We start from the raw sequence: 72,089 nt of genomic DNA, 5'->3' as shown, positions 1-72,089 counted from the left end.
TGTGTGTGTTCAACTCACAGAGTTGAACCTTCCTTTAGACAGAGCAGATTGGAAACCCTCTTTTTGAGGAATATGCATGTGGAGATTTCAAGCATTTTGTGGCCAACGGTAGAAAAGGAAATATCCTCGTATAAAAACTAGAGAGAATCATTTTCAGAAACTACTTTGTGATGTGTGTGTTCCACTCACAGAGTTTAACCTTTCTTTTCATAGAGCAGTTTGGAAACACTCTGGTTTTGAAGTCTGCAAGGGGATATTTGGACCTCTTTGAGGATTTCATTGGAAGCGGGATTTCTTCATCTAATGCTAGAAGGGAGAATTTTCAGAAACTTCTTTGATTTGCGTGTGTTCAACTCACAGAGTTGAACCTTCCTTTAGACAGAGCAGATTGGAAACCCTCTTTTTGAGGAATTTCCATGTGGAGATTTCTAGTGATTTGGGGCCTACGATAGAAAAGGAAATATCCTCATAGAAAAACTAGAGAGAATCATTATCAGAAACCACTTTGTTATGTGTGCGTTCCACTCACAGAGTTTAACCTTTCTTTTCATAGAGCAGTTTGGAAACACTCTGTTTGTAAAGTCTGCAAGTGGATATTTGGACCTCTTTGAGGATTTCGTTGGAAGTGGGGTTTCTTCATCTAATGCTACACAGAAGATTTCTCAGTAACTTCGTTGATTTCTGTGTGTTCAACTAACAGAGTTGAACCTTCCTTTAGACAGAGCAGATTGGAAACCCTCTTTTTCAGGAATTTGCATGTGGAGATTTCACGCGATTTGGGGCCAACGGTAGAAAAGGAAATATCCTCATATAAATACTAGAGAGAATCATTCTCAGAAACCACTTTGTGATGTGTGCGATCCACTCACAGAGTTTAACCTTTCTTTTCATAGAGCAGTTTGGAAACACTCTGTTTGTGAAGTCTGCAAGTGGATATTTGGACCTCTTGGAGGATTTCGTTGGAAGCGGGATTTCTTCATCTAATGCTAGAAGGAAGAATTCTCAGAAACTTCTTTGATTTGTGTGTGTTCAACTCACAGAGTTGAACCTTCCTTTAGACAGAGCAGATTGGAAACCCTCTTTTTGAGGAATTTGCATTTGGAGATTTCAAGCGTTTTGGGGCCATCGGTAGAAAAGGAAATATCCTCGTATAAAAACTAGAGAGAATCATTCTCAGAAACCACTTTGTGATGTGTGCGTTCCACTCACAGAGTTTAACCTTTCTTTTCATAGAGCAGTTTGTAAACACTCTGTTTGTAAAATCTGCAAGTGGATATATGGACCTCTTTTTGGATTTCGTTGGAAGCGGGATTTCTTCATCTAATGCTACACAGAAGATTTCTCAGTAACTTCGTGGATTTGTGTGTGTTCAACTAACAGAGTTGAACCTTCCTTTAGACAGAGCAGATTGGAAACCCTCTTTTTGAGGAATATGCATGTGGAGATTTCAAGCACTTTGGGGCCAACGGTAGAAAAGGAAATCTCCTCGTATAAAAACAAGTGAGAATCATTCTCAGAAACTACTTTGTGATGTGTGCGTTTCACTCACAGAGTTTAACCTTTCTTTTCATACAGCAGCTTGGAAACACTCTGTTTGTAAAGTCTGCAAGTGGATATTTGGACCTCTTTGAGGATTTCGTTGGAAGCGGGATTTCTTCATCTAATGCTAGAAAGAAGAATTCTCAGAAACTTCTTTGATTTGTGTGTGTTCAACTCACAGAGTTGAACCTTCCTTTAGACAGAGCAGATTGGAAACACTCTTTTTTAGGAATTTGCATGTGGAGATTTCAAGCGTTTCGGGGCCATCGGTAGAAAAGGAAATATCCTCATAGAAAAACTAGAGAGAATCATTATCAGAAACCACTTTGTTATGTGTGCGTTCCACTCACAGAGTTTAACCTTTCTTTTCATAGAGCAGTTTGGAAACACTCTGTTTGTAAAGTCTGCAAGTGGATATTTGTAACTCTTTGAGGATTTCGTTGGAAGTGGGGTTTCTTCATCTAATGCTACACAGAAGATTTCTCAGTAACTTCGTTGATTTCTGTGTGTTCAACTAACAGAGTTGAACCTTCCTTTAGACAGAGCAGATTGGAAAACCTCTTTTTGACGAATTTGCATGTGGAGATTTCAAGCGATTTGGGGCCAACGGTAGAAAAGGAAATATCCTCATATAAATACTAGAGAGAATCATTCTCAGAAACCACTTTGTGATGTGTGCGATCCACTCACAGAGTTTAACCTTTCTTTTCATAGAGCAGTTTGGAAACACTCTGTTTGTGAAGTCTGCAAGTGGATATTTGGACCTCTTGGAGTATTTCGTTGGAAGCGGGATTTCTTCATCTAATGCTAGAAGGAAGAATTCTCAGAAAGTTCTTTTATTTGTGTGTGTTGAACTCTCAGAGTTGAACCTTCCTTTAGACAGAGCAGATTGGAAACCCTCTTTTTGAGGAATTTGCATGTGGAGATTTCAAGCGTTTTTGGGCCATCGGTAGAAAAGGAAATATCCTCGTATAAAAACAAGAGAGAATCATTCTCAGAAACTACTTTGTGATGTGTGCGTTCCACTCACAGAGTTGAACCTTTCTTTTCATAGAGCAGTTTGGAAACACTCTGTTTGTAAAGTCTGCAAGTGGATATTTGGACCTCTTTGAGGATTTCGTTGGAAGCGGGATTTCTTCATCTAATGCTAGAAGGAAGAAGTCTCAGAAAGTTCTTTGATTTGTGTGTGTTCAACTCACAGAGTTGAACCTTCCTTTAGACAGAGCAGATTGGAAACCCTCTTTTTGAGGAATTTGCATGTGGAGATTACAAGCGTTTTTGGGCCATCGGTAGAAAAAGAAATATCCTCGTATAAAAACTAGAGAGAATCATTCTCAGAAACCACTTTGTGATGTGTGCATTCCACTCACAGAGTTTAACCTTTCTTTTGATAGAGCAGTTTGTAAACACTCTGTTTGTAAAGTCTGCAAGTGGATATTTGGACCTCTTTGAGCATTTCGTTTGAAGCAGGATTTCTTCATCTAATGCTACACAGAAGATTTCTCAGTAACTTCGATGATTTGTGTGTGTTCAACTAACAGAGTTGAACCTTCCTTTAGACAGAGCAGATTGGAAACCCTCTTTTTGAGGAATATGCATGTGGAGATTTCAAGCATTTTGTGGCCAACGGTAGAAAAGGAAATATCCTCGTATAAAAACTAGAGAGAATCATTTTCAGAAACTACTTTGTGATGTGTGTGTTCCACTCACAGAGTTTAACCTTTCTTTTCATAGAGCAGTTTGGAAACACTCGGGTTTTGAAGTCTGCAAGGGTATATTTGGACCTCTTTGAGGATTTCATTGGAAGCGGGATTTCTTCATCTAATGCTAGAAGGAAGAATTTTCAGAAACTTCTTTGATTTGCGTGTGTTCAACTCACAGAGTTGAACCTTCCTTTAGACAGAGCAGATTGGAAACCCTCTTTTTGAGGAATTTGCATGTGGAGATTTCAAGCGATTTGGGGCCAACGTTAGAAAAGGAAATATCCTCATAGAAAAACTAGAGAGAATCATTCTCAGAAACCACTTTGTTATGTGTGCGTTCCACTCACAGAGTTTAACCTTTCTTTTCATAGAGCAGTTTGGAAACACTGTTTGTAAAGTCTGCAAGTGGATATTTGTACCTCTTTGAGGATTTCGTTGGAAGTGGGATTTCTTCATCTAATGCTACACAGAAGATTTCTCAGTAACTTCGTTGATTTCTGTGTTTTCAACTAACAGAGTTGAACCGTCCTTTAGACAGAGCAGATTGGAAACCCTCTTTTTGAGGAATTTGCATGTGGAGATTTCAAGCGATTTGGGGCCAACGGTAGAAAAGGAAATATCCTCGTATAAAAACTAGAGAGAATCATTCTCAGAAACCACTTTGTGATGTGTGCGATCCACTCACAGAGTTTAACATTTCTTTTCATAGAGCAGTTTGGAAACACTCTTTTTGTGAAGTCTGCAAGTGGATATTTGGACCTCTTTGAGGATTTCGTTGGAAGCGGGATTTCTTCATCTAATGCTAGAAGGAAGAATTCTCAGAAACTTCTTTGATTTGTGTGTGTTCAACTCACAGAGTTGAACCTTCCTTTAGACAGAGCAGATTGGAAACCCTCTTTTTGAGGAATTTGCATTTGGAGATTTCAAGCGTTTTGGGGCCATCGGTAGAAAAGGAAATATCCTCGTATAAAAACTGGAGAGAATCATTCTCAGAAACCACTTTGTGATGTGTGCGTTCCACTCACAGAGTTTAACCTTTCTTTTCATAGAGCAGTTTGTAAACACTCTGTTTGTAAAGTCTGCAAGTGGATATTTGGACCTATTTGAGGATTTCGTTGGAAGCGGGATTTCTTCATCTAATGCTAGAAAGAAGAATTCTCAGAAACTTCTTTCATTTGTGTGTTCAACTCACAGAGTTGAACCTTCCTTTAGACAGAGCAGATTGGAAACCCTCTTTTTGAGGAATTTGCATGTGGAGATTTCAAGCGTTTTGGGGCCTACGGTAGAAAAGGAAATATCCTCATAGAAAAACTAGAGAGAATCATTCTCAGAAACCACTTTGTTATGTGTGCGTTCCACTCACAGAGTTTAACTTTTCTTTTCATAGAGCAGTTTGGAAACATTCTGTTTGTGAAGTCTGCAAGTGGATATTTGGACCTCTTGGAGGATTTCGTTGGAAGCGGGATTTCTTCATCTAATGCTAGAAGGAAGAATTCTCAGAAACTTCTTTGATTTGTGTGTGTTCAACTCACAGAGTTGAACCTTCCTTTAGACAGAGCAGATTGGAAACACTCTTTTTTAGGAATTTGCATGTGGAGATTTCAAGCGTTTTGGGGCCAACAGTAGAAAAGGAACTATCCTCGTATAAAAACTAGAGAGAATCATTCTCAGAAACCACTTTGTGATGTGTGCGTTCCACTCACAGAGTTTAACCTTTCTTTTCATAGAGCAGTTTGTAAACACTCTGTTTGTAAAGTCTGCAAGTGGATATTTTGACCTCTTTGTGGATTTCGTTGGAAGCGGGATTTCTTCATCTAATGCTACACAGAAGATTTCTCAGTAACTCCGTTGATTTGTGTGTGTTCAACTAACAGAGTTGAACCTTCCTTTAGACAGAGCAGATTGGAAACCCTCTTTTTGAGGAATATGCATGTGGAGATTTCAAGCACTTTGGGGCCAACAGTAGAAAAGGAAATCTCCTCGTATAAAAACAAGAGAGAATCATTCCCAGAAACTACTTTGTGATGTGTGCGATCCACTCACAGAGTTTAACCTTTCTTTTCATAGAGCAGTTTGGAAACACTCTGTTTTTGAAGTCTGCAAGTGGATATTTGGACCTCTTGGAGGATTTCGTTGGAAGCGGGATTTCTTCATCTAATGCTAGAAGGAAGAATTCTCAGAAACTTCTTTCATTTGTGTGTTCAACTCACAGAGTTGAACCTTCCTTTAGACAGAGCAGATTGGAAACCCTCTTTTTGAGGAATTTGCATGTGGAGATTTCAAGCGTTTTGGGGCCTACGGTAGAAAAGGAAATATCCTCATAGAAAAACTAGAGAGAATCATTCTCAGAAACCACTTTGTTATGTGTGCGTTCCACTCACAGAGTTTAACTTTTCTTTTCATAGAGCAGTTTGGAAACATTCTGTTTGTGAAGTCTGCAAGTGGATATTTGGACCTCTTGGAGGATTTCGTTGGAAGCGGGATTTCTTCATCTAATGCTAGAAGGAAGAATTCTCAGAAACTTCTTTGATTTGTGTGTGTTCAACTCACAGAGTTGAACCTTCCTTTAGACAGAGCAGATTGGAAACACTCTTTTTTAGGAATTTGCATGTGGAGATTTCAAGCGTTTTGGGGCCAACAGTAGAAAAGGAACTATCCTCGTATAAAAACTAGAGAGAATCATTCTCAGAAACCACTTTGTGATGTGTGCGTTCCACTCACAGAGTTTAACCTTTCTTTTCATAGAGCAGTTTGTAAACACTCTGTTTGTAAAGTCTGCAAGTGGATATTTTGACCTCTTTGTGGATTTCGTTGGAAGCGGGATTTCTTCATCTAATGCTACACAGAAGATTTCTCAGTAACTCCGTTGATTTGTGTGTGTTCAACTAACAGAGTTGAACCTTCCTTTAGACAGAGCAGATTGGAAACCCTCTTTTTGAGGAATATGCATGTGGAGATTTCAAGCACTTTGGGGCCAACAGTAGAAAAGGAAATCTCCTCGTATAAAAACAAGAGAGAATCATTCCCAGAAACTACTTTGTGATGTGTGCGATCCACTCACAGAGTTTAACCTTTCTTTTCATAGAGCAGTTTGGAAACACTCTGTTTTTGAAGTCTGCAAGTGGATATTTGGACCTCTTGGAGGATTTCGTTGGAAGCGGGATTTCTTCATCTAATGCTAGAAGGAAGAATTCTCAGAAACTTCTTTGATTTGTGTGTGTTCAACTCACAGAGTTGAACCTTCCTTTAGACAGAGCAGATTGGAAACACTCTTTTTTAGGAATTTGCATGTGGAGATTTCAAGCGTTTTGGGGCCATCGGTAGAAAAGGAACTATCCTCGTATAAAAACTAGAGAGAATCATTCTCAGAAACCACTTTGTGATGTGTGCATTCCACTCACAGAGTTTAACCTTTCTTTTCATAGAGCAGTTTGTAAACACTCTGTTTGTAAAGTCTGCAAGTGGATATTTGGACCTCTTTGAGGATTTCGTTGGAAGCGGGATTTCTTCATCTAATGCTAGAAGGAAGAATTCTCAGAAACTTCTTTGATTTGTGTGTGTTCAACTCACAGAGTTGAACCTTCCTTTAGACAGAGCAGATTGGAAACCCTCTTTTTGAGGAATTAGCATTTGGAGATTTCAAGCGTTTTGGGGCCATCGGTAGAAAAGGAAATATCCTCGTATAAAAACTAGAGAGAATCATTCTCAGAAACCACTTTGTGATGTGTGCGTTCCACTCACAGAGTTTAACCTTTCTTTTCATAGAGCAGTTTGTAAACACTCTGTTTGTAAAGTCTGCAAGTGGATATTTGGACCTATTTGAGGATTTCGTTGGAAGCGGGATTTCTTCATCTAATGCTAGAAAGAAGAATTCTCAGAAACTTCTTTCATTTGTGTGTGTTCAACTCACAGAGTTGAACCTTCCTTTAGACAGAGCAGATTGGAAACCCTCTTTTTGAGGAATTTGCATGTGGAGATTTCAAGCGTTTTGGGGCCTACGGTAGAAAAGGAAATATCCTCATAGAAAAACTACAGAGAATCATTCTCAGAAACCACTTTGTTATGTGTGCGTTCCACTCACAGAGTTTAACTTTTCTTTTCATAGAGCAGTTTGGAAACACTCAGTTTGCAAAGTCTGCAAGTGGATATTTGGACCTCTTTGTCGATTTCGTTGGAAGCGGGATTTCTTCATCTAATGCTACACAGAAGATTTCTCAATAACTTCGTTGATTTGTGTGTGTTCAACTAACAGAGTTGAACCTTCCTTCAGACAGAGCAGATAGGAAACCCTCTTTTTGAGGAATTTGCATGTGGAGATTTCAAGCGATTTGGGGCCAACGTTAGAAAAGGAAATATCCTCATAGAAAAACTAGAGAGAATCATTCTCAGAAACCACTTTGTGATGTGTGCGTTCCACTCACAGAGTTTAACCTTTCTTTTCATAGAGCAGTTTGGAAACACTGTTTGTAAAGTCTGCAAGTGGATATTTGTACCTCTTTGAGGATTTCGTTGGAAGTGGGATTTCTTCTTCTAATGCTACACAGAAGATTTCTCAGTAACTTCGTTGATTTCTGTGTTTTCAACTAACAGAGTTGAACCTTCCTTTAGACAGAGCAGATTGGAAACCCTCTTTTTGAGGAATTTGCATGTGGAGATTTCAAGCGATTTGGGGCCAACGGTAGAAAAGGAAATATCCTCGTATAAAAACTAGAGAGAATCATTCTCAGAAACCACTTTGTGATGTGTGCGATCCACTCACAGAGTTTAACCTTTCTTTTCATAGAGCAGTTTGGAAACACTCTTTTTGTGAAGTCTGCAAGTGGATATTTGGACCTCTTTGAGGATTTCGTTGGAAGCGGGATTTCTTCATCTAATGCTACACAGAAGATTTCTCAATAACTTCGTTGATTTGTGTGTGTTCAACTAACAGAGTTGAACCTTCCTTCAGACAGAGCAGATAGGAAACCCTCTTTTTGAGGAATTTGCAGGTGGAGATTTCAAGCGTTTTTGGGCCATCGGTAGAAAAGGAAATATCCTCGTATAAAAACTAGAGAGAATCATTCTCAGAAACCATTTTGTGATGTGTGCGATCCACTCACAGAGTTTAACCTTTCTTTTCATAGAGCAGTTTGGAAACATTCTGTTTGTGAAGTCTGCAAGTGGATATTTGGACCTCTTGGAGGATTTCGTTGGAAGCGGGATTTCTTCATCTAATGCTACACAGAAGATTTCTCAGTAACTCCGTTGATTTGTGTGTGTTCAACTAACAGAGTTGAACCTTCCTTTAGACAGAGCAGATTGGAAACCCTCTTTTTGAGGAATATGCATGTGGAGATTTCAAGCACTTTGGGGCCAACAGTAGAAAAGGAAATCTCCTCGTATAAAAACAAGAGAGAATCATTCCCAGAAACTACTTTGTGATGTGTGCGATCCACTCACAGAGTTTAACCTTTCTTTTCATAGAGCAGTTTGGAAACACTCTGTTTTTGAAGTCTGCAAGTGGATATTTGGACCTCTTGGAGGATTTCGTTGGAAGCGGGATTTCTTCATCTAATGCTAGAAGGAAGAATTCTCAGAAACTTCTTTGATTTGTGTGTGTTCAACTCACAGAGTTGAACCTTCCTTTAGACAGAGCAGATTGGAAACACTCTTTTTTAGGAATTTGCATGTGGAGATTTCAAGCGTTTTGGGGCCATCGGTAGAAAAGGAACTATCCTCGTATAAAAACTAGAGAGAATCATTCTCAGAAACCACTTTGTGATGTGTGCATTCCACTCACAGAGTTTAACCTTTCTTTTCATAGAGCAGTTTGGAAACACTCTGTTTGTAAAGTCTGCAAGTGGATATTTGGACCTCTTTGAGGATTTCGTTGGAAGCGGGATTTCTTCATCTAATGCTAGAAGGAAGAATTCTCAGAAACTTCTTTGATTTGTGTGTGTTCAACTCACAGAGTTGAACCTTCCTTTAGACAGAGCAGATTGGAAACCCTCTTTTTGAGGAATTAGCATTTGGAGATTTCAAGCGTTTTGGGGCCATCAGTAGAAAAGGAAATATCCTCGTATAAAAACTAGAGAGAATCATTCTCAGAAACCACTTTGTGATGTGTGCGTTCCACTCACAGAGTTTAACCTTTCTTTTCATAGAGCAGTTTGTAAACACTCTGTTTGTAAAGTCTGCAAGTGGATATTTGGACCTCTTTGAGGATTTCGTTGGAAGCGGGATTTCTTCATCTAATGCTAGAAAGAAGAATTCTCAGAAACTTCTTTCATTTGTGTGTGCTCAACTCACAGAGTTGAACCTTCCTTTAGACAGAGCAGATTGGAAACCCTCTTTTTGAGGAATTTGCATGTGGAGATTTCAAGCGTTTTGGGGCCTACGGTAGAAAAGGAAATATCCTCATAGAAAAACTACAGAGAATCATTCTCAGAAACCACTTTGTTATGTGTGCGTTTCACTCACAGAGTTTAACTTTTCTTTTCATAGAGCAGTTTGGAAACACTCAGTTTGTAAAGTCTGCAATGGATATTTGGACCTCTTTGTGGATTTCGTTGGAAGCGGGATTTCTTCATCTAATGCTACACAGAAGATTTCTCAATAACTTCGTTGATTTGTGTGTGTTCAACTAACAGAGTTGAACCTTCCTTCAGACAGAGCAGATAGGAAACCCTCTTTTTGAGGAATTTGCAGGTGGAGATTTCAAGCGTTTTGGGGCCATCGGTAGAAAAGGAAATATCCTCGTATAAAAACTAGAGAGAATCATTCTCAGAAACCACTTTGTGATGTGTGCGTTCCACTCACAGAGTTTAACCTTTCTTTTCATAGAGCAGTTTGTAAACACTCTGTTTGTAAAGTCTGCAAGTGGATATTTGGACCTATTTGAGGATTTCGTTGGAAGCGGGATTTCTTCATCTAATGCTAGAAAGAAGAATTCTCAGAAACTTCTTTCATTTGTGTGTGTTCAACTCACAGAGTTGAACCTTCCTTTAGACAGAGCAGATTGGAAACCCTCTTTTTGAGGAATTTGCATGTGGAGATTTCAAGCGTTTTGGGGCCTACGGTAGAAAAGGAAATATCCTCATAGAAAAACTACAGAGAATCATTCTCAGAAACCACTTTGTTATGTGTGCGTTCCACTCACAGAGTTTAACTTTTCTTTTCATAGAGCAGTTTGGAAACACTCAGTTTGTAAAGTCTGCAAGTGGATATTTGGACCTCTTTGTGGATTTCGTTGGAAGCGGGATTTCTTCATCTAATGCTACACAGAAGATTTCTCAGTAACTTCGTTGATTTGTGTGTGTTCAACTAACAGAGTTGAACCTTCCTTTAGACAGAGCAGATTGGAAACCCTCTTTTTGAGGAATATGCATGTGGAGATTTCAAGCACTTTGGGGCCAACGGTAGAAAAGGAAATCTCCTCGTATAAAAACTAGAGAGAATCATTCTCAGAAACCACTTTGTGATGTGTGCGATCCACTCACAGAGTTTAACCTTTCTTTTCATAGAGCAGTTTGGAAACACTCTGTTTGTAAAGTCTGCAAGTGGATATTTGGACCTCTTGGAGGATTTCGTTGGAAGCGGGATTTCTTCATCTAATGCTGGAAGGAAGAATTCTCAGAAAGTTCTTTTATTTGTGTGTGTTGGATTCACAGAGTTGAACCTTCCTTTAGACAGAGCAGATTGGAAACCCTCTTTTTGAGGAATTTGCATTTGTTGATTTCAAGCGTTTTGTGGCCATCGGTAGAAAAGGAAATATCCTCGTATAAAAACTAGAGAGAATCATTCTCAGAAACTACTTTGTGATGTGTGCGTTCCACTCACAGAGTTGAACCTTTCTTTTCATAGAGCAGTTTGGAAACACTCTGTTTGTAAAGTCTGCAAGTGGATATTTGGACGTCTTTGAGGATTTCGTTGGAAGCGGGATTTCTTCATCTAATGCTAGAAGGAAGAATTCTCAGAAACTTCTTTCATTTGTGTGTGTTCAACTCCTAGAGTTGAACTTTCCTTTAGACAGAGCAGATTGGAAACCCTCTTTTTGCGGGATTTGCATGTGGAGATTTCATGCGTTTTGGGGCCAACGTTAGAAAGGAAATATCCTCGTATATAAACTAGAGAGAATCATTCTCAGAAACCACTTTGTGATGTGTGCGTTCCACTCAGAGAGTTTAACCTTTCTTTTCATTGAGCAGTTTCGAAACACTCTGTTTGTAAACTCTGCAAGTGGATATTTGGACCTCTTTGAGGATTTCGTTGGATGCGGGATTTCTTCATCTAATGCTACACAGAAGATTTCTCAGTAACTTCGTTGATTTGTGTGTGTTCAACTCACAGAGTTGAACCTTCCTTTCGACAGAGCAGATTGGAAACACTCTTTTTGAGGAATATGCATGTGGAGATTTCAAGACTTTTAGGGCCATCGGTAGAAACGGAAATATCCTGGTATAAAAACTAGAGAGAATCATTCTCAGAAACTACTTTGTGATGAGTGAGTTCCACTCACAGAGTTTAACCTTTCTTTTCATAGAGCAGTTTGGAAACACTCTGTTTGTGAAGTCTGCAAGTGGATATTTGGACCTCTTTGAGGATTTCGTTGGAAGCGGGATTTCTTCATCTAATGCTAGAAGGAAGAAGTCTCAGAAAGTTCTTTGATTTGTGTGTGTTCAACTCACAGAGTTGAACCTTCCTTTAGACAGAGCAGATTGGAAACCCTCTTTTTGAGGAATTTGCATGTGGAGATTTCAAGCGATTTGGGGCCAACGGTAGAAAAGGAAATATCCTCGTATAAAAACTAGAGAGAATCATTCTCAGAAACCACTTTGTGATGTGTGCGATCCACTCACAGAGTTTAACCTTTCTTTTCATAGAGCAGTTTGTAAACACTCTGTTTGACAAGTCTGCAAGTGGATATATGGACCTCTTTGTGGATTTCGTTGGAAGCGGGATTTCTTCATCTAATGCTACACAGAAGATTTCTGAGTAACTTCGTTGATTTGTGTGTGTTCAACTAACAGAGTTGAACCTTCCTTTAGACAGAGCAGATTGGAAACCCTCTTTTTGAGGAATATGCATGTGGAGATTTCAAGCATTTTGGGGCCAACGGTAGAAAAGGAAATATCCTCGTATAAAAACAAGAGAGAATCATTCTCAGAAACTACTTTGTGATGTGTGCGTTCCACTCACAGAGTTTAACCTTTCTTTTCATAGAGCAGTTTGGAAACACTCTGTTTGTGAAGTCTGCAAGTGGATATTTGGACCTCTTGGAGGATTTCGTTGGAAGCGGGATTTCTTCATCTAATGCTAGAAGGAAGAATTCTCAGAAAGTTCTTTTATTTGTGTGTGTTGAACTCACAGAGTTGAACCTTCCTTTAGACAGAGCAGATTGGAAACACTCTTTTTTAGGAATTTGCATGTGGAGATTTCAAGAGTTTTTGGGCCATCGGTAGAAAAGGAAATATCCTCGTATAAAAACTAGAGAGAATCATTTTCAGAAACTACTTTGTGATGTGTGTGTTCCACTCACAGAGTTTAACCTTTGTTTTCATAGAGCAGTTTGGAAACACTCTGGTTTTGAAGTCTGCAAGGGGATATTTGGACCTCTTTGAGGATTTCATTGGAAGCGGGATTTCTTCATCTAATGCTAGAAGGAAGAATTTTCAGAAACTTCTTTGATTTGCGTGTGTTCAACTCACAGAGTTGAACCTTCCTTTAGACAGAGCAGATTGGAAACCCTCTTTTTGAGGAATTTGCATGTGGAGATTTCATGCGTTTTGGGGCCAACGTTAGAAAGGAAATATCCTCGTATATAAACTAGAGAGAATCATTCTCAGAAACCACATTGTGATGTGTGCGTTCCACTCCGAGAGTTTAACCTTTCTTTTCATTGAGCAGTTTCGAAACACTCTGTTTGTAAACTCTGCAAGTGGATATTTGGACCTCTTTGATTATTTCGTTGCATGCGGGATTTCTTCATCTAATGCTACACAGAAGATTTCTCAGTAACTTCGTTGATTTGTGTGTGTTCAACTCACAGAGTTGAACCTTCCTTTCGACAGAGCAGATTGGAAACACTCTTTTTGAGGAATATGCATGTGGAGATTTCAAGCCTTTTAGGGCCATCGGTAGAAAAGGAAATATCCTGGTATAAAAACTAGAGAGAATCATTCTCAGAAACTACTTTGTGATGAGTGCGTTCCACTCACAGAGTTTAACCTTTCTTTTCATAGAGCAGTTTGGAAACACTCTGTTTGTGAAGTCTGCAAGTGGATATTTGGACCTCTTTGAGGATTTCGTTGGAAGCGGGATTTCTTCATCTAATGCTAGAAGGAAGAAGTCTCAGAAAGTTCTTTGATTTGTGTGTGTTCAACTCACAGAGTTGAACCTTCCTTTAGACAGAGCAGATTGGAAACCCTCTTTTTGAGGAATTTGCATGTGGAGAATTCAAGCGATTTGGGGCCAACGGTAGAAAAGGAAATATCCTCGTATAAAAACTAGAGAGAATCATTCTCAGAAACCACTTTGTGATGTGTGCGATCCACTCACAGAGTTTAACCTTTCTTTTCATAGAGCAGTTTGTAAACACTCTGTTTGACAAGTCTGCAAGTGGATATATGGACCTCTTTGTGGATTTCGTTGGAAGCGGGATTTCTTCATCTAATGCTACACAGAAGATTTCTGAGTAACTTCGTTGATTTGTGTGTGTTCAACTAACAGAGTTGAACCTTCCTTTAGACAGAGCAGATTGGAAACCCTCTTTTTGAGGAATATGCATGTGGAGATTTCAAGCACTTTGGGGCCAACGGTAGAAAAGGAAATATCCTCGTATAAAAACAAGAGAGAATCATTCTCAGAAACTACTTTGTGATGTGTGCGTTCCACTCACAGAGTTTAACCTTTCTTTTCATAGAGCAGTTTGGAAACACTCTGTTTGTGAAGTCTCCAAGTGGATATTTGGACCTCTTGGAGGATTTCGTTGGAAGCGGGATTTCTTCATCTAATGCTAGAAGGAAGAATTCTCAGAAAGTTCTTTTATTTGTGTGTGTTGAACTCACAGAGTTGAACCTTCCTTTAGACAGAGCAGATTGGAAACACTCTTTTTTAGGAATTTGCATGTGGAGATTTCAAGCGTTTTTGGGCCATCGGTAGAAAAGGAAATATCCTCGTATAAAAACTAGAGAGAATCATTTTAAGAAACTACTTTGTGATGTGTGTGTTCCACTCACAGAGTTTAACCTTTCTTTTCATAGAGCAGTTTGGAAACACTCTGGTTTTGAAGTCTGCAAGGGGATATTTGGACCTCTTTGAGGATTTCATTGGAAGCGGGATTTCTTCATCTAATGCTAGAAGGAAGAATTTTCAGAAACTTCTTTGATTTGCGTGTGTTCAACTCACAGAGTTGAACCTTCCTTTAGACAGAGCAGATTGGAAACCCTGTTTTTGAGGAATTTGCATGTGGAGATTTCAAGCGTTTTGGGGCCTTCGGTAGAAAAGGAAATATCCTCATAGAAAAACTAGAGAGAATCATTCTCAGAAACCACTTTGTTATGTGTGCGTTCCACTCACAGAGTTTAACTTTTCTTTTCATAGAGCAGTTTGGAAACACTCAGTTTGTAAAGTCTGCAAGTGGATATTTGGACCTCTTTGTGCATTTCGTTGGAAGCGGGATTTCTTCATCTAATGCTACACAGAAGATTTCTCAATAACTTCGTTGATTTGTGTGTGTTCAACTAACAGAGTTGAACCTTCCTTCAGACAGAGCAGATTGGAAACCCTCTTTTTGAGGAATTTGCAGGTGGAGATTTCAAGCGTTTTTGGGCCATCGGTAGAAAAGGAAATATCCTCGTATAAAAACTAGAGAGAATCATTCTCAGAAACCATTTTGTGATGTGTGCGATCCACTCACAGAGTTTAACCTTTCTTTTCATAGAGCAGTTTGGAAACATTCTGTTTGTGAAGTCTGCAAGTGGATATTTGGACCTCTTGGAGGATTTCGTTGGAAGCGGGATTTCTTCATCTAATGCTAGAAGGAAGAATTCTCAGAAACTTCTTTGATTTGTGTGTGTTCAACTCACAGAGTTGAACCTTCCTTTAGACAGAGCAGATTGGAAACACTCTTTTTGAGGAATTTGCATGTGGAGATTTCAAGCGTTTTTGGGCCATCGGTAGAAAAGGAAATATCCTCGTATAAAAACTAGAGAGAATCATTCTCAGAAACCACTTTGTGATGTGTGCGTTCCACTCACAGAGTTTAACCTTTCTTTTCATAGAGCAGTTTGTAAACACTCTGTTTGTAAAGTCTGCAAGTGGATATTTGGACCTCTTTGTGGATTTCATTGGAAGCCGGATTTCTTCATCTAATGCTACCCAGAAGATTTCTCAATAACTTCGTTGATTTGTGTGTGTTCAACTAACAGAGTTGAACCTTCCTTTAGACAGAGCAGATTGGAAACCCTCTTTTTGAGGAATTTGCAGGTGGAGATTTAAAGCGTTTTTGGGCCATCGGTAGAAAAGGAAATATCCTCGTAAAAAACTAGAGAGAATCATTCTCAGAAACCACTTTGTGATGTGTGCGATCCACTCACAGAGTTTAACCTTTCTTTTCATAGAGCAGTTTGGAAACACTCTGTTTGTGAAGTCTGCAAGTGGATATTTGGACCTCTTGGAGGATTTCGTTGGAAGCAGGATTTCTTCATCTAATGCTAGAAGGAAGAATTCTCAGAAACTTCTTTGATTTGTGTGTGTTGAACTCACAGAGTTGAACCTTCCTTTAGACATAGCACATTGGATACACTCTTTTTGAGGAATTTGCATGTGGAGATTTCAAGCGTTTTTGGGCCATCGGTAGAAAAGGAAATATCCTCGTATAAAAACTAGAGAGAATCATTCTCAGAAACCACTTTGTGATGTGTGCGTTCCACTCACAGAGTTTAACCTTTCTTTTCATAGAGCAGTTAGGAAACACTCTGTTTGTAAAGTCTGCAAGTGGATATTTGGACCTCTTTGTGGATTTCGTTGGAAGCGGGATTTCTTCATCTAATGCTACACAGAAGATTTCTCAATAACTTCGTTGATTTGTGTGTGTTCAACTAACAGAGTTGAACCTTCCTTTAGACAGAGCAGATTGGAAACCCTCTTTTTGAGGCATTTGCATGTGGAGATTTCAAGCATTTTTGGGCCATCAGTAGAAAAGGAAATATCCTCGTATAAAAACTAGAGAGAATCATTCTCAGAAACCACTTTGTGATGTGTGCGATCCACTCACAGAGTTTAACCTTTCTTTTCATAGAGCAGTTTGGAAACACTCTGTTTGTGAAGTCTGCAAGTGGATATTTTGACCTCTTGGAGGATTTCGTTGGAAGCGGGATTTCTTCATCTTATGCTAGAAGGAAGAATTCTCAGAAACTTCTTTGATTTGTGTGTGTTCAACTCACAGAGTTGAACCTTCCTTTAGACAGAGCAGATTGGAAACCCTCTTTTTGAGGAATTTGCATGTGGAGATTTCAAGCGATTTGGGGCCTTCGGTAGAAAAGGAAATATCCTCGTATAAAAACTAGAGAGAATCATTCTCAGAAACCACTTTGTGGTGTGTGTGTTCCACTCACAGAGTTTAACCTTTCTTTTCATAGAGCAGTTTGGAAACACTCTGGTTTTGAAGTCTGCAAGGGGATATTTGGACCTCTTTGAGGATTTCATTGGAAGTGGGATTTCTTCATCTAATGCTAGAAGGAAGAATTTTCAGAAACTTCTTTGATTTGCGTGTGTTCAACTCACAGAGTTGAACCTTCCTTTAGACAGAGCAGATTGGAAACCCTCTTTTTGAGGAATTTGCATGTGGAGATTTCAAGCGATTTGGGGCCTACGTTAGAAAAGGAAATATCCTCATAGAAAAACTAGAGAGAATCATTCTCAGAAATCACTGTTATGTGTGCGTTCCACTCACAGAGTTTAACCTTTCTTTTCATTGAGCAGTTTGGAAACACTCTGTTTGTAAAGTCTGCAAGTGGATATTTGTAACTCTTTGTGGATTTCGTTGGAAGTGGGGTTTCTTCATCTAATGCTACACAGAAGATTTCTCAGTAACTTCGTTGATTTCTGTGTGTTCAACTAACAGAGTTGAACCTTCCTTTAGACAGAGCAGATTGGAAACCCTCTTTTTGAGGAATTTGCATGTGGAGATTTCAAGCGATTTGGGGCCAACGGTAGAAAAGGAAATATCCTCGTATAAATACTAGAGAGAATCATTCTCAGAAACCACTTTGTGATGTGTGCGATCCACTCACAGAGTTTAACCTTTCTTTTCATAGAGCAGTTTGGAAACACTCTGTTTGTGAAGTCTGCAAGTGGATATTTGGACCTCTTGGAGGATTTCGTTGGAAGCGGGATTTCTTCATCTAATGCTAGAAGGAAGAATTCTCAGAAACTTCTTTGATTTGTGTCTGTTGAACTCACAGAGTTGAACCTTCCTTTAGACAGAGCAGATTGGAAACCCTCTTTTTGAGGAATTTGCATGTGGAGATTTCAAGCGATTTGGGGCCATCGGTAGAAAAGGAAATATCCTCGTATAAAAACTAGAGAGAATCATTCTCAGAAACCACTTTGTGATGTGTGGGCTCCACTCACAGAGTTTAACCTTTCTTTTCATAGAGCAGTTTGTAAACACTCTGTTTGTAAAGTCTGCAAGTGGATATATGGACCTCTTTTTGGATTTCGTTGGAAGCGGGATTTCTTCATCTAATGCTACACAGAAGATTTCTCAGTAACTTCGTTGATTTGTGTGTGTTCAACTAACAGAGTTGAACCTTCCTTTAGACAGATCAGATTGGAAACCCTCTTTTTGAGGAATATGCATGTGGAGATTTCAAGCACTTTGGGGCCAACGGTAGAAAAGGAAATCTCCTCGTATAAAAACAAGAGAGAATGATTCTCAGAAACTACTTTGTGAAGTGTGCGTTTCACTCACAGAGTTTAACCTTTCTTTTCATAGAGCAGTTTGGAAACACTCTGTTTGTAAAGTCTGCAAGTGGATATTTGGACCTCTTTGAGGATTTCTTTGGAAGCGGGATTTCTTCATCTAATGCTAGAAGGAAGAATTCTCAGAAACTTCTTTGATTTGTGTGTGTTCAACTCACAGAGTTGAACCTTCCTTTAGACAGAGCAGATTGGAAACCCTCTTTTTTAGGAATTTGCATGTGGAGATTTCAAGCGTTTTGGGGCCATTGGTAGAAAAGGAAATATCCTCGTATAAAAACTAGAGAGAATCATTCTCAGAAACCACTTTGTGATGTGTGCGTTCCACCCATAGAGTTTAACCTTTCTTTTCATAGAGCAGTTTGTAAACACTCTGTTTGTAAAGTCTGCAAGTGGATATATGGACCTCTTTGTGGATATCGTTGGAAGGGGGATTTCTTCATCTAATGCTACACAGAAGATTTCTCAATAACTTCGTTGATTTGTGTGTGTTCAACTAACAGAGTTGAACCTTCCTTTAGACAGAGCAGATTGGAAACCCTCTTTTTGAGGAATATGCATGTGGAGATTTCAAGCACTTTGGGCCAACGGTAGAAAAGGAAATATCCTCGTATAAAAACTAGAGAGAATCATTTTCAGAAACTACTTTGTGATGTGTGTGTTCCACTCACAGAGTTTAACCTTTGTTTTCATAGAGCAGTTTGGAAACACTCTGGTTTTGAAGTCTGCAAGGGGATATTTGGACCTCTTTGAGGATTTCATTGGAAGCGGGATTTCTTCATCTAATGCTAGAAGGAAGAATTTTCAGAAACTTCTTTGATTTGCGTGTGTTCAACTCACAGAGTTGAACCTTCCTTTAGACAGAGCAGATTGGAAACCCTCTTTTTGAGGAATTTGCATGTGGAGATTTCATGCGTTTTGGGGCCAACGTTAGAAAGGAAATATCCTCGTATATAAACTAGAGAGAATCATTCTCAGAAACCACATTGTGATGTGTGCGTTCCACTCCGAGAGTTTAACCTTTCTTTTCATTGAGCAGTTTCGAAACACTCTGTTTGTAAACTCTGCAAGTGGATATTTGGACCTCTTTGATTATTTCGTTGGATGCGGGATTTCTTCATCTAATGCTACACAGAAGATTTATCAGTAACTTCGTTGATTTGTGTGTGTTCAACTCACAGAGTTGAACCTTCCTTTCGACAGAGCAGATTGGAAACACTCTTTTTGAGGAATATGCATGTGGAGATTTCAAGCCTTTTAGGGCCATCGGTAGAAAAGGAAATATCCTGGTATAAAAACTAGAGAGAATCATTCTCAGAAACTACTTTGTGATGAGTGCGTTCCACTCACAGAGTTTAACCTTTCTTTTCATAGAGCAGTTTGGAAACACTCTGTTTGTGAAGTCTGCAAGTGGATATTTGGACCTCTTTGAGGATTTCGTTGGAAGCGGGATTTCTTCATCTAATGCTAGAAGGAAGAAGTCTCAGAAAGTTCTTTGATTTGTGTGTGTTCAACTCACAGAGTTGAACCTTCCTTTAGACAGAGCAGATTGGAAACCCTCTTTTTGAGGAATTTGCATGTGGAGAATTCAAGCGATTTGGGGCCAACGGTAGAAAAGGAAATATCCTCGTATAAAAACTAGAGAGAATCATTCTCAGAAACCACTTTGTGATGTGTGCGATCCACTCACAGAGTTTAACCTTTCTTTTCATAGAGCAGTTTGTAAACACTCTGTTTGACAAGTCTGCAAGTGGATATATGGACCTCTTTGTGGATTTCGTTGGAAGCGGGATTTCTTCATCTAATGCTACACAGAAGATTTCTGAGTAACTTCGTTGATTTGTGTGTGTTCAACTAACAGAGTTGAACCTTCCTTTAGACAGAGCAGATTGGAAACCCTCTTTTTGAGGAATATGCATGTGGAGATTTCAAGCACTTTGGGGCCAACGGTAGAAAAGGAAATATCCTCGTATAAAAACAAGAGAGAATCATTCTCAGAAACTACTTTGTGATGTGTGCGTTCCACTCACAGAGTTTAACCTTTCTTTTCATAGAGCAGTTTGGAAACACTCTGTTTGTGAAGTCTCCAAGTGGATATTTGGACCTCTTGGAGGATTTCGTTGGAAGCGGGATTTCTTCATCTAATGCTAGAAGGAAGAATTCTCAGAAAGTTCTTTTATTTGTGTGTGTTGAACTCACAGAGTTGAACCTTCCTTTAGACAGAGCAGATTGGAAACACTCTTTTTTAGGAATTTGCATGTGGAGATTTCAAGCGTTTTTGGGCCATCGGTAGAAAAGGAAATATCCTCGTATAAAAACTAGAGAGAATCATTTTAAGAAACTACTTTGTGATGTGTGTGTTCCACTCACAGAGTTTAACCTTTCTTTTCATAGAGCAGTTTGGAAACACTCTGGTTTTGAAGTCTGCAAGGGGATATTTGGACCTCTTTGAGGATTTCATTGGAAGCGGGATTTCTTCATCTAATGCTAGAAGGAAGAATTTTCAGAAACTTCTTTGATTTGCGTGTGTTCAACTCACAGAGTTGAACCTTCCTTTAGACAGAGCAGATTGGAAACCCTGTTTTTGAGGAATTTGCATGTGGAGATTTCAAGCGTTTTGGGGCCTTCGGTAGAAAAGGAAATATCCTCATAGAAAAACTAGAGAGAATCATTCTCAGAAACCACTTTGTTATGTGTGCGTTCCACTCACAGAGTTTAACTTTTCTTTTCATAGAGCAGTTTGGAAACACTCAGTTTGTAAAGTCTGCAAGTGGATATTTGGACCTCTTTGTGCATTTCGTTGGAAGCGGGATTTCTTCATCTAATGCTACACAGAAGATTTCTCAATAACTTCGTTGATTTGTGTGTGTTCAACTAACAGAGTTGAACCTTCCTTCAGACAGAGCAGATTGGAAACCCTCTTTTTGAGGAATTTGCAGGTGGAGATTTCAAGCGTTTTTGGGCCATCGGTAGAAAAGGAAATATCCTCGTATAAAAACTAGAGAGAATCATTCTCAGAAACCATTTTGTGATGTGTGCGATCCACTCACAGAGTTTAACCTTTCTTTTCATAGAGCAGTTTGGAAACATTCTGTTTGTGAAGTCTGCAAGTGGATATTTGGACCTCTTGGAGGATTTCGTTGGAAGCGGGATTTCTTCATCTAATGCTAGAAGGAAGAATTCTCAGAAACTTCTTTGATTTGTGTGTGTTCAACTCACAGAGTTGAACCTTCCTTTAGACAGAGCAGATTGGAAACACTCTTTTTGAGGAATTTGCATGTGGAGATTTCAAGCGTTTTTGGGCCATCGGTAGAAAAGGAAATATCCTCGTATAAAAACTAGAGAGAATCATTCTCAGAAACCACTTTGTGATGTGTGCGTTCCACTCACAGAGTTTAACCTTTCTTTTCATAGAGCAGTTTGTAAACACTCTGTTTGTAAAGTCTGCAAGTGGATATTTGGACCTCTTTGTGGATTTCATTGGAAGCCGGATTTCTTCATCTAATGCTACCCAGAAGATTTCTCAATAACTTCGTTGATTTGTGTGTGTTCAACTAACAGAGTTGAACCTTCCTTTAGACAGAGCAGATTGGAAACCCTCTTTTTGAGGAATTTGCAGGTGGAGATTTAAAGCGTTTTTGGGCCATCGGTAGAAAAGGAAATATCCTCGTAAAAAACTAGAGAGAATCATTCTCAGAAACCACTTTGTGATGTGTGCGATCCACTCACAGAGTTTAACCTTTCTTTTCATAGAGCAGTTTGGAAACACTCTGTTTGTGAAGTCTGCAAGTGGATATTTGGACCTCTTGGAGGATTTCGTTGGAAGCAGGATTTCTTCATCTAATGCTAGAAGGAAGAATTCTCAGAAACTTCTTTGATTTGTGTGTGTTGAACTCACAGAGTTGAACCTTCCTTTAGACATAGCACATTGGATACACTCTTTTTGAGGAATTTGCATGTGGAGATTTCAAGCGTTTTTGGGCCATCGGTAGAAAAGGAAATATCCTCGTATAAAAACTAGAGAGAATCATTCTCAGAAACCACTTTGTGATGTGTGCGTTCCACTCACAGAGTTTAACCTTTCTTTTCATAGAGCAGTTTGGAAACACTCTGTTTGTAAAGTCTGCAAGTGGATATTTGGACCTCTTTGTGGATTTCGTTGGAAGCGGGATTTCTTCATCTAATGCTACACAGAAGATTTCTCAATAACTTCGTTGATTTGTGTGTGTTCAACTAACAGAGTTGAACCTTCCTTTAGACAGAGCAGATTGGAAACCCTCTTTTTGAGGCATTTGCATGTGGAGATTTCAAGCATTTTTGGGCCATCGGTAGAAAAGGAAATATCCTCGTATAAAAACTAGAGAGAATCATTCTCAGAAACCACTTTGTGATGTGTGCGATCCACTCACAGAGTTTAACCTTTCTTTTCATAGAGCAGTTTGGAAACACTCTGTTTGTGAAGTCTGCAAGTGGATATTTTGACCTCTTGGAGGATTTCGTTGGAAGCGGGATTTCTTCATCTTATGCTAGAAGGAAGAATTCTCAGAAACTTCTTTGATTTGTGTGTGTTCAACTCACAGAGTTGAACCTTCCTTTAGACAGAGCAGATTGGAAACCCTCTTTTTGAGGAATTTGCATGTGGAGATTTCAAGCGATTTGGGGCCTTCGGTAGAAAAGGAAATATCCTCGTATAAAAACTAGAGAGAATCATTCTCAGAAACCACTTTGTGGTGTGTGTGTTCCACTCACAGAGTTTAACCTTTCTTTTCATAGAGCAGTTTGGAAACACTCTGGTTTTGAAGTCTGCAAGGGGATATTTGGACCTCTTTGAGGATTTCATTGGAAGTGGGATTTCTTCATCTAATGCTAGAAGGAAGAATTTTCAGAAACTTCTTTGATTTGCGTGTGTTCAACTCACAGAGTTGAACCTTCCTTTAGACAGAGCAGATTGGAAACCCTGTTTTTGAGGAATTTGCATGTGGAGATTTCAAGCGATTTGGGGCCTACGTTAGAAAAGGAAATATCCTCATAGAAAAACTAGAGAGAATCATTCTCAGAAATCACTGTTATGTGTGCGTTCCACTCACAGAGTTTAACCTTTCTTTTCATTGAGCAGTTTGGAAACACTCTGTTTGTAAAGTCTGCAAGTGGATATTTGTAACTCTTTGTGGATTTCGTTGGAAGTGGGGTTTCTTCATCTAATGCTACACAGAAGATTTCTCAGTAACTTCGTTGATTTCTGTGTGTTCAACTAACAGAGTTGAACCTTCCTTTAGACAGAGCAGATTGGAAACCCTCTTTTTGAGGAATTTGCATGTGGAGATTTCAAGCGATTTGGGGCCAACGGTAGAAAAGGAAATATCCTCGTATAAATACTAGAGAGAATCATTCTCAGAAACCACTTTGTGATGTGTGCGATCCACTCACAGAGTTTAACCTTTCTTTTCATAGAGCAGTTTGGAAACACTCTGTTTGTGAAGTCTGCAAGTGGATATTTGGACCTCTTGGAGGATTTCGTTGGAAGCGGGATTTCTTCATCTAATGCTAGAAGGAAGAATTCTCAGAAACTTCTTTGATTTGTGTCTGTTGAACTCACAGAGTTGAACCTTCCTTTAGACAGAGCAGATTGGAAACCCTCTTTTTGAGGAATTTGCATGTGGAGATTTCAAGCGATTTGGGGCCATCGGTAGAAAAGGAAATATCCTCGTATAAAAACTAGAGAGAATCATTCTCAGAAACCACTTTGTGATGTGTGGGCTCCACTCACAGAGTTTAACCTTTCTTTTCATAGAGCAGTTTGTAAACACTCTGTTTGTAAAGTCTGCAAGTGGATATATGGACCTCTTTTTGGATTTCGTTGGAAGCGGGATTTCTTCATCTAATGCTACACAGAAGATTTCTCAGTAACTTCGTTGATTTGTGTGTGTTCAACTAACAGAGTTGAACCTTCCTTTAGACAGATCAGATTGGAAACCCTCTTTTTGAGGAATATGCATGTGGAGATTTCAAGCACTTTGGGGCCAACGGTAGAAAAGGAAATCTCCTCGTATAAAAACAAGAGAGAATGATTCTCAGAAACTACTTTGTGAAGTGTGCGTTTCACTCACAGAGTTTAACCTTTCTTTTCATAGAGCAGTTTGGAAACACTCTGTTTGTAAAGTCTGCAAGTGGATATTTGGACCTCTTTGAGGATTTCTTTGGAAGCGGGATTTCTTCATCTAATGCTAGAAGGAAGAATTCTCAGAAACTTCTTTGATTTGTGTGTGTTCAACTCACAGAGTTGAACCTTCCTTTAGACAGAGCAGATTGGAAACCCTCTTTTTGAGGAATTTGCATGTGGAGATTTCAAGCGTTTTGGGGCCATTGGTAGAAAAGGAAATATCCTCGTATAAAAACTAGAGAGAATCATTCTCAGAAACCACTTTGTGATGTGTGCGTTCCACCCATAGAGTTTAACCTTTCTTTTCATAGAGCAGTTTGTAAACACTCTGTTTGTAAAGTCTGCAAGTGGATATATGGACCTCTTTGTGGATATCGTTGGAAGGGGGATTTCTTCATCTAATGCTACACAGAAGATTTCTCAATAACTTCGTTGATTTGTGTGTGTTCAACTAACAGAGTTGAACCTTCCTTTAGACAGAGCAGATTGGAAACCCTCTTTTTGAGGAATATGCATGTGGAGATTTCAAGCACTTTGGGCCAACGGTAGAAAAGGAAATATCCTCGTATAAAAACAAGAGAGAATCATTCTCAGAAACTACTTTGTGATGTGTGCGTTCCACTCACAGAGTTTAACCTTTCCTTTCATAGAGCAGTTTGGAAACACTCTGTTTGTAAAGTCTGCAAGTGGATATTTGGACCTCTTGGAGGATTTCGTTGGAAGCGGGATTTCTTCATCTAATGCTAGAAGGAAGAATTCTCAGAAACTTCTTTGATTTGTGTGTGTTCAACTCACAGAGTTGAACCTTCCATTAGACAGAGCAGATTGCAAAGTCTCTTTTTGAGGAATTTGCATGTGGAGATTACAAGCGTTTTTGGGCCATCGGTAGAAAAAGAAATATCCTCGTATAAAAACTAGACAGAATCATTCTCAGAAACCACTTTGTGATGTGTGCATTCCACTCACAGAGTTTAACCTTTCTTTTGATAGAGCAGTTTGTAAACACTCTGTTTGTAAAGTCTGCAAGTGGATATTTGGACCTCTTTGAGGATTTTGTTGGAAGCGGGATTTCTTCATCTAATGCTACACAGAAGATTTCTCAGTAACTTCGATGATTTGTGTGTGTTCAATTAACAGAGTTGAACCTTCCTTTAGACAGATCAGATTGGAAACCCTCTTTTTGAGGAATATGCATGTGGAGATTTCAAGCATTTTGTGGCCAACGGTAGAAAAGGAAATATCCTCGTATAAAAACTAGAGAGAATCATTTTCAGAAACTACTTTGTGATGTGTTTGTTCCACTAACAGAGTTTAACCTTTCTTTTCATAGAGCAGTTTGGAAACACTCGGGTTTTGAAGTCTGCAAGGGTATATTTGGACCTCTTTGAGGATTTCATTGGAAGCGGGATTTCTTCATCTAATGCTAGAAGGAAGAATTTTCAGAAACTTCTTTGATTTGCGTGTGTTCAACTCACAGAGTTGAACCTTCCCTTAGACAGAGCAGATTGGAAACCCTCTTTTTGAGGAATTTGCATGTGGAGATTTCAAGCGATTTGGGGCCAACGTTAGAAAAGGAAATATCCTCATAGAAAAACTAGAGAGAATCATTCTCAGAAACCACTTTGTTATGTGTGCGTTCCACTCACAGAGTTTAACCTTTCTTTTCATAGAGCAGTTTGGAAACACTCTGTTTGTAAAGTCTGCAAGTGGATATTTGTACCTCTTTGAGGATTTCGTTGGAAGTGGGATTTCTTCATCTAATGCTACACAGAAGATTTCTCAGTAACTTCGTTGATTTGTGTGTGTTCAACTAACAGAGTTGAACCTTCTTTTAGACAGAGCAGATTGGAAACCCTCTTTTTGAGGAATTTGCATGTGGAGATTTCAAGCGATTTGGGGCCAACGGTAGAAAAGGAAATATCCTCGTATAAAAACTAGAGAGAATCATTCTCAGAAACCACTTTGTGATGTGTGCGATCCACTCACAGAGTTTAACCTTTCTTTTCATAGAGCAGTTTGGAAACACTCTGTTTGTGAAGTCTGCAAGTGGATATTTGGACCTCTTGGAGGATTTCGTTGGAAGCGGGATTTCTTCATCTAATGCTAGAAGGAAGAATTCTCAGAAACTTCTTTGATTTGTGTGTGTTCAACTCACAGAGTTGAACCTTCCTTTAGACAGAGCAGATTGGAAACCCTCTTTTTGAGGAATTTGCATTTGGAGATTTCAAGCGTTTTGGGGCCATCGGTAGAAAAGGAAATATCCTCGTATAAATACTAGAGAGAATCATTCTCAGAAACCACTTTGTGATGTGTGGGTTCCACTCACAGAGTTTAACCTTTCTTTTCATAGAGCAGTTTGGAAACACTCTGTTTGTAAAGTCTGCAAGTGGATATTTGGACCTATTTGAGGATTTCGTTGGAAGCGGGATTTCTTCATCTAATGCTAGAAGGAAGAATTCTCAGAAACTTCTTTCATTTGTGTGTGTTCAACTCACAGAGTTGAACCTTCCTTTAGACAGAGCAGATTGGAAACCCTCTTTTTGAGGAATTTGCATGTGGAGATTTCAAGCGTTTTGGGGCCTACGGTAGAAAAGGAAGTATCCTCGTATAAAAACTAGAGAGAATCATTCTCAGAAACCACTTTGTGATGTGTGGGTTCCACTCACAGAGTTTAACCTTTCTTTTCATAGAGCAGTTTGGAAACACTCTGGTTTTGAAGTCTCCAAGGGGATATTTTGACCTCTTTGAGGATTTCATTGGAAGCGGGATTTCTCCATCTAATGCTAGAAGGAAGAATTTTCAGAAACTTCTTTGATTTGCGTGTGTTCAACTCACAGAGTTGAACCTTCCTTTAGACAGAGCAGATTGGAAACCCTCTTTTTGAGGAATTTGCAAGTGGAGATTTCAAGCGATTTGGGGCCAACGGTAGAAAAGGAAATATCCTCGTATAAATACTAGAGAGAATCATTCTCAGAAACCACTTTGTGATGTGTGCGATCCACTCACAGAGTTTAACCTTTCTTTTCATAGAGCAGTTTGGAAACACTCTGTTTGTGAAGTCTGCAAGTGGATATTTGGACCTCTTGGAGGATTTCGTTGGAAGCGGGATTTCTTCATCTAATGCTAGAAGGAAGAATTCTCAGAAACTTCTTTGATTTGTGTCTGTTGAACTCACAGAGTTGAACCTTCCTTTAGACAGAGCAGATTGGAAACCCTCTTTTTGAGGAATTTGCATGTGGAGATTTCAAGCGTTTTGGGGCCATCAGTAGAAAAGGAAATATCCTCGTATAAAAACTAGAGAGAATCATTCTCAGAAACCACTTTGTGATGTGTGCGTTCCACTCACAGAGTTTAACCTTTCTTTTGATAGAGCAGTTTGTAAACACTCTGTTTGCAAAGTCTGCAAGTGGATATATGGACCTCTTTTTGGATTTCGTTGGAAGCGGGATTTCTTCATCTAATGCTACACAGAAGATTTCTCAGTAACTTCGTTGATTTGTGTGTGTTCAACTAACAGAGTTGAACCTTCCTTTAGACAGATCAGATTGGAAACCCTCTTTTTGAGGAATATGCATGTGGAGATTTCAAGCACTTTGGGGCCAACGGTAGAAAAGGAAATCTCCTCGTATAAAAACAAGAGAGAATCATTCTCAGAAACTACTTTGTGAAGTGTGCGTTTCACTCACAGAGTTTAACCTTTCTTTTCATAGAGCAGTTTGGAAACACTCTGTTTGTAAAGTCTGCAAGTGGATATTTGGACCTCTTTGAGGATTTCGTTGGAAGCGGGATTTCTTCATCTTATGCTAGAAGGAAGAATTCTCAGAAACTTCTTTGATTTGTGTGTGTTCAACTCACAGAGTTGAACCTTCCTTTAGACAGAGCAGATTGGAAACACTCTTTTTTAGGAATTTGCATGTGGAGATTTCAAGCGTTTTGGGGCCATCGGTAGAAAAGGAAATATCCTCGTATAAAAACTAGAGAGAATCATTCTCAGAAACCACTTTGTGATGTGTGCGTTCCACTCATAGAGTTTAACCTTTCTTTTCGTAGAGCAGTTTGTAAACACTCTGTTTGTAAAGTCTGCAAGTGGATATATGGACCTCTTAGTGTATATCGTTGGAAGCGGGATTTCTTCATCTAATGCTACACAGAAGATTTCTCAATAACTTCGTTGCTTTGTGTGTGTTCAACTAACAGAGTTGAACCTTTCTTTAGACAGAGCAGTTTGGAAACCCTCTTTTTGAGGAATTTGCATGTGGAGATTTCAAGCGTTTTTGAGCCATCGGTAGAAAAGGAAATATCCTCGTATAAAAACAAGAGAGAATCATTCTCAGAAACCACTTTGTGATGTGCGCGATCCACTCACAGAGTTTAACCTTTCTTTTCATAGAGCAGATTGGAAACACTCTGTTTGTGAAGTCTGCAAGTGGATATTTGGACCTCTTGGAGGATTTCATTGGAAGCGGGATTTCTTCATCTAATGCTAGAAGGAAGAATTCTCAGAAAGTTCTTTTATTTGTGTGTTTTGAACTCACAGAGTTGAACCTTCCTTTAGACAGAGCAGATTGGAAACCCTCTTTTTGAGGAATTTGCATGTGGAGATTTCAAGCGTTTTTGGGCCATCGGTAGAAAAGGAAATATCCTCGTATAAAAACTAGAGAGAATCATTCTCAGAAACCACTTTGTGATGTGTGCATTCCACTCACAGAGTTTAACCTTTCTTTTGATAGAGCAGTTTGTAAACACTCTGTTTGTAAAGTCTGCAAGTGGATATTTGGACCTCTTTGAGGATTTTGTTGGAAGCGGGATTTCTTCATCTAATGCTACACAGAAGATTTCTCAGTAACTTCGATGATTTGTGTGTGTTCAATTAACAGAGTTGAACCTTCCTTTAGACAGAGCAGATTGGAAACCCTCTTTTTGAGGAATATGCATGTGGAGATTTCAAGCATTTTGTGGCCAACGGTAGAAAAGGGAATATCCTCGTATAAAAACTAGAGAGAATCATTTTCAGAAACTACTTTGTGATGTGTGTGTTCCACTCACAGAGTTAAACCTTTCTTTTCATAGAGCAGTTTGGAAACACTCGGGTTTTGAAGTCTGCAAGGGTATATTTGGACCTCTTTGAGGATTTCATTGGAAGCGGGATTTCTTCATCTAATGCTTGAAGGAAGAATTTTCAGAAACTTCTTTGATTTGCGTGTGTTCAACTCACAGAGTTGAACCTTCCTTTAGACAGAGCAGATTGGAAACCCTCTTTTTGAGGAATTTGCATGTGGAGATTTCAAGCGATTTGGGGCCAACGTTAGAAAAGGAAATATCCTCATAGAAAAACTAGAGAGAATCATTCTCAGAAACCACTTTGTTATGTGTGCGTTCCACTCACAGAGTTTAACCTTTCTTTTCATAGAGCAGTTTGGAAACACTCTGTTTGTAAAGTCTGCAAGTGGATATTTGTACCTCTTTGAGGATTTCGTTGGAAGTGGGATTTCTTCATCTAATGCTACACAGAAGATTTCTCAGTAACTTCGTTGATTTGTGTGTGTTCAACTAACAGAGTTGAACCTTCTTTTAGACAGAGCAGATTGGAAACCCTCTTTTTGAGGAATTTGCTTGTGGAGATTTCAAGCGATTTGGGGCCAACGGTAGAAAAGGAAATATCCTCGTATAAAAACTAGAGAGAATCATTCTCAGAAACCACTTTGTGATGTGTGCGATCCACTCACAGAGTTTAACCTTTCTTTTCATAGAGCAGTTTGGAAACACTCTGTTTGTGAAGTCTGCAAGTGGATATTTGGACCTCTTGGAGGATTTCGTTGGAAGCGGGATTTCTTCATCTAATGCTAGAAGGAAGAATTCTCAGAAACTTCTTTGATTTGTGTGTGTTCAACTCACAGAGTTGAACCTTCCTTTAGACAGAGCAGATTGGAAACCCTCTTTTTGAGGAATTTGCATTTGGAGATTTCAAGCGTTTTGGGGCCATCGGTAGAAAAGGAAATATCCTCGTATAAATACTAGAGAGAATCATTCTCAGAAACCACTTTGTGATGTGTGGGTTCCACTCACAGAGTTTAACCTTTCTTTTCATAGAGCAGTTTGGAAACACTCTGTTTGTAAAGTCTGCAAGTGGATATTTGGACCTATTTGAGGATTTTGTTGGAAGCGGGATTTCTTCATCTAATGCTAGAAGGAAGAATTCTCAGAAACTTCTTTCATTTGTGTGTGTTCAACTCACAGAGTTGAACCTTCCTTTAGACAGAGCAGATTGGAAACCCTCTTTTTGAGGAATTTGCATGTGGAGATTTCAAGCGTTTTGGGGCCTACGGAAGAAAAGGAAATATCCTCGTATAAAAACTAGAGAGAATCATTCTCAGAAACCACTTTGTGATGTGTGGGTTCCACTCACAGAGTTTAACCTTTCTTTTCATAGAGCAGTTTGGAAACACTCTGGTTTTGAAGTCTGCAAGGGGATATTTGGACCTCTTTGAGGATTTCATTGGAAGCGGGATTTCTCCATCTAATGCTAGAAGGAAGAATTTTCAGTAACTTCTTTGATTTGCGTGTGTTCAACTCACAGAGTTGAACCTTCCTTTAGACAGAGCAGATTGGAAACCCTCTTTTTGAGGAATTTGCATGTGGAGATTTCAAGCGATTTGGGGCCAACGGTAGAAAAGGAAATATCCTCGTATAAATACTAGAGAGAATCATTCTCAGAAACCACTTTGTGATGTGTGCGATCCACTCACAGAGTTTAACCTTTCTTTTCATAGAGCAGTTTGGAAACACTCTGTTTGTGAAGTCTGCAAGTGGATATTTGGACCTCTTTGAGGATTTCGTTGGAAGCGGGATTTCTTCATCTAATGCTAGAAGGAAGAATTCACAGAAACTTCTTTGATTTGTGTCTTTTGAACTCACAGAGTTGAACCTTCCTTTAGACAGAGCAGATTGGAAACCCTCTTTTTGAGGAATTTGCATGTGGAGATTTCAAGCGTTTTGGGGCCATCGGTAGAAAAGGAAATATCCTCGTATAAAAACCAGAGAGAATCATTCTCAGAAACCACTTTGTGATGTGTGTGTTCCACTCACAGAGTTTAACCTTTCTTTTCATAGAGCAGTTTGTAAACACTCTGTTTGTAAAGTCTGCAAGTGGATATATGGACCTCTTTTTGGATTTCGTTGGAAGCGGGATTTCTTCATCTAATGCTACACAGAAGATTTCTCAGTAACTTCGTTGATTTGTGTGTGTTCAACTAACAGAGTTGAACCTTCCTTTAGACAGATCAGATTGGAAACCCTCTTTTTGAGGAATATGCATGTGGAGATTTCAAGCACTTTGGGGCCAACGGTAGAAAAGGAAATCTCCTCGTATAAAAACAAGAGAGAATCATTCTCAGAAACTACTTTGTGAAGTGTGCGTTTCACTCACAGAGTTTAACCTTTCTTTTCATAGAGCAGTTTGGAAACACTCTGTTTGTAAAGTCTGCAAGTGGATAATTGGACCTCTTTGAGGATTTCGTTGGAAGCGGGATTTCTTCATCTAATGCTAGAAGGAAGAATTCTCAGAAACTTCTTTGATTTGTGTGTGTTCAACTCACAGAGTTGAACCTTCCTTTAGACAGAGCAGATTGGAAACACTCTTTTTTAGGAATTTGCATGTGGAGATTTCAAGCGTTTTGGGGCCATCGGTAGAAAAGGAAATATCCTCGTATAAAAACTAGAGAGAATCATTCTCAGAAACCACTTTGTGATGTGTGCGTTCCACTCATAGAGTTTAACCTTTCTTTTCATAGAGCAGTTTGTAAACACTCTGTTTGTAAAGTCTGCAAGTGGATATATGGACCTCTTTGTGGATATCGTTGGAAGCGGGATTTCTTCATCTAATGCTACACAGAAGATTTCTCAATAACTTCGTTGATTTGTGTGTGTTCAACTAACAGAGTTGAACCTTTCTTTAGACAGAGCAGTTTGGAAACCCTCTTTTTGAGGAATTTGCATGTGGAGATTTCAAGCGTTTTTGAGCCATCGGTAGAAAAGGAAATATCCTCGTATAAAAACTAGAGAGAATCATTCTCAGAAACCACTTTGTGATGTGCGCGATCCACTCACAGAGTTTAACCTTTCTTTTCATAGAGCAGTTTGGAAACACTCTGTTTGTGAAGTCTGCAAGTGGATATTTGGACCTCTTGGAGGATTTCATTGGAAGCGGGATTTCTTCATCTAATGCTAGAAGGAAGAATTCTCAGAAAGTTCTTTTATTTGTGTGTTTTGAACTCACAGAGTTGAACCTTCCTTTAGACAGAGCAGATTGGAAACCCTCTTTTTGAGGAATTTGCATGTGGAGATTTCAAGCGTTTTTGGGCCATCGGTAGAAAAGGAAATATCCTCGTATAAAAACTAGAGAGAATCATTCTCAGAAACTACTTTGTGATGTGTGCGTTCCACTCACAGAGTTGAACCTTTCTTTTCATAGAGCAGTTTGGAAACACTCTGTTTCTAAAGTCTGCAAGTGGATATTTGGACCTCTTTGAGGATTTCGTTGGAAGCGGGATTTCTTCATCTAATGCTAGAAGGAAGAAGTCTCAGAAAGTTCTTTGATTTGTGTGTGTTCAACTCACAGAGTTGAACCTTCCTTTAGACAGAGCAGATTGGAAACCCTCTTTTTGAGGAATTTGCATGTGGAGATTTCAAGCCATTTGGGGCCAACGTTAGAAAAGGAAATCTCCTCGTATAAAAACTAGAGAGGATCATTCTCAGAAACCACTTTGTGATGTGTGCGTTGCACTCACAGAGTTTAACCTTTCTTTTCATAGAGCAGTTTGGAAACACTCTGTTTGTAAAGTCTGCAAGTGGATATACGGACCTCTTTGTGGATTTCGTTAGAAGCGGGATTTCTTCATCTAATGCTACACAGAAGATTTCTCAGTAACTTCGTTGATTTGTGTGTGTTCAACTAACAGAGTTGAACCTTCCTTTAGACAGAGCAGATTGGAAACCCTCTTTTTGAGGAATATGCATGTGGAGATTTCAAGCACTTTGGGGCCAACGGTAGAAAAGGAAATATCCTCGTATAAAAACAAGAGAGAATCATTCTCAGAAACTACTTTGTGATGTGTGCGTTCCACTCACAGAGTTTAACCTTTCCTTTCATAGAGCAGTTTGGAAACACTCTGTTTCTAAAGTCTGCAAGTGGATATTTGGACCTCTTTGAGGATTTCGTTGGAAGCAGGATTTCTTCATCTAATGCTAGAAGGAAGAAGTCTCAGAAAGTTCTTTGATTTGTGTGTGTTCAACTCACAGAGTTGAACCTTCCTTTAGACAGAGCAGATTGGAAACCCTCTTTTTGAGGAATTTGCATGTGGAGATTTCAAGCGATTTGGGGCCAACGTTAGAAAAGGAAATATCCTCATAGAAAAACTAGAGAGAATCATTCTCAGAAACCACTTTGTTATGTGTGCGTTCCACTCATAGAGTTTAACCTTTCCTTTCATAGAGCAGTTTGGAATCACTCTGTTTGTAAAGTCTGCAAGTGGATATTTGTACCTCTTTGAGGATTTCGTTGGAAGTGGGATTTCTTCATCTAATGCTACACAGAAGATTTCTCAGTAACTTCGTTGATTTGTGTGTGTTCAACTAACAGAGTTGAACCTTCCTTTAGACAGAGCAGATTGGAAACCCTCTTTTTGAGGAATTTGCATGTGGAGATTTCAAGCGTTTTTGGGCCATCGGTAGAAAAGGAAATATCCTCGTATAAAAACTAGAGAGAATCATTCTCAGAAACCACTTTGTGATGTGTGCGATCCACTCACAGAGTTTAACCTTTCTTTTCATAGAGCAGTTTGGAAACACTCTGTTTGTGAAGTCTGCAAGTGGATATTTGGACCTCTTGGAGGATTTCGTTGGAAGGGGGTTTCTTCATCTAATGCTAGAAGGAAGAATTCTCAGAAACTTCTTTGATTTGTGTGTGTTCAACTCACAGAGTTGAACCTTCCTTTAGACAGAGCAGATTGGAAACCCTCTTTTTGAGGAATATGCATGTGGAGATTTCAAGCATTTTGTGGCCAACGTTAGAAAAGGAAATATCCACGTATAAAAACTAGAGAGAATCATTTTCAGAAACTACTTTGTGATGTGCGTGTTCCACTCACAGAGTTTAACCTTTCTTTTCATAGAGCAGTTTGGAAACACTCTGGTTTTGAAGTCTGCAAGGGGATATTTGGACCTCTTTGAGGATTTCATTGGAAGCGGGATTTCTTCATCTAATGCTAGAAGGAAGAATTTTCAGAAACTTCTTTGATTTGCGTGTGTTCAACTCACAGAGTTGAACCTTCCTTTAGACAGAGCAGATTGGAAACCCTCTTTTTGAGGAATTTGCATGTGGAGATTTCAAGCGTTTTTGGGCCATCGGTAGAAAAGGAAATATCCTCGTATAAAAACTAGAGAGAATCATTCTCAGAAACCACTTTGTGATGTGTGCGTTCCACTCACAGAGTTTAACCTTTCTTTTCATAGAGCAGTTTGTAAACACTCTGTTTGTGAAGTCTGCAAGTGGATATATGTACCTCTTTGTGGATTTCGTTGGAAGCGGGATCTCTTCATCTAATGCTAGAAGGAAGAATTCTCAGAAACTTCTTTCATTTGTCTGTGTTCAACTCAGAGAGTTGAACCTTCTTTAGACAGAGCAGATTGGAAACCCTCTTTTTGAGGAATTTGCATGTGGAGATTTCAAGCGTTTTTGGGCCATCGGTAGAAAAGGAAATATCCTCGTATAAAAACTAGAGAGAATCATTCTCAGAAACCACTTTGTGATGTGTGCGTTCCACTCACAGAGTTTAACCTTTCTTTTCATAGAGCAGTTTGTAAACACTCTGTTTGTAAAGTCTGCAAGTGGATATTTGGACCTCTTTGAGGATTTCGTTGGAAGCGGGATTTCTTCATCTAATGCTACACAGAAGATTTCTCAGTCACTTCGTTGATTTGTGTGTGTTCAACTAACAGAGTTGAACCTTCCTTTAGACAGAGCAGATTGGAAACCCTCTTTTTGAGGAATATGCATGTGGAGATTTCAAGCATTTTGTGGCCAACGGTAGAAAAGGAACCATCCTCGTATAAAAACTAGAGAGAATCATTCTCAGAAACCACTTTGCGATGTGTGCGTTCCACTCACAGAGTTTAACCTTTCTTTTCATAGAGCAGTTTGTAAACACTCTGTTTGTAAAGTCTGCAAGTGGATATTTGGACCTCTTTGTGGATTTCGTTGGAAGCGGGATTTCTTCATCTAATGCTACACAGAAGATTTCTCAATAACTTCGTTGATTTGTGTGTGTTCAACTAACAGAGTTGAACCTTCCTTTAGACAGAGCAGATTGGAAACCCTCTTTTTGAGGAATTTGCATGTGGAGATTTCAAGCGTTTTTGGGCCATCGGTAGAAAAGGAAATATCCTCGTATAAAAACTAGAGAGAATCATTCTCAGAAACCACTTTGTCATGTGTGCGTTCCACTCACAGAGTTTAACCTTTCTTTTCATAGAGCAGTTTGTAAACACTCTGTTTGTGAAGTCTGCAAGTGGATATATGTACCTCTTTGTGGATTTCGTTGGAAGCGGGATTTCTTCATCTAATGCTACACAGAAGATTTCTCAGTAACTTCGTTGATTTGTGTGTGTTCAACTAACAGAGTTGAACCTTCCTTTAGACAGAGCAGATTGGAAACCCTCTTTTTGAGGAATTTGCATGTGGAGATTTCAAGCGTTTTGGGGCCATCGGTAGAAAAGGAAATATCCTCGTATAAAAACTAGAGAGAACCATTCTCAGAAACGACTTTGTGATGTGTGCGTTCCACTCACAGAGTTTAACCTTTCTTTTGATAGAGCAGTTTGTAAACACTCTGTTTGTAAAGTCTGCAAGTGGATATTTGGACCTCTTTGAGGATTTCGTTGGAAGCGGGATTTCTTCATCTAATGCTACACAGAAGATTTCTCAGTAACTTCGTTGATTTGTGTGTGTTCAACTAACAGAGTTGAACCTTCCTTTAGACAGAGCAGATTGGAAACCCTCTTTTTGAGGAATATGCATGTGGAGATTTCAAGCATTTTGTGGCCAACGGTAGAAAAGGAACCATCCTCGTATAAAAACTAGAGAGAATCATTCTCAGAAACCACTTTGTGATGTGTGCGTTCCACTCACAGAGTTTAACCTTTCTTTTCATAGAGCAGTTTGTAAACACTCTGTTTGTAAAGTCTGCAAGTGGATATTTGGACCTCTTTGTGGATTTCGTTGGAAGCGGGATTTCTTCATCTAATGCTACACAGAAGATTTCTCAATAACTTCGTTGATTTGTGTGTGTTCAACTAACAGAGTTGAACTTTCCTTTAGACAGAGCAGATTGGAAACCCTCTTTTTGAGGAATTTGCATGTGGAAATTTCAAGCGATTTGGGGCCATCGGTAGAAAAGGAAATATCCTCGTATAAAAACTAGAGAGAATCATTCTCAGAAACCACTTTGTGATGTGTGCGTTCCACTCACAGAGTTTAACCTTTCTTTTCATAGAGCAGTTTGTAAACACTCTGTTTGTAAAGTCTGCAAGTGGATATTTGGACCTCTTTGTGGATTTCGTTGGAAGCGGGATTTCTTCATCTAATGCTACACAGAAGATTTCTCAATAACTTCGTTGATTTGTGTGTGTTCAACTAACAGAGTTGAACTTTCCTTTAGACAGAGCAGATTGGAAACCCTCTTTTTGAGGAATTTGCATGTGGAGATTTCAAGCGATTTGGGGCCATCGGTAGAAAAGGAAATATCCTCGTATAAAAACTAGAGAGAATCATTCTCAGAAACCACTTTGTGATGTGTGCGTTCCACTCACAGAGTTTAACCTTTCTTTTGATAGAGCAGTTTGTAAACACTCTGTTTGTAAAGTCTGCAAGTGGATATTTGGACCTCTTTGAGGATTTCGTTGGAAGAGGGATTTCTTCATCTAATGCTACACAGAAGATTTCTCAGTAACTTCGTTGATTTGTGTGTGTTCAACTAACAGAGTTGAACCTTCCTTTAGACAGAGCAGATTGGAAACCCTCTTTTTGAGGAATATGCATGTGGAGATTTCAAGCATTTTGTGGCCAACGGTAGAAAAGGAACCATCCTCGTATAAAAACTAGAGAGAATCATTCTCAGAAACCACTTTGTGATGTGTGCGTTCCACTCACAGAGTTTAACCTTTCTTTTCATAGAGCAGTTTGTAAACACTCTGTTTGTAAAGTCTGCAAGTGGATATTTGGACCTCTTTGTGGATTTCGTTGGAAGCGGGATTTCTTCATCTAATGCTACACAGAAGATTTCTCAATAACTTCGTTGATTTGTGTGTGTTCAACTCACAGAGTTGAACCTTCCTTTAGACAGAGCAGATTGGAAACCCTCTTTTTGAGGAATTTGCATGTGGAGATTTCAAGCGTTTTTGGGCCATCGGTAGAAAAGGAAATATCCTCGTATAAAAACTAGAGAGAATCATTTTCAGAAACCACTTTGTGATGTGTGCGTTCCACTCACAGAGTTTAACCTTTCTTTTCATAGAGCTGTTTGGAAACACTCAGTTTGTAAAGTCTGCAAGTGGATATATGTACCTCTTTGTGGATTTCGTTGGAAGCGGGATTTCTCCATCTAATGCTACACAGAAGATTTCTCAGTAACTTCGTTGATTTGTGTGTGTTCAACTAACAGAGTTGAACCTTCCTTTAGACAGAGCAGATTGGAAACCCTCTTTTTAAGGAATATGCATGTGGAGATTTCAAGCATTTTGTGGCCAACGGTAGAAAAGGAAATATCCTTGCATAACAACTAGAGAGAATCATTTTCAGAAACTACTTTGTGATGTGTGTGTTCCACTCACAGAGTTTAAGCTTTCTTTTCATAGAGCAGTTTGGAAACACTCTGGTTTTGAAGTCTGCAAGGGGATATTTGGACCTCTTTGAGGATTTCATTGGAAGCGGGATTTCTCCATCTAATGCTAGAAGGAAGAATTTTCAGAAACTTCTTTGATTTGCGTGTGTTAAACTCACAGAGTTGAACCTTCCTTTAGACAGAGCTGATTGGAAACCCTCTTTTTGAGGAATTTGCATGTGGAGATTTCAAGCGATTTGGGGCCAACGTTAGAAAAGGAAATATCCTCATAGAAAAACTAGAGAGAATCATTCTCAGAAACCACATTGTTATGTGTGCGTTTCACTCACAGAATTTAACCTTTCTTTTCATTGAGCACTTTTGAAACACTCTGGTTTTGAAGTCTGCAAGGGGATATTTGGACCTCTTTGAGGATTTCATTGGAAGCGGGATTTCTCCATCTAATGCTAGAAGGAAGAATTTTCAGAAACTTCTTTGATTTGCATGTGTTCAACTCACAGAGTTGAACCTTCCTTTAGACAGAGCAGATTGGAAACCCTCTTTTTGAGGAATTTGCATGTGGAGATTTCAAGCGATTTGGGGCCATCGGTAGAAAAGGAAATATCCTCATAGAAAAACTAGAGAGAATCATTCTCAGAAACCACTTTGTTATGTGTGCGTTCCACTCACAGAGTTTAACCTTTCTTTTCATAGAGCAGTTTGGAAATACTCTGTTTGTAAAGTCTGCAAGTGGATATTTGTACCTGTTTGTGGATTTCGTTGGAAGTGGGGTTTTTTCATCTAATGCTACACAGAAGATTTCTCAGTAACTTCGTTGATTTCTCTGTGTTCAGCTAACAGAGTTGAACCTTCCTTTAGACAGAGCAGATTGGAAACCCTCTTTTTGAGGAATATGCATGTGGAGATTTCAAGCACTTTGGGGCCAACGGTTGAAAAGGAAATCTCCTCGTATAAAAACAAGAGAGAATCATTCTCAGAAACTACTTTGTGATGTGTGCGTTCCACTCACAGAGTTTAACCTTTCTTTTCATAGAGCAGTTTGGAAACACTCTGTTTGTAAAGTCTGCAAGTGGATATTTGGACCTCTTTGAGGATTTCGTTGGAAGCGGGATTTCTTCATCTAATGCTAGAAGGAAGAATTCTCAGAAAGTTGTTTTAATTGTGTGTGTTCAACTCACAGAGATGAACCTTCCTGTAGACAGAGCAGATTGGAAACCCTCTTTTTGAGGAATTTGCATGTGGAGATTTCAAGCGTTTTTGGGCCATCGGTAGAAAAGGAAATATCCTCGTATAAAAACTAGAGAGAATCATTCTCAGAAAGCACTTTGTGATGTGTGCGTTCCACTCACAGAGTTTAACCTTTCTTTTGATAGAGCAGTTTGTAAACACTCTGTTTGTAAAGTCTGCAAGAGGATATTTGGACCTCTTTGTGGATTTCGTTAGTAGCGGGATTTCTTCATCTAATGCTAGAAGGAAGAATTCTCAGAAACTTCTTTCATTTGTGTGTGTTCAACTCATAGAGTTGAACATTCCTTTAGACAGAGCAGATTGGAAACCCTCTTTTAGCGGGACTTGCATGTGGAGATTTCAAGCGTTTTGGGGCCAACGTTAGAAAAGGAAATATCCTCGTATATAAACTAGAGAGAATCATTCTCAGAAACCACTTTGTGATGTGTCCGTTCCACTCAGAGAGTTTAACCTTTCTTTTCATAGAGCAGTTACGAAACACTCTGTTTGTAAAGTCTGCAAGTGGATATTTTGACCTCTTTGAGGATTTCGTTGGATGCGGGATTTCTTCATCTAATGCTACACAGAAGATTTCTCAGTAACTTCGTTGATTTGTGTGTGTTCAACTCACAGAGTTGAACCTTCCTTTCGACAGAGCAGATTGGAAACACTCTTTTTGAGGAATATGCATGTGGAGATTTCAAGCCTTTTAGGGCCAACGGTAGAAAAGGAAATATCCTGGTATAAAAACTAGAGAGAATCATTCTCAGAAACTACTTTGTGATGTGTGCGTTCCACTCACAGAGTTTAACCTTTCTTTTCATAGAGCAGTTTGGAAACATTCTGTTTGTGAAGTCTGCAAGTGGATATACGGACCTCTTTGTGGATTTCGTTAGAAGCGGGATTTCTTCATCTAATGCTACACAGAAGATTTCTCAGTAACTTCGTTGATTTGTGTGTGTTCAACTCACAGAGTTGAACCTTCCTTTCGACAGAGCAGTTTGGAAACCCTCTTTTTGAGGAATATGCATGTGGAGATTTCAAGCACTTTGGGGCCAACGGTAGAAAAGGAAATATCCTCGTATAAAAACAAGAGAGAATCATTCTCAGAAACTACATTGTGATGTGTGCGTTCCACTCACAGAGTTTAACCTTTCTTTTCATAGAGCAGTTTGGAAACACTCTGTTTGTAAAGTCTGCAAGTGGATATTTGGACCTCTTGGAGGATTTCGTTGGAAGCGGGATTTCTTCATCTAATGCTAGAAGGAAGAATTCTGAGAAACTTCTTTGATTTGTGTGTGTTCAACTCACAGAGTTGAACCTTCCTTTAGACAGAGCAGATTGGAAACCCTGTTTTTGAGGAATTTGCATGTGGAGATTTCAAGCGTTTTGGGGCCATCGGTAGAAAAAGAAATATCCTCGTATAAAAACTAGAGAGAATCATTCTCAGAAACCACTTTGTGATATGTGCATTCCACTCACAGAGTTTAACCTTTCTTTTGATAGAGCAGTTTGTAAACACTCTGTTTGTAAAGTCTGCAAGTGGATATTTGGACCTCTTGGAGGATTTCGTTGGAAGCGGGATTTCTTCATCTAATGCTACACAGAAGATTTCTCAGTAACTTCGTTGATTTGTGTGTGTTCAACTTACAGAGTTGAACCTTCCTTTAGACAGAGCAGATTGGAAACCCTCTTTTTGAGGAATATGCATGTGGAGATTTCAAGCATTTTGTGGCCAACGGTAGAAAAGGAAATATCCTCGTATAAAAACTAGAGAGAATCATTTTCAGAAACTACTTTGTGATGTGTGTGTTCCACTCACAGAGTTTAACCTTTCTTTTCATAGAGCATTTTGGAAACACTCGGGTTTTTAAGTCTGCAAGGGTATATTTGGACCTCTTTGAGGATTTCTTTGGAAGCGGGATTTCTTCACCTAATGCTAGAAGTAAGAATTTTCAGAAACTTCTTTGATTTGCGTGTGTTCAACTCACAGAGTTGAACCTTCCTTTAGACAGAGCAGATTGGAAACCCTCTTTTTGAGGAATTTGCATGTGGAGATTTCAGGCGATTTGGGGCCAACGTTAGAAAAGGAAATATCCTCATAGAAAAACTAGAGAGAATCATTCTCAGAAACCACTTTGTTATGTTTGCGTTCCACTCATAGAGTTTAACCTTTCTTTTCATAGAGCAGTTTGGAATCACTCTGTTTGTAAAGTCTGCAAGTGGATATTTGTACCTCTTTGAGGATTTCGTTGGAAGTGGGATTTCTTCATCTAATGCTACACAGAAGATTTCTCAGTAACTTCGTTGATTTGTGTGTGTTCAACTAACAGTGTTGAACCTTCCTTTAGACAGAGCAGATTGGAAACCCTCTTTTTGAGGAATTTGCATGTGGAGATTTCAAGCGTTTTTGGGCCATCGGTAGAAAAGGAAATATCCTCGTATAAAAACTAGAGAGTATCATTCTCAGAAACCACTTTGTGATGTGTGCGTTCCACTCACAGAGTTTAACCTTTCTTTTGATAGAGCAGTTTGTAAACACTCTGTTTGTAAAGTCTGCAAGTGGATATTTGGACCTCTTTGAGGATTTCGTTGGAAGCGGGATTTCTTCATCTAATGCTAGAAGGAAGAATTCTCAGAAACTTCTTTGATTTGTGTGTGTTCAACTCACAGAGTTGAACCTTCCTTTAGACAGAGCAGATTGGAAACACTCTTTTTTAGGAATTTGCATGTGGAGATTTCAAGCGTTTTGGGGCCATCGGTAGAAAAGGAAATATCCTCGTATAAAAACTAGAGAGAATCATTCTCAGAAACCACTTTGTGATGTGTGCGTTCCACTCACAGAGATGAACCTTTCTTTTCATAGAGCAGTTTGTAAACACTCTGTTTGTAAAGTCTGCAAGTGGATATTTGGACCTCTTTGTGGATTTCGTTGGAAGCGGGATTTCTTCATCTAATGCTACACAGAAGATTTCTCAATAACTTCGTTGATTTGTGTGCGTTCAACTAACAGAGTTGAACCTTCCTTTAGACAGAGCAGATTGGAAACCCTCTTTTTGAGGAATTTGCATGTGGAGATTTCAAGCATTTTGTGGCCAACGGTAGAAAAGGAAATATCCTCGTATAAAAACTAGAGAGAATCATTTTCAGAAACTACTTTGTGATGTGTGAGTTCCACTCACAGAGTTTAACCTTTCTTTTCATAGAGCAGTTTGGAAACACTCTGGTTTTGAAGTCTGCAAGTGGATATTTGGACCTCTTTGAGGATTTCATTGGAAGCGGGATTTCTTCATCTAATGCTAGAAGGAAGAATTTTCAGAAACTTCATTGATTTGCGTGTGTTCAACTCACAGAGTTGAACCTTCCTTTAGACAGAGCAGATTGGAAACCCTCTTTTTGAGGAATTTGCATGTGGAGATTTCAAGCGATTTGGGGCCTACGATAGAAAAGGAAATATCCTCATAGAAAAACTAGAGAGAATCATTCTCAGAAACCACTTTGTGATGTGTGCGTTCAACTCACAGAGTTGAACCTTTCTTTTCATAGAGCAGTTTGGAAACACTCTGTTTGTAAAGTCTGCAAGTGGATATTTGTACCTCTTTGAGGATTTCGTTGGAAGTGGGATTTCTTCATCTAATGCTACACAGAAGATTTCTCAGTAACTTCGTTGATTTGTGTGTGTTCAACTAACAGAGTTGAACCTTCCTTTAGACAGAGCAGATTGGAAACCCTCTTTTTGAGGAATTTGCATGTGGAGATTTCAAGCGATTTGGGGCCAACGGTAGAAAAGGAAATATCCTCGTATGAAAACTAGAGAGAATCATTCTCAGAAACCACTTTGTGATGTGTGTGTTCCACTCACAGAGTTTAACCTTTGTTTTCATAGAGCAGTTTGGAAACACTCTGTTTGTGAAGTCTGCAAGTGGATATTTGGACCTCTTTGAGGATTTCGTTGGAAGCGGGATTTCTTCTTCTAATGCTAGAAGGAAGAATTCTCAGAAAGTTCTTTGATTTGTGTGTGTTCAACTCACAGAGTTGAACCTTCCTTTAGACAGAGCAGATTGGAAACCCTCTGTTTGACGAATTTGCATGTGGAGATTTCAAGCGTTTTGGGGCCAGCGGTAGAAAAGGAAATATCCTCGTATAAAAACTAGAGAGAATCATTCTCAGAAACCACTTTGTGATGTGTGCGTTCCACTCACAGAGTTTAACCTTTCTTTTCATAGAGCAGTTTGTAAACACTCTGTTTGTAAAGTCTGCAAGTGGATATTTGGACATCTTTGAGGATTTCATTGGAAGCGGGATCTCTTCATCTAATGCTAGAAGGAAGAATTCTCAGAAACTTCTTTCATTTGTGTGTGTTCAACTCACAGAGTTGAACCTTCTTTAGACAGAGCAGATTGGAAACCCTCTTTTTGAGGAATTTGCATGTGGAGATTTCAAGCGTTTTGGCGCCATCGGTAGAAAAGGAAATATCCTCGTATAAAAACTAGAGAGTATCATTCTCAGAAACCACTTTGTGATGTGTGCGTTCCACTCACAGAGTTTAACCTTTCTTTTGATAGAGCAGTTTGTAAACACTCTGTTTGTAAAGTCTGCAAGTGGATATTTGGACCTCTTTGTGGATTTCGTTGGAAGCGGGATTTCTTCATCTAATGCTACACAGAAGGTTTCTTAATAACTTCGTTGATTTGTGTGTGTTCAACTAACAGAGTTGAACCTTCCTTTAGACAGAGCAGATTGGAAACCCTCTTTTTGAGGAATTTGCATGCGGAGATTTCAAGCGTTTTTGGGCCATCGGTAGAAAAGGAAATATCCTCGTATAAAAACTAGAGAGAATCATTCTCAGAAACCACTTTGTGATGTGTGCGTTCCACTCACAGAGTTTAACCTTTCTTTTCATAGAGCAGTTTGTAAACACTCAGTTTGTAAAGTCTGCAAGTGGATATATGTACCTCTTTGTGGATTTCGTTGGAAGCGGGATTTCTTCATCTAATGCTACACAGAAGATTTCTCAGTAACTTCGTTGATTTGTGTGTGTTCAACTAACAGAGTTGAACCTTCCTTTAGACAGAGCAGATTGGAAACCCTCTTTTTGAGGAATTTGCATGTGGAGATTTCAAGCGTTTTGGGGCCATCGGTAGAAAAGGAAATATCCTCGTATAAAAACTAGAGAGAATCATTCTCAGAAACGACTTTGTGATGTGTGCGTTCCACTCACAGAGTTTAACCTTTCTTTTGATAGAGCAGTTTGTAAACACTCTGTTTGTAAAGTCTGCAAGTGGATATTTGGACCTCTTTGTGGATTTCGTTGGAAGCGGGATTTCTTCATCTAATGCTACACAGAAGATTTCTCAGTATCTTCGTTGATTTGTGTGTGTTCAACTAACAGAGTTGAACCTTCCTTTAGACAGAGCAGATTGGAAACCCTCTTTTTGAGGAATATGCATGTGGAGATTTCAAGCATTTTGTGGCCAACGGTAGAAAAGGAACCATCCTCGTATAAAAACTAGAGAGAATCATTCTCAGAAACCACTTTGTGATGTGTGCGTTCCACTCACAGAGTTTAACCTTTCTTTTCATAGAGCAGTTTGGAAACACTCTGTTTGTAAAGTCTGCAAGTGGATATTTGGACCTCTTTGAGGATTTCGTTGGAAGTGGGATTTCTTCATCTAATGCTACACAGAAGATTTCTCAGTAACTTCGTTGATTTGTGTGTGTTCAACTAACAGAGTTGAACCTTCCTTTAGACAGAGCAGATTGGAAACCCTCTTTTTGAGGAATTTGCATGTGGAGATTTCAAGCGATTTGGGGCCAGCGGTAGAAAAGGAAATATCCTCGTATGAAAACTAGAGAGAATCATTCTCAGAAACCACTTTGTGATGTGTGCGATCCACTCACAGAGTTTAACCTTTCTTTTCATAGAGCAGTTTGGAAACACTCTGTTTGTGAAGTCTGCAAGTGGATATTTGGACCTCTTTGAGGATTTCGTTGGAAGCGGGATTTCTTCTTCTAATGCTAGAAGGAAGAATTCTCAGAAAGTTCTTTGATTTGTGTGTGTTCAACTCACAGAGTTGAACCTTCCTTTAGACAGAGCAGATTGGAAACCCTCTGTTTGACGAATTTGCATGTGGAGATTTCAAGCGTTTTGGGGCCATCGGTAGAAAAGGAAATATCCTCGTATAAAAACTAGAGAGAATCATTCTCAGAAACCACTTTGTGATGTGTGCGTTCCACTCACAGAGTTTAACCTTTCTTTTCATAGAGCAGTTTGTAAACACTCTGTTTGTAAAGTCTGCAAGTGGATATTTGGACATCTTTGAGGATTTCATTGGAAGCGGGATCTCTTCATCTAATGCTAGAAGGAAGAATTCTCAGAAACTTCTTTCATTTGTGTGTGTTCAACTCACAGAGTTGAACCTTCTTTAGACAGAGCAGATTGGAAACCCTCTTTTTGAGGAATTTGCATTTGGAGATTTCAAGCGTTTTTGGGCCAACGGTAGAAAAGGAAATATCCTCGTATAAAAACTAGAGAGAATCATTCTCAGAAACCACTTTGTGATGTGTGCGTTCCACTCACAGAGTTTAACCTTTCTTTTGATAGAGCAGTTTGTAAACACTCTGTTTGTAAAGTCTGCAAGTGGATATTTGGACCTCTTTGAGGATTTCCTTGGAAGCGGGATTTCTTCATCTAATGCTACACAGAAGATTTCTCAGTAACTTCGTTGATTTGTGTGTGTTCAACTAACAGAGTTGAACCTTCCTTTAGACAGAGCAGATTGGAAACCCTCTTTTTGAGGAATATGCATGTGGAGATTTCAAGCATTTTGTGGCCAACGGTAGAAAAGGAACCATCCTCGTATAAAAACTAGAGAGAATCATTCTCAGAAACCACTTTGTGATGTGTGCGTTCCACTCACAGAGTTTAACCTTTCTTTTCATAGAGCAGTTTGTAAACACTCTGTTTGTAAAGTCTGCAAGTGGATATTTGGACCTCTTTGTGCATTTCGTTGGAAGCGGGATTTCTTCATCTAATGCTACACAGAAGATTTCTCAATAACTTCGTTGATTTCTGTGTGTTCAACTCACAGAGTTGAACCTTCCTTTAGACAGAGCAGATTGGAAACCCTCTTTTTGAGGAATTTGCATGTGGAGATTTCAAGCGTTTTGGGGCCATCGGTAGAAAAGGAAATATCCTCGTATAAAAACTAGAGAGAATCATTCTCAGAAACCACTTTGTGATGTGTGCGTTCCACTCACAGAGTTTAACCTTTCTTTTGATAGAGCAGTTTGTAAACACTCTGTTTGTAAAGTCCGCAAGTGGATATTTGGACCTCTTTGAGGATTTCGTTGGAAGCGGGATTTCTTCATCTAATGCTACACAGAAGATTTCTCAGTAACTTCGTTGATTTGTGTGTGTTCAACTAACAGAGTTGAACCTTCCTTTAGACAGAGCAGATTGGAAACCCTCTTTTTGAGGAATTTGCATGTGGAGATTTCAAGCGATTTGGGGCCAGCGGTAGAAAAGGAAATATCCTCGTATGAAAACTAGAGAGAATCATTCTCAGAAACCACTTTGTGATGTGTGCGATCCACTCACAGAGTTTAACCTTTCTTTTCATAGAGCAGTTTGGAAACACTCTGTTTGTGAAGTCTGCAAGTGGATATTTGGACCTCTTGGAGGATTTCGTTGGAAGCGGGATTTCTTCTTCTAATGCTAGAAGGAAGAATTCTCAGAAAGTTGTTTGATTTGTGTGTGTTCAACTCACAGAGTTGAACCTTCCTTTAGACAGAGCAGATTGGAAACCCTCTGTTTGACGAATTTGCATGTGGAGATTTCAAGCGTTTTGGGGCCATCGGTAGAAAAGGAAATATCCTCGTATAAAAACTAGAGAGAATCATTCTCAGAAACCAGTTTGTGATGTGTGCGTTCCACTCACAGAGTTTAACCTTTCTTTTCATAGAGCAGTTTGTAAACACTCTGTTTGTAAAGTCTGCAAGTGGATATTTGGACATCTTTGAGGATTTCATTGGAAGCGGGATCTCTTCATCTAATGCTAGAAGGAAGAATTCTCAGAAACTTCTTTCATTTGTGTGTGTTCAACTCACAGAGTTGAACCTTCTTTAGACAGGCAGATTGGAAACCCTCTTTTTGAGGAATTTGCATGTGGAGATTTCAAGCGTTTTTGGGCCAACGGTAGAAAAGGAAATATCCTCGTATAAAAACTAGAGAGAATCATTCTCAGAAACCACTTTGTGATGTGTGCGTTCCACTCACAGAGTTTAACCTTTCTTTTCATAGAGCAGTTTGTAAACACTCTGTTTGTAAAGTCTGCAAGTGGATATATGTACCTCTTTGTGGATTTCGTTGGAAGCGGGATTTCTTCATCTAATGCTACACAGAAGGTTTCTCAGTAACTTCGTTGATTTGTGTGTGTTCAACTCACAGAGTTGAACCTTCCTTTAGACAGAGCAGATTGGAAGCCCTCTTTTTGAGGAATTTGCATGTGGAGATTTCAAGCGTTTTGGGGCCATCGGTAGAAAAGGAAATATCCTCGTATAAAAACTAGAGAGAATCATTCTCAGAAACGACTTTGTGATGTGTGTGTTCCACTCACAGAGTTTAACCTTTCTTTTGATAGAGCAGTTTGTAAACACTCTGTTTGTAAAGTCTGCAAGTGGATATTTGGACCTCTTTGAGGATTTCGTTAGAAGCGGGATTTCTTCATCTAATGCTACACAGAAGATTTCTCAGTAACTTCGTTGATTTGTGTGTGTTCAACTAACAGAGTTGAACCTTCCTTTAGACAGAGCAGATTGGAAACCCTCTTTTTGAGGAATATGCATGTGGAGATTTCAAGCATTTTGTGGCCAACGGTAGAAAAGGAACCATCCTCGTATAAAAACTAGAGAGAATCATTCTCAGAAACCACTTTGTGATGTGTGCGTTCCACTCACAGAGTTTAACCTTTCTTTTCATAGAGCAGTTTGTAAACACTCTGTTTGTAAAGTCTGCAAGTGGATATTTGGACCTCTTTGTGGATTTCGTTGGAAGCGGGATTTCTTCATCTAATGCTACACAGAAGATTTCTCAATAACTTCGTTGATTTGTGTGTGTTCAACTAACAGAGTTGAACTTTCCTTTAGACAGAGCAGATTGGAAACCCTCTTTTTGAGGAATTTGCATGTGGAGATTTCAAGCGATTTGGGGCCATCGGTAGAAAAGGAAATATCCTCGTATAAAAACTAGAGAGAATCATTCTCAGAAACCACTTTGTGATGTGTGCGTTCCACTCACAGAGTTTAACCTTTCTTTTGATAGAGCAGTTTGTAAACACTCTGTTTGTAAAGTCTGCAAGTGGATATTTGGACCTCTTTGAGGATTTCGTTGGAAGCGGGATTTCTTCATCTAATGCTACACAGAAGATTTCTCAGTAACTTCGTTGATTTGTGTGTGTTCAACTAACAGAGTTGAACCTTCCTTTAGACAGAGCAGATTGGAAACCCTCTTTTTGAGGAATATGCATGTGGAGATTTCAAGCGTTTTTGGGCCATCGGCAGAAAAGGAAATATCCTCGTATAAAAACTAGAGAGAATCATTCTCAGAAACCACTTTGTGATGTGTGCGATCCACTCACAGAGTTTAACCTTTCTTTTCATAGAGCAGTTTGGAAACACTCTGTTTGTGAAGTCTGCAAGTGGATATTTGGACCTCTTGGAGGATTTCGTTGGAAGCGGGATTTCTTCATCTAATGCTAGAAGGAAGAATTCTCAGAAACTTCTTTGATTTGTGTGTGTTCAACTCACAGAGTTGAACCTTCCTTTAGACAGAGCAGATTGGAAACCCTCTTTTTGAGGAATATGCATGTGGAGATTTCAAGCATTTTGTGGCCAACGGTAGAAAAGGAAATATCCTCGTATAAAAACTAGAGAGAATCATTTTCAGAAACTACTTTGTGATGTGTGTGTTTCACTCACAGAGTTTAACCTTTCTTTTCATAGAGCAGTTTGGAAACACTCTGGTTTTGAAGTCTGCAAGGGGATATTAGGACCTCTTTGAGGATTTCATTGGAAGCGGGATTTCTTCATCTAATGCTAGAAGGAAGAATTTTCAGAAACTTCATTGATTTGCGTGTGTTCAACTCACAGAGTTGAACCTTCCTTTAGACAGAGCAGATTGGAAACCCTCTTTTTGAGGAATTTGCATGTGGAGATTTCAAGCTATTTGGGGCCAACGTTAGAAAAGGAAATATCCTCATAGAAAAACTAGAGAAAATCATTCTCAGAAACCACATTGTTATGTGTGCGTTCCACTCACAGAGTTTAACCTTTCTTTTCATTGAGCACTTTTGAAACACTCTGGTTTTGAAGTCTGCAAGGGGATATTTGGACCTCTTTGAGGATTTCATTGGAAGCGGGATTTCTCCATCTAATGCTAGAAGGAAGAATTTTCAGAAACTTCTTTGATTTGCATGTGTTCAACTCACAGAGTTCAACCTTCCTTTAGACAGAGCAGATTGGAAACCCTCTTTTTGAGGAATTTGCATGTGGAGATTTCAAGCGATTTGGGGCCATCGGTAGAAAAGGAAATATCCTCATAGAAAAACTAGAGAGAATCATTCTCAGAAACCACTTTCTTATGTGTGCGTTCCACTCACAGAGTTTAACCTTTCTTTTCATAGAGCAGTTTGGAAATACTCTGTTTGTAAAGTCTGCAAGTGGATATTTGTACCTGTTTGTGGATTTCGTTGGAAGTGGGGTTTTTTCATCTAATGCTACACAGAAGATTTCTCAGTTACTTCGTTGATTTCTCTGTGTTCAACTAACAGAGTTGAACCTTCCTTTAGACAGAGCAGATTGGAAACCCTCTTTTTGAGGAATATGCATGTGGAGATTTCAAGCACTTTGGGGCCAACGGTTGAAAAGGAAATCTCCTCGTATAAAAACAAGAGAGAATCATTCTCAGAAACTACTTTGTGATGTGTGCGTTCCACTCACAGAGTTTAACCTTTCTTTTCATAGAGCAGTTTGGAAACACTCTGTTTGTAAAGTCTGCAAGTGGATATTTAGACCTCTTTGAGGATTTCGTTGGAAGCGGGATTTCTTCATCTAATGGTAGAAGGAAGAATTCTCAGAAACTTCTTTGATTTGTGTGTGTTCAACTCACAGAGTTGAAACTTCCTTTAGACAGAGCAGATTGGAAACACTCTTTTTTAGGAATTTGCATGTGGAGATTTCAAGCGTTTTGGGGCCATCGGTAGAAAAGGAAATATCCTCATAGAAAAACTAGAGAGAATCATTCTCAGAAACCACTTTGTGATGTGTGCGTTCCACTCACAGAGTTGAACCTTTCTTTTCATAGAGCAGTTTGGAAACACTCTGTTTGTAAAGTCTGCAAGTGGATATTTGGACCTCTTTGAGGATTTCGTTGGAAGTGGGATTTCTTCATCTAATGCTACACAGAAGATTTCTCAGTAACTTCGTTGATTTGTGTGTGTTCAACTAACAGAGTTGAACCTTCCTTTAGACAGAGCATATTGGAAACCCTCTTTTTGAGGAATTTGCATGTGGAGATTTCAAGCGTTTTTGGGCCATCAGTAGAAAAGGAAATATCCTCGTATATAAACTAGAGAGAATCATTCTCAGAAACCACTTTGTGATGTGTGCGATCCACTCACAGAGTTTAACCTTTCTTTTCATAGAGCAGTTTGGAAACACTCTGTTTGTGAAGTCTGCAAGTGGATATTTTGACCTCTTGGAGGATTTCGTTGGAAGCGGGATTTCTTCATCTAATGATAGAAGGAAGAATTCTAAGAAACTTCTTTGATTTGTGTGTGTTCAACTCACAGAGTTGAACCTTCCTTTAGACAGAGCAGATTGGAAACCCTCTTTTGGAGGAATTTGCATGTGGAGATTTCAAGCGTTTTTGGGCCATCGGCAGAAAAGGAAATATCCTCGTATAAAAACTAGAGAGAATCATTCTCAGAAACCACTTTGTGATGTGTGCGATCCACTCACAGAGTTTAACCTTTCTTTTCATAGAGCAGTTTGGAAACACTCTGTTTGTGAAGTCTGCAAGTGGATATTTGGACCTCTTGGAGGATTTCGTTGGAAGCGGGATTTCTTCATCTAATGCTAGAAGGAAGAATTCTCAGAAACTTCTTTGATTTGTGTGTGTTCAACTCACAGAGTTGAACCTTCCTTTAGACAGAGCAGATTGGAAACCCTCTTTTTGAGGAATATGCATGTGGAGATTTCAAGCATTTTGTGGCCAACGGTAGAAAAGGAAATATCCTCGTATAAAAACTAGAGAGAATCATTTTCAGAAACTACTTTGTGATGTGTGTGTTTCACTCACAGAGTTTAACCTTTCTTTTCATAGAGCAGTTTGGAAACACTCTGGTTTTGAAGTCTGCAAGGGGATATTAGGACCTCTTTGAGGATTTCATTGGAAGCGGGATTTCTTCATCTAATGCTAGAAGGAAGAATTTTCAGAAACTTCATTGATTTGCGTGTGTTCAACTCACAGAGTTGAACCTTCCTTTAGACAGAGCAGATTGGAAACCCTCTTTTTGAGGAATTTGCATGTGGAGATTTCAAGCTATTTGGGGCCAACGTTAGAAAAGGAAATATCCTCATAGAAAAACTAGAGAGAATCATTCTCAGAAACCACATTGTTATGTGTGCGTTCCACTCACAGAGTTTAACCTTTCTTTTCATTGAGCACTTTTGAAACACTCTGGTTTTGAAGTCTGCAAGGGGATATTTGGACCTCTTTGAGGATTTCATTGGAAGTGGGATTTCTCCATCTAATGCTAGAAGGAAGAATTTTCAGAAACTTCTTTGATTTGCATGTGTTCAACTCACAGAGTTCAACCTTCCTTTAGACAGAGCAGATTGGAAACCCTCTTTTTGAGGAATTTGCATGTGGAGATTTCAAGCGATTTGGGGCCATCGGTAGAAAAGGAAATATCCTCATAGAAAAACTAGAGAGAGTCATTCTCAGAAACCACTTTGTTATGTGTGCGTTCCACTCACAGAGTTTAACCTTTCTTTTCATAGAGCAGTTTGGAAATACTCTGTTTGTAAAGTCTGCAAGTGGATATTTGTACCTGTTTGTGGATTTCGTTGGAAGTGGGGTTTTTTCATCTAATGCTACACAGAAGATTTCTCAGTAACTTCGTTGATTTCTCTGTGTTCAACTAACAGAGTTGAACCTTCCTTTAGACAGAGCAGATTGGAAACCCTCTTTTTGAGGAATATGCATGTGGAGATTTCAAGCACTTTGGGGCCAACGGTTGAAAAGGAAATCTCCTCGTATAAAAACAAGAGAGAATCATTCTCAGAAACTACTTTGTGATGTGTGCGTTCCACTCACAGAGTTGAACCTTTCTTTTCATAGAGCAGTTTGGAAACACTCTGTTTGTAAAGTCTGCAAGTGGATATTTGTACCTCTTTGAGGATTTCGTTGGAAGTGGGATTTCTTCATCTAATGCTACACAGAAGATTTCTCAGTAACTTCGTTGATTTGTGTGTGTTCAACTAACAGAGTTGAACCTTCCTTTAGACAGAGCAGATTGGAAACCCTCTTTTTGACGAATTTGCATGTGGAGATTTCAAGCGATTTGGGGCCAACGGTAGAAAAGGAAATATCCTCGTATACAAACTAGAGAGAATCATTCTCAGAAACCACTTTGTGATGTGTGCGATCCACTCACAGAGTTTAACCTTTCTTTTCATAGAGCAGTTTGGAAACACTCTGTTTGTGAAGTCTGCAAGTGGATATTTGGACCTCTTTGAGGATTTTGTTGGAAGCGGGATTTCTTCTTCTAATGCTAGAAGGAAGAATTCTCAGAAAGTTCTTTTATTTGTGTGTGTTCAACTCACAGAGTTGAACCTTCCTTTAGACAGAGCAGATTGGAAACCCTCTTTTTCAGGAATTTGCATGAGGAGATTTCAAGCTTTTTGGGGCCATCGGTAGAAAAGGAAATATCCTCGTATAAAAACTAGAGAGAATCATTCTCAGAAACCACTTTGTGATGTGTGCGTTCCACTCACAGAGTTTAACCTTTCTTATCATAGAGCAGTTTGTAAACACTCTGTTTGTAAAGTCTGCAAGTGGATATTTGGACCTCTTTGAGGATTTCGTTGGAGGCGGGATTTCTTCATCTAATGCTAGAAGGAAGAATTCTCAGAAACTTCTTTCATTTGTGTGTGTTCAACTCACAGAGTTGAACCTTCTTTAGACAGAGCAGATTGGAAACCCTCTTTTTGAGGAATTTGCATGTGGAGATTTCAAGCGTTTTGGGGCCATCGGTAGAAAAGGAAATATCCTCGTATAAAAACTAGAGAGAATCATTCTCATAAACCACTTTGTGATGTGTGCGTTCCACTCACAGAGTTTAACCTTTCTTTTGATAGAGCAGTTTGTAAACACTCTGTTTGTAAAGTCTGCAAGTGGATATTTGGACCTCTTTGAGGATTTCGTTGGAAGTGGGATTTCTTCATCTAATGCTACACAGAAGATTTCTCAGTAACTTCGTTGATTTGTGTGTGTTCAACTCACAGAGTTGAACCTTCCTTTAGACAGAACAGATTGGAAACCCTCTTTTTGAGGAATTTGCATGTGGAGATTTCAAGCGTTTTGGGGCCATTGGTAGAAAAGGAAATATCCTCATAGAAAAACTAGAGAGAATCATTCTCAGAAACCACTTTGTGATGTGTGCGTTCCACTCACAGAGTTGAACCTTTCTTTCCTTAGAGCAGTTTGGAAACACTCTGTTTGTAAAGTCTGCAAGTGGATATTTGGACCTCTTTGAGGATTTCGTTGGAAGCGGGATTTCTTCATCTAATGCTAGAAGGAAGAATTCTCAGAAACTTCTTTCATTTCTGTGTGTTCAACTCATAGAGTTGAACTTTCCTTTAGACAGAGCAGATTGGAAACAGTCTTTTTGTGGGATTTGCATGTGGAGATTTCAAGCGTTTTGGGGCCAACGTTAGAAAAGGAAATATCCTCGTATAAAAACTAGAGAGAATCATTCTCAGAAACCACTTTGTTATGTGTGAGTTCCACTCAGAGAGTTTAACCTTTCTTTTCATAGAGCAGGTTCGAAACACTCTGTTTGTAAAGTCTGCAAGTGGATATTTGGACCTCTTTGAGGATTTCGTTGGAAGCGGGATTTCTTCATCTAATGCTACACAGAAGATTTCTCAGTAATTTCGTTGATTTGTGTGTGTTCAACTAACAGAGTTGAATCTTCCTTTAGACAGAGCAGATTGGAAACACTCTTTTTGAGGAATATGCATGTGGAGATTTCAAGCCTTATAGGGCCAACGGTAGAAAAGGAAATATACTCGTATAAAAACTAGAGAGAATCATTCTCAGAAACTTCTTTGTGATGTGTGCGTTCCACTCACAGAGTTTAACCTTTCTTTTCATAGAGCAGTTTGGAAACACTCGGGTTTTGAAGTCTGCAAGGGGATATTTGGACCTCTTTGAGGATTTCATTGGAAGCGGGATTTCTTCATCAAATGCTAGAAGGAAGAATTTTCAGGAACTTCTTTGATTTGTGTGTGTTCAACTAACAGAGTTGAACCTTCCTTTAGACAGAGCAGATTGGAAACCCTCTTTTTGAGGAATTTGCATGTGGAGATTTCAAGCGTTTTGGGGCCATCGGTAGAAAAGGAAATATCCTCGTATAAAAACTAGAGAGAATCATTCTCAGAAACCACTTTGTGATGTGTGCGTTCCACTCACAGAGTTTAACCTTTCTTTTGATAGAGCAGTTTGTAAACACTCTGTTTGTAAAGTCCGCAAGTGGATATTTGGACCTCTTTGAGGATTTCGTTGGAAGCGGGATTTCTTCATCTAATGCTACACAGAAGATTTCTCAGTAACTTCGTTGATTTGTGTGTGTTCAACTAACAGAGTTGAACCTTCCTTTAGACAGAGCAGATTGGAAACCCTCTGTTTGACGAATTTGCATGTGGAGATTTCAAGCGTTTTGGGGCCATCGGTAGAAAAGGAAATATCCTCGTATAAAAACTAGAGAGAATCATTCTCAGAAACCAGTTTGTGATGTGTGCGTTCCACTCACAGAGTTTAACCTTTCTTTTCATAGAGCAGTTTGTAAACACTCTGTTTGTAAAGTCTGCAAGTGGATATTTGGACATCTTTGAGGATTTCATTGGAAGCGGGATCTCTTCATCTAATGCTAGAAGGAAGAATTCTCAGAAACTTCTTTCATTTGTGTGTGTTCAACTCACAGAGTTGAACCTTCTTTAGACAGGCAGATTGGAAACCCTCTTTTTGAGGAATTTGCATGTGGAGATTTCAAGCGTTTTTGGGCCAACGGTAGAAAAGGAAATATCCTCGTATAAAAACTAGAGAGAATCATTCTCAGAAACCACTTTGTGATGTGTGCGTTCCACTCACAGAGTTTAACCTTTCTTTTCATAGAGCAGTTTGTAAACACTCTGTTTGTAAAGTCTGCAAGTGGATATATGTACCTCTTTGTGGATTTCGTTGGAAGCGGGATTTCTTCATCTAATGCTACACAGAAGGTTTCTCAGTAACTTCGTTGATTTGTGTGTGTTCAACTCACAGAGTTGAACCTTCCTTTAGACAGAGCAGATTGGAAGCCCTCTTTTTGAGGAATTTGCATGTGCAGATTTCAAGCGTTTTGGGGCCATCGGTAGAAAAGGAAATATCCTCGTATAAAAACTAGAGAGAATCATTCTCAGAAACGACTTTGTGATGTGTGTGTTCCACTCACAGAGTTTAACCTTTCTTTTGATAGAGCAGTTTGTAAACACTCTGTTTGTAAAGTCTGCAAGTGGATATTTGGACCTCTTTGAGGATTTCGTTAGAAGCGGGATTTCTTCATCTAATGCTACACAGAAGATTTCTCAGTAACTTCGTTGATTTGTGTGTGTTCAACTAACAGAGTTGAACCTTCCTTTAGACAGAGCAGATTGGAAACCCTCTTTTTGAGGAATATGCATGTGGAGATTTCAAGCATTTTGTGGCCAACGGTAGAAAAGGAACCATCCTCGTATAAAAACTAGAGAGAATCATTCTCAGAAACCACTTTGTGATGTGTGCGTTCCACTCACAGAGTTTAACCTTTCTTTTCATAGAGCAGTTTGTAAACACTCTGTTTGTAAAGTCTGCAAGTGGATATTTGGACCTCTTTGTGGATTTCGTTGGAAGCGGGATTTCTTCATCTAATGCTACACAGAAGATTTCTCAATAACTTCGTTGATTTGTGTGTGTTCAACTAACAGAGTTGAACTTTCCTTTAGACAGAGCAGATTGGAAACCCTCTTTTTGAGGAATTTGCATGTGGAGATTTCAAGCGATTTGGGGCCATCGGTAGAAAAGGAAATATCCTCGTATAAAAACTAGAGAGAATCATTCTCAGAAACCACTTTGTGATGTGTGCGTTCCACTCACAGAGTTTAACCTTTCTTTTGATAGAGCAGTTTGTAAACACTCTGTTTGTAAAGTCTGCAAGTGGATATTTGGACCTCTTTGAGGATTTCGTTGGAAGCGGGATTTCTTCATCTAATGCTACACAGAAGATTTCTCAGTAACTTCGTTGATTTGTGTGTGTTCAACTAACAGAGTTGAACCTTCCTTTAGACAGAGCAGATTGGAAACCCTCTTTTTGAGGAATATGCATGTGGAGATTTCAAGCGTTTTTGGGCCATCGGCAGAAAAGGAAATATCCTCGTATAAAAACTAGAGAGAATCATTCTCAGAAACCACTTTGTGATGTGTGCGATCCACTCACAGAGTTTAACCTTTCTTTTCATAGAGCAGTTTGGAAACACTCTGTTTGTGAAGTCTGCAAGTGGATATTTGGACCTCTTGGAGGATTTCGTTGGAAGCGGGATTTCTTCATCTAATGCTAGAAGGAAGAATTCTCAGAAACTTCTTTGATTTGTGTGTGTTCAACTCACAGAGTTGAACCTTCCTTTAGACAGAGCAGATTGGAAACCCTCTTTTTGAGGAATATGCATGTGGAGATTTCAAGCATTTTGTGGCCAACGGTAGAAAAGGAAATATCCTCGTATAAAAACTAGAGAGAATCATTTTCAGAAACTACTTTGTGATGTGTGTGTTTCACTCACAGAGTTTAACCTTTCTTTTCATAGAGCAGTTTGGAAACACTCTGGTTTTGAAGTCTGCAAGGGGATATTAGGACCTCTTTGAGGATTTCATTGGAAGCGGGATTTCTTCATCTAATGCTAGAAGGAAGAATTTTCAGAAACTTCATTGATTTGCGTGTGTTCAACTCACAGAGTTGAACCTTCCTTTAGACAGAGCAGATTGGAAACCCTCTTTTTGAGGAATTTGCATGTGGAGATTTCAAGCTATTTGGGGCCAACGTTAGAAAAGGAAATATCCTCATAGAAAAACTAGAGAAAATCATTCTCAGAAACCACATTGTTATGTGTGCGTTCCACTCACAGAGTTTAACCTTTCTTTTCATTGAGCACTTTTGAAACACTCTGGTTTTGAAGTCTGCAAGGGGATATTTGGACCTCTTTGAGGATTTCATTGGAAGCGGGATTTCTCCATCTAATGCTAGAAGGAAGAATTTTCAGAAACTTCTTTGATTTGCATGTGTTCAACTCACAGAGTTCAACCTTCCTTTAGACAGAGCAGATTGGAAACCCTCTTTTTGAGGAATTTGCATGTGGAGATTTCAAGCGATTTGGGGCCATCGGTAGAAAAGGAAATATCCTCATAGAAAAACTAGAGAGAATCATTCTCAGAAACCACTTTCTTATGTGTGCGTTCCACTCACAGAGTTTAACCTTTCTTTTCATAGAGCAGTTTGGAAATACTCTGTTTGTAAAGTCTGCAAGTGGATATTTGTACCTGTTTGTGGATTTCGTTGGAAGTGGGGTTTTTTCATCTAATGCTACACAGAAGATTTCTCAGTTACTTCGTTGATTTCTCTGTGTTCAACTAACAGAGTTGAACCTTCCTTTAGACAGAGCAGATTGGAAACCCTCTTTTTGAGGAATATGCATGTGGAGATTTCAAGCACTTTGGGGCCAACGGTTGAAAAGGAAATCTCCTCGTATAAAAACAAGAGAGAATCATTCTCAGAAACTACTTTGTGATGTGTGCGTTCCACTCACAGTGTTTAACCTTTCTTTTCATAGAGCAGTTTGGAAACACTCTGTTTGTAAAGTCTGCAAGTGGATATTTAGACCTCTTTGAGGATTTCGTTGGAAGCGGGATTTCTTCATCTAATGGTAGAAGGAAGAATTCTCAGAAACTTCTTTGATTTGTGTGTGTTCAACTCACAGAGTTGAAACTTCCTTTAGACAGAGCAGATTGGAAACACTCTTTTTTAGGAATTTGCATGTGGAGATTTCAAGCGTTTTGGGGCCATCGGTAGAAAAGGAAATATCCTCATAGAAAAACTAGAGAGAATCATTCTCAGAAACCACTTTGTGATGTGTGCGTTCCACTCACAGAGTTGAACCTTTCTTTTCATAGAGCAGTTTGGAAACACTCTGTTTGTAAAGTCTGCAAGTGGATATTTGGACCTCTTTGAGGATTTCGTTGGAAGTGGGATTTCTTCATCTAATGCTACACAGAAGATTTCTCAGTAACTTCGTTGATTTGTGTGTGTTCAACTAACAGAGTTGAACCTTCCTTTAGACAGAGCATATTGGAAACCCTCTTTTTGAGGAATTTGCATGTGGAGATTTCAAGCGTTTTTGGGCCATCAGTAGAAAAGGAAATATCCTCGTATATAAACTAGAGAGAATCATTCTCAGAAACCACTTTGTGATGTGTGCGATCCACTCACAGAGTTTAACCTTTCTTTTCATAGAGCAGTTTGGAAACACTCTGTTTGTGAAGTCTGCAAGTGGATATTTTGACCTCTTGGAGGATTTCGTTGGAAGCGGGATTTCTTCATCTAATGATAGAAGGAAGAATTCTAAGAAACTTCTTTGATTTGTGTGTGTTCAACTCACAGAGTTGAACCTTCCTTTAGACAGAGCAGATTGGAAACCCTCTTTTGGAGGAATTTGCATGTGGAGATTTCAAGCGTTTTTGGGCCATCGGCAGAAAAGGAAATATCCTCGTATAAAAACTAGAGAGAATCATTCTCAGAAACCACTTTGTGATGTGTGCGATCCACTCACAGAGTTTAACCTTTCTTTTCATAGAGCAGTTTGGAAACACTCTGTTTGTGAAGTCTGCAAGTGGATATTTGGACCTCTTGGAGGATTTCGTTGGAAGCGGGATTTCTTCATCTAATGCTAGAAGGAAGAATTCTCAGAAACTTCTTTGATTTGTGTGTGTTCAACTCACAGAGTTGAACCTTCCTTTAGACAGAGCAGATTGGAAACCCTCTTTTTGAGGAATATGCATGTGGAGATTTCAAGCATTTTGTGGCCAACGGTAGAAAAGGAAATATCCTCGTATAAAAACTAGAGAGAATCATTTTCAGAAACTACTTTGTGATGTGTGTGTTTCACTCACAGAGTTTAACCTTTCTTTTCATAGAGCAGTTTGGAAACACTCTGGTTTTGAAGTCTGCAAGGGGATATTAGGACCTCTTTGAGGATTTCATTGGAAGCGGGATTTCTTCATCTAATGCTAGAAGGAAGAATTTTCAGAAACTTCATTGATTTGCGTGTGTTCAACTCACAGAGTTGAACCTTCCTTTAGACAGAGCAGATTGGAAACCCTCTTTTTGAGGAATTTGCATGTGGAGATTTCAAGCTATTTGGGGCCAACGTTAGAAAAGGAAATATCCTCATAGAAAAACTAGAGAGAATCATTCTCAGAAACCACATTGTTATGTGTGCGTTCCACTCACAGAGTTTAACCTTTCTTTTCATTGAGCACTTTTGAAACACTCTGGTTTTGAAGTCTGCAAGGGGATATTTGGACCTCTTTGAGGATTTCATTGGAAGTGGGATTTCTCCATCTAATGCTAGAAGGAAGAATTTTCAGAAACTTCTTTGATTTGCATGTGTTCAACTCACAGAGTTCAACCTTCATTTAGACAGAGCAGATTGGAAACCCTCTTTTTGAGGAATTTGCATGTGGAGATTTCAAGCGATTTGGGGCCATCGGTAGAAAAGGAAATATCCTCATAGAAAAACTAGAGAGAGTCATTCTCAGAAACCACTTTGTTATGTGTGCGTTCCACTCACAGAGTTTAACCTTTCTTTTCATAGAGCAGTTTGGAAATACTCTGTTTGTAAAGTCTGCAAGTGGATATTTGTACCTGTTTGTGGATTTCGTTGGAAGTGGGGTTTTTTCATCTAATGCTACACAGAAGATTTCTCAGTAACTTCGTTGATTTCTCTGTGTTCAACTAACAGAGTTGAACCTTCCTTTAGACAGAGCAGATTGGAAACCCTCTTTTTGAGGAATATGCATGTGGAGATTTCAAGCACTTTGGGGCCAACGGTTGAAAAGGAAATCTCCTCGTATAAAAACAAGAGAGAATCATTCTCAGAAACTACTTTGTGATGTGTGCGTTCCACTCACAGAGTTGAACCTTTCTTTTCATAGAGCAGTTTGGAAACACTCTGTTTGTAAAGTCTGCAAGTGGATATTTGTACCTCTTTGAGGATTTCGTTGGAAGTGGGATTTCTTCATCTAATGCTACACAGAAGATTTCTCAGTAACTTCGTTGATTTGTGTGTGTTCAACTAACAGAGTTGAACCTTCCTTTAGACAGAGCAGATTGGAAACCCTCTTTTTGACGAATTTGCATGTGGAGATTTCAAGCGATTTGGGGCCAACGGTAGAAAAGGAAATATCCTCGTATACAAACTAGAGAGAATCATTCTCAGAAACCACTTTGTGATGTGTGCGATCCACTCACAGAGTTTAACCTTTCTTTTCATAGAGCAGTTTGGAAACACTCTGTTTGTGAAGTCTGCAAGTGGATATTTGGACCTCTTTGAGGATTTTGTTGGAAGCGGGATTTCTTCTTCTAATGCTAGAAGGAAGAATTCTCAGAAAGTTCTTTTATTTGTGTGTGTTCAACTCACAGAGTTGAACCTTCCTTTAGACAGAGCAGATTGGAAACCCTCTTTTTCAGGAATTTGCATGTGGAGATTTCAAGCTTTTTGGGGCCATCGGTAGAAAAGGAAATATCCTCGTATAAAAACTAGAGAGAATCATTCTCAGAAACCACTTTGTGATGTGTGCGTTCCACTCACAGAGTTTAACCTTTCTTATCATAGAGCAGTTTGTAAACACTCTGTTTGTAAAGTCTGCAAGTGGATATTTGGACCTCTTTGAGGATTTCGTTGGAGGCGGGATTTCTTCATCTAATGCTAGAAGGAAGAATTCTCAGAAACTTCTTTCATTTGTGTGTGTTCAACTCACAGAGTTGAACCTTCTTTAGACAGAGCAGATTGGAAACCCTCTTTTTGAGGAATTTGCATGTGGAGATTTCAAGCGTTTTGGGGCCATCGGTAGAAAAGGAAATATCCTCGTATAAAAACTAGAGAGAATCATTCTCATAAACCACTTTGTGATGTGTGCGTTCCACTCACAGAGTTTAACCTTTCTTTTGATAGAGCAGTTTGTAAACACTCTGTTTGTAAAGTCTGCAAGTGGATATTTGGACCTCTTTGAGGATTTCGTTGGAAGTGGGATTTCTTCATCTAATGCTACACAGAAGATTTCTCAGTAACTTCGTTGATTTGTGTGTGTTCAACTCACAGAGTTGAACCTTCCTTTAGACAGAACAGATTGGAAACCCTCTTTTTGAGGAATTTGCATGTGGAGATTTCAAGCGTTTTGGGGCCATCGGTAGAAAAGGAAATATCCTCATAGAAAAACTAGAGAGAATCATTCTCAGAAACCACTTTGTGATGTGTGCGTTCCACTCACAGAGTTGAACCTTTCTTTCCATAGAGCAGTTTGGAAACACTCTGTTTGTAAAGTCTGCAAGTGGATATTTGGACCTCTTTGAGGATTTCGTTGGAAGCGGGATTTCTTCATCTAATGCTAGAAGGAAGAATTCTCAGAAACTTCTTTCATTTCTGTGTGTTCAACTCATAGAGTTGAACTTTCCTTTAGACAGAGCAGATTGGAAACAGTCTTTTTGTGGGATTTGCATGTGGAGATTTCAAGCGTTTTGGGGCCAACGTTAGAAAAGGAAATATCCTCGTATAAAAACTAGAGAGAATCATTCTCAGAAACCACTTTGTTATGTGTGAGTTCCACTCAGAGAGTTTAACCTTTCTTTTCATAGAGCAGGTTCGAAACACTCTGTTTGTAAAGTCTGCAAGTGGATATTTGGACCTCTTTGAGGATTTCGTTGGAAGCGGGATTTCTTCATCTAATGCTACACAGAAGATTTCTCAGTAATTTCGTTGATTTGTGTGTGTTCAACTAACAGAGTTGAATCTTCCTTTAGACAGAGCAGATTGGAAACACTCTTTTTGAGGAATATGCATGTGGAGATTTCAAGCCTTATAGGGCCAACGGTAGAAAAGGAAATATACTCGTATAAAAACTAGAGAGAATCATTCTCAGAAACTTCGTTGTGATGTGTGCGTTCCACTCACAGAGTTTAACCTTTCTTTTCATAGAGCAGTTTGGAAACACTCGGGTTTTGAAGTCTGCAAGGGGATATTTGGACCTCTTTGAGGATTTCATTGGAAGCGGGATTTCTTCATCAAATGCTAGAAGGAAGAATTTTCAGGAACTTCTTTGATTTGCGTGTGTTCAACTCACAGAGTTGAACCTTCCTTTAGGCAGAGCAGATTGGAAACCCTCTTTATGAAGAATTTGCATGTGGAGATTTCAAGCGATTTGGGGCCAACGTTAGAAAAGGAAATATCCTCATAGAAAAACTAGAGAGAATCATTCTCAGAAACCACTTTGTTATGTGTGTGTTCCACTCACAGAGTTTAACCTTTCTTTTCATAGAGCAGTTTGGAAACACTCTGTTTGTAAAGTCTGCAAGTGGATATTTGTACCTCTTTAAGGATTTCGTTGGAAGTGGGATTTCTTTATCTAATGCTACACAGAAGATTTCTCAGTAACTTCGTTGATTTGTGTGTGTTCAACTCACAGAGTTGAACCTTCCTTTAGACAGAGCAGATTGGAAACCCTCTTTTTGAGGAATTTGCATGTGGAGATTTCAAGCGATTTGGGGCCAACGGTAGAAAAGGAAATATCCTCGTATAAAAACTAGAGAGAATCATTCTCAGAAACCACTTTGTGATGTGTGCGATCCACTCACAGAGTTTAACCTTTCTTTTCATAGAGCAGTTTGGAAACACTCTGTTTGTGAAGTCTGCAAGTGGATATTTGGACCTCTTTGTGGATTTCGTTGGAAGCGGGATTTCTTCATCTAATGCTAGAAGGAAGAATTCTCAGAAAGTTCTTTGATTTGTGTGTGTTCAACTCACAGAGTTGAACTTTCCTTTAGACAGAGCAGATTGGAAACCCTCTTTTTGAGGAATTTGCATGTGGAGATTTCAAGCGTTTTTGGGCCATCGGTAGAAAAGGAAATATCCTCGTATAAAAACTAGAGAGAATCATTCTCAGAAACCACTTTGTGATGTGTGCGTTCCACTCACAGAGTTTAACCTTTCTTTTGATAGAGCAGTTTGTAAACACTCTGTTTGTAAAGTCTGCAAGTGGATATTTGGACCTCTTTGAGGATTTCATTGGAAGCGGGATTTCTTCATCTAATGCTACTCAGAAGATTTCTCAGTAACTTCGTTGATTTGTGTGTGTTCAACTAACAGAGTTGAACCTCCCTTTAGACAGAGCAGATTGGAAACCCTCTTTTTGAGGAATTTGCATGTGGAGATTTCAAGCGTTTTGGGGCCATCGGTAGAAAAGGAAATATCCTCGTATAAAAACTAGAGAGAATCATTCTCAGAAACCACTTTGTGATGTGTGCATTCCACTCACAGAGTTGAACCTTTCTTTTCATAGAGCAGTTTGGAAACACTCTGTAAAGTCTGCAAGTGGATATTTGGACCTCTTTGAGGATTTCTTTGGAAGCGGGATTTCTTCATCTAATGCTAGAAGGAAGAATTCTCAGAAACTTCTTTCATTTGTGTGTGTTCAACTCATAGAGTTGAACTTTCCTTTAGAGAGAGCAGATTGGAAACAGTCTTTTTGCGGGATTTGCATGTGGAGATTTCAAGCATTTTGGGGCCAACGTTAGATAAGGAAATATCCTCGTATAAAAACTAGAGAGAATCATTCTCAGAAACTACTTTGTTATGTGTGCGTTCCACTCAGAGAGTTTAACCTTTCTTTTCATAGAGCAGGTTCGAAACACTCTGTTTGTAAATTATGCAAGTGGATATTTGTACCTGTTTGTGGATTTCGTTGGAAGTGGGGTTTTTTAATCTAATGCTACACAGAAGATTTCTCAGTAACTTCGTTGATTTCTCTGTGTTCAACTAACAGAGTTGAACCTTCCTTTAGACAGAGCAGATTGGAAACCCTCTTTTTGAGGAATATGCATGTGGAGATTTCAAGCACTTTGGGGCCAACGGTTGAAAAGGAAATCTCCTCGTATAAAATCAAGAGAGAATCATTCTCTGAAACTACTTTGTGATGTGTGCGTTCCACTCACAGAGTTGAACCTTTCTTTTCATAGAGCAGTTTGGAAACACTCTGTTTGTAAAGTCTGCAAGTGGATATTTGTACCTCTTTGAGGATTTCGTTGGAAGTGGGATTTCTTCATCTAATGCTACACAGAAGATTTCTCAGTAACTTCGTTGATTTGTGTGTGTTCAACTAACAGAGTTGAACCTTCCTTTAGACAGAGCAGATTGGAAACCCTCTTTTTGACGAATTTGCATGTGGAGATTTCAAGCGATTTGGGGCCAACGGTAGAAAGGAAATATCCTCGTATACAAACTAGAGAGAATCATTCTCAGAAACCACTTTGTGATGTGTGCGATCCACTCACAGAGTTTAACCTTTCTTTTCATAGAGCAGTTTGGAAACACTCTGTTTGTGAAGTCTGCAAGTGGATATTTGGACCTCTTTGAGGATTTTGTTGGAAGCGGGATTTCTTCTTCTAATGCTAGAAGGAAGAATTCTCAGAAAGTTCTTTTATTTGTGTGTGTTCAACTCACAGAGTTGAACCTTCCTTTAGACAGAGCAGATTGGAAACCCTCTTTTTCAGGAATTTGCATGTGGAGATTTCAAGCTTTTTGGGGCCATCGGTAGAAAAGGAAATATCCTCCTATAAAAACTAGAGAGAATCATTCTCAGAAACCACTTTGTGATGTGTGCGTTCCACTCACAGAGTTTAACCTTTCTTATCATAGAGCAGTTTGTAAACACTCTGTTTGTAAAGTCTGCAAGTGGATATTTGGACCTCTTTGAGGATTTCGTTGGAGGCGGGATTTCTTCATCTAATGCTAGAAGGAAGAATTCTCAGAAAGTTCTTTGATTTGTGTTTGTTCAACTCACAGAGTTGAACCTTCTTTAGACAGAGCAGATTGGAAACCCTCTTTTTGAGGAATTTGCATGTGGAGATTTCAAGCGTTTTGGGGCCATCGGTAGAAAAGGAAATATCCTCGTATAAAAACTAGAGAGAATCATTCTCATAAACCACTTTGTGATGTGTGCGTTCCACTCACAGAGTTTAACCTTTCTTTTGATAAAGCAGTTTGTAAACACTCTGTTTGTAAAGTCTGCAAGTGGATATTTGGACCTCTTTGAGGATTTCGTTGGAAGCGGGATTTCTTCATCTAATGCTACTCAGAAGATTTCTCAGTAACTTCGTTGATTTGTGTGTGTTCAACTAACAGAGTTGAACCTTCCTTTAGACAGAGCAGATTGGAAACCCTCTTTTTGAGGAATTTGCATGTGGAGATTTCAAGCGTTTTGGGGCCATCGGTAGAAAAGGAAATATCCTCGTATAAAAACTAGAGAGAATCATTCTCAGAAACCACTTTGTGATGTGTGCATTCCACTCACAGAGTTGAACCTTTCTTTTCATAGAGCAGTTTGGAAACACTCTGTAAAGTCTGCAAGTGGATATTTGGACCTCTTTGAGGATTTCGTTGGAAGCGGGATTTCTTCATCTAATGCTAGAAGGAAGAATTCTCAGAAACTTCTTTCATTTGTGTGTGTTCAACTCATAGAGTTGAACTTTCCTTTAGAGAGAGCAGATTGGAACAGTCTTTTTGCGGGATTTGCATGTGGAGATTTCAAGCGTTTTGGGGCCAACGTTAGATAAGGAAATATCCTCGTATAAAAACTAGAGAGAATCATTCTCAGAAACTACTTTGTTATGTGTGCGTTCCACTCAGAGAGTTTAACCTTTCTTTTCATAGATCAGGTTCGAAACACTCTGTTTGTAAATTATGCAAGTGGATATTTGGACCTCTTTGAGGATTTCGTTGGAAGCGGGAATTCTTCATCTAATGCTACACAGAAGATTTCTCAGTAACTTCGTTGATTTGTGTGTGTTCAACTCACAGAGTTGAACCTTCCTTTAGACAGAGCAGATTGGAAACACTCTTTTTGAGGAATATGCATGTGGAGATTTCAAGCCTTTTAGGGCCAACGGTAGAAAAGGAAATATACTCGTATAAAAACTAGAGAAAATCATTCTCAGAAACTACTTTGTGATGTGTGCGTTCCACTCACAGAGTTTAACCTTTCTTTTCATAGAGCAGTTTGGAAACACTCTGTTTGTGAAGTCTGCAAGTGGATATTTGGACCTCTTTGTGGATTTCGTTGGAAGCGGCATTTCTTCATCTAATGCTAGAAGGAAGAATTCTCAGAAAGTTCTTTGATTTGTGTGTGTTCAACTCACAGAGTTGAACTTTCCTTTAGACAGAGCAGATTGGAAACCCTCTTTTTGAGGAATTTGCATGTGGAGATTTCACGCGATTTGGGGCCAACGTTAGAAAAGGAAATCTCCTCGTATAAAAACTAGAGAGGATCATTCTCAGAAACCACTTTGTGATGTGTGCGTTCCACTCACAGAGTTTAACCTTTCTTTTCATAGAGCAGTTTGGAAACACTCTGTTTGTAAAGTCTGCAAGTGGATATTTAGACCTCTTGGAGGATTTCGTTGGAAGCGGGATTTCTTCATCTAATGCTAGAAGGAAGAATTCTCAGAAGCTTCTTTGATTTGTGTGTGTTCAACTCACAGAGTTGAACCTTCCTTTAGACAGAGCAGATTGGAAACCCTCTTTTTGAGGAATTTGCATGTGGAGATTTCAAGCGATTTGGGGCCAACGTTAGAAAAGGAAATATCCTCATAGGAAAACTAGAGAGAATCATTCTCAGAAACCACTTTTTATATGTGCGTTCCACTCACAGAGTTTAACCTTTCTTTTCATAGAGCAGTTTGGAAACACTCTGTTTGTGAAGTCTGCAAGTGGATATTTGGACCTCTTTGTGGATTTCGTTGGAAGCGGGATTTCTTCATCTAATGCTAGAAGGAAGAATTCTCAGAAAGTTCTTTGATTTGTGTGTGTTCAACTCACAGAGTTGAACTTTCCTTTAGACAGAGCAGATTGGAAACCCTCTTTTTGAGGAATTTGCATGTGGAGATTTCAAGCGATTTGGGGCCAACATTAGAAAAGGAAATCTCCTCGTATAAAAACTAGAGAGGATCATTCTCAGAAACCACTTTGTGATGTGTGCGTTCCACTCACAGAGTTTAACCTTTCTTTTCATAGAGCAGTTGGGAAACACTCTGTTTGTAAAGTCTGCAAGTGGATATTTGGACCTCTTGGAGGATTTCGTTGGAAGCGAGATTTCTTCATCTAATGCTAGAAGGAAGAATTCTCAGAAGCTTCTTTGATTTGTGTGTGTTCAACTCACAGAGTTGAACCTTCCTTTAGACAGAGCAGATTGGAAACCCTCTTTTTGAGGAATTTGCATGTGGAGATTTCAAGCGATTTGGGGCCAACGTTAGAAAAGGAAATATCCTCATAGGAAAACTAGAGAGAATCATTCTCAGAAACCACTTTTTATATGTGCGTTCCACTCACAGAGTTTAACCTTTCTTTTCATAGAGCAGTTTGGAAGCACTCTGTTTGTAAAGTCTGCAAGTGGATATTTGTACCTCTTTGAGGATTTCGTTGGAAGTGGGATTTCTTAATCTAATGCTACACAGAAGATTTCTCAGTAACTTCGTTGATTTGTGTGTGTTCAACTCACAGAGTTGAACCTTCCTTTAGACAGAGCAGATTGGAAACCCTCTTTTTGAGGAATTTGCATGTGGAGATTTCAAGCGTTTTGGGGCCATCGGTAGAAAAGGAAATATCCTCATAGAAAAACTAGAGAGAATCATTCTCAGAAACTACTTTGTGATGTGTGCGTTCCACTCACAGAGTTGAACCTTTCTTTCCATAGAGCAGTTTGGAAACACTCTGTTTGTAAAGTCTGCAAGTGGATATTTGGACCTCTTTGAGGATTTCGTTGGAAGCGGGATTTCTTCATCTAATGCTAGAAGGAAGAATTCTCAGAAACTTCTTTCATTTCTGTGTGTTCAACTCATAGAGTTGAACTTTCCTTTAGACAGAGCAGATTGGAAACAGTCTTTTTGTGGGATTTGCATGTGGAGATTTCAAGCGTTTTGGGGCCAACGTTAGAAAAGGAAATATCCTCGTATAAAAACTAGAGAGAATCATTCTCAGAAACCACTTTGTTATGTGTGCGTTCCACTCAGAGAGTTTAACCTTTCTTTTCATAGAGCAGGTTCGAAACACTCTGTTTGTAAAGTCTGCAAGTGGATATTTGGACCTCTTTGAGGATTTCGTTGGAAGCGGGATTTCTTCATCTAATGCTACACAGAAGATTTCTCAGTAATTTCGTTGATTTGTGTGTGTTCAACTAACAGAGTTGAACCTTCCTTTAGACAGAGCAGATTGGAAACACTCTTTTTGAGGAATATGCATGTGGAGATTTCAAGCCTTTTAGGGCCAACGGTAGAAAAGGAAATATACTCGTATAAAAACTAGAGACAATCATTCTCAGAAACTACTTTGTGATGTGTGCGTTCCACTCACAGAGTTTAACCTTTCTTTTCATAGAGCAGTTTGGAAACACTCGGGTTTTGAAGTCTGCAAGGGGATATTTGGACCTCTTTGAGGATTTCATTGGAAGCGGGATTTCTTCATCTAATGCTAGAAGGAAGAATTTTCAGAAACTTCTCTGATTTGCGTGTGTTCAACTCACAGAGTTGAACCTTCCTTTAGACAGAGCAGATTGGAAACCCTCTTTTTGAAGAATTTTCATGTGGAGATTTCAAGCGATTTGGGGCCAACGTTAGAAAAGGAAATATCCTCATAGAAAAACTAGAGAGAATCATTCTCAGAAACCACTTTGTTATGTGTGTGTTCCACTCACAGAGTTTAACCTTTCTTTTCATAGAGCAGTTTGGAAACACTCTGTTTGTAAAGTCTGCAAGTGGATATTTGTACCTCTTTAAGGATTTCGTTGGAAGTGGGATTTCTTCATCTAATGCTACACAGAAGATTTCTCAGTAACTTCGTTGATTTGTGTGTGTTCAACTAACAGAGTTGAACCTTCCTTTAGACAGAGCAGATTGGAAACCCTCTTTTTGAGGAATTTGCATGTGGAGATTTCAAGCGATTTGGAGCCAACGGTAGAAAAGGAAATATCCTCGTATAAAAACTAGAGAGAATCATTCTCAGAAACCACTTTGTGATGTGTGCGATCCACTCACAGAGTTTAACCTTTCTTTTCATAGAGCAGTTTGGAAACACTCTGTTTGTGAAGTCTGCAAGTGGATATTTGGACCTCTTTGAGGATTTCGTTGGAAGCGGGATTTCTTCATCTAATGCTAGAAGGAAGAATTCTCAGAAAGTTCTTTTATTTGTGTGTGTTCAAATCACAGAGTTGAACCTTCCTTTAGACAGAGCAGATTGGAAACCCTCTTTTTGAGGAATTTGCATGTGGAGATTTCAAGCGTTTTGGGGCCATCGGTAGAAAAGGAAATATCCTCGTATAAAAACTAGAGAGAATCATTCTCAGAAACCACTTTGTGATGTGTGTGTTCCACTCACAGAGTTTAACCTTTCTTTTCATAGAGCAGTTTGTAAACACTCTGTTTGTAAAGTCTGCAAGTGGATATTTGGACCTCTTTGAGGATTTCGTTGGAAGCGGGATTTCTTCATCTAATGGTAGAAGGAAGAATTCTCAGAAACTTCTTTCATTTGTGTGTGTTCAACTCACAGAGTTGAACCTTCCTTTAGACAGAGCAGATTGGAAACCCTCTTTTTGAGGAATTTGCATGTGTAGATTTCAAGCGTTTTGGGGCCATCGGTAGAAAAGGAAATATCCTCGTATAAAAACTAGAGAGAATCATTCTCAGAAACCACTTTGTGATGTGTGCATTCCACTCACAGACTTTAACCTTTCTTTTGATAGAGCAGTTTGTAAACACTCTGTTTGTAAAGTCTGCAAGTGGATATTTGGACCTCTTTGAGGATTTCGTTGGAAGCGGGATTTCTTCATCTAATGCTACACAGAAGATTTCTCAGTAACTCCGTTGATTTGTGTGTGTTCAACTCGCAGAGTTGAACCTTTCTTTAGACAGAGCAGATTGGAAACCCTCTTTTTGAGGAATATGCATGTGGAGATTTCAAGCATTTTGTGGCCAACGGTAGAAAAGGAAATATCCTCGTATAAAAACTAGAGAGAATCATTTTCAGAAACTACTTTGTGATGTGTGTGTTCCACTCACAGAGTTTAACCTTTCTTTTCATAGAGCAGTTAGGAAACACTCGGGTTTTGAAGTCTGCAAGGGTATATTTGGACTTCTTTGAGGATTTCATTGGAAGCGGGATTTCTTCATCTAATGCTAGAAGGAAGAATTTTCAGAAACTTCTTTGTTTTGCGTGTGTTCAACTCACAGAGTTGAACCTTCCTTTAGACAGAGCAGATTGGAAACCCTCTTTTTGAGGAATTTGCATGTGGAGGTTTCAAGCGATTTGGGGCCAACGTTAGAAAAGGAAATATCCTCGTATAAAAACTAGAGAGAACCATTCTCAGAAACCACTTTGTTATGTGTGCGTTCCACTCACAGAGTTTAACCTTTCTTTTCATAGAGCAGTTTGGAAACACTCTGTTTGTAAAGTCTGCAAGTGGATATTTGTACCTCTTTGAGGATTTCGTTGGAAGTGGGATTCCTTCATCTAATGCTACACAGAAGATTTCTCAGTAACTTCGTTGATTTGTGTGTTCATCTATCAGAGTTCAACCTTTCTTTAGACAGAGCAGATTGGAAACCCTCTTTTTGAGGAATTTGCATGTGGAGATTTCAAGCGATTTGGGGCCAACGGTAGAAAAGGAAATATCCTCGTATAAAAACTAGAGAGAATCATTCTCAGAAACCACTTTGTGATGTGTGCGATCCACTCACAGAGTTTAACCTTTCTTTTCATAGAGCAGTTTGGAAACACTCTGTTTGTGAAGCCTGCAAGTGGATATTTGGACCTCTTTGAGGATTTCGTTGGAAGCGGGATTTCTTCATCTAATGCTAGAAGGAAGAATTCTCAGAAACTTCTTTCATTTGTGTGTGTTCAACTCATAGAGTTGAACTTTCCTTTAGACAGAGCAGATTGGAA

Source organism: Gorilla gorilla, chromosome 8 (genome assembly GCF_029281585.2).
Source record: "Gorilla gorilla gorilla isolate KB3781 chromosome 8, NHGRI_mGorGor1-v2.1_pri, whole genome shotgun sequence".
Taxonomy (NCBI): Eukaryota; Metazoa; Chordata; class Mammalia; order Primates; family Hominidae; genus Gorilla; species Gorilla gorilla.
Note: the sequence above shows the minus strand (reverse complement) of the source record.